The sequence below is a fragment of the Sesamum indicum genome, linkage group LG10 (genome assembly GCF_000512975.1).
Source record: "Sesamum indicum cultivar Zhongzhi No. 13 linkage group LG10, S_indicum_v1.0, whole genome shotgun sequence".
Lineage (NCBI taxonomy): Eukaryota > Viridiplantae > Streptophyta > Magnoliopsida > Lamiales > Pedaliaceae > Sesamum > Sesamum indicum.
Genome location: NC_026154.1, coordinates 12,838,044 through 12,910,132, shown reverse-complemented (window position 1 = coordinate 12,910,132; position 72,089 = coordinate 12,838,044). Strand labels below are relative to the sequence as shown.

General features: G+C 32.1%; 6 protein-coding genes across 9 annotated transcripts in view; all 6 read left to right on the top strand.

Moving 5' to 3' along the window:
- The window catches only part of LOC105172411 (exonuclease mut-7), an 8,581-nt gene extending 6,045 nt beyond the window's left edge, over positions 1–2,536 (top strand). For both annotated transcript variants that reach the window (XM_011093812.2, XM_011093813.2), the window contains 4 exons: positions 266–402; positions 558–632; positions 1,423–1,542; positions 2,233–2,536. In XM_011093812.2, coding sequence (XP_011092114.1) covers positions 266–402; positions 558–632; positions 1,423–1,542; positions 2,233–2,355 — 455 coding nt within the window. In that variant the 3' untranslated portion in view covers positions 2,356–2,536. The remainder of the gene's footprint in view (positions 1–265; positions 403–557; positions 633–1,422; positions 1,543–2,232) is intronic.
- On the top strand, positions 4,734–5,009 carry LOC105172795. Its single transcript, XM_011094374.1, has one exon. The coding sequence runs from the start codon at positions 4,734–4,736 to the stop codon at positions 5,007–5,009; it is 276 nt and encodes a 91-aa protein (XP_011092676.1).
- Positions 13,919–19,930, top strand: LOC105172410. Its single transcript, XM_011093810.2, has 6 exons — positions 13,919–14,211; positions 14,769–14,894; positions 14,995–15,053; positions 15,159–16,895; positions 18,407–18,551; positions 18,844–19,930. The coding sequence occupies exons 2-6, from the start codon at positions 14,792–14,794 to the stop codon at positions 19,506–19,508; spliced, it is 2,709 nt and encodes a 902-aa protein (XP_011092112.1). The 5' UTR covers positions 13,919–14,211; positions 14,769–14,791; the 3' UTR covers positions 19,509–19,930.
- On the top strand, positions 31,656–32,746 carry LOC105172794. The gene has a single exon (XM_011094373.2). The coding sequence runs from the start codon at positions 31,656–31,658 to the stop codon at positions 32,604–32,606; it is 951 nt and encodes a 316-aa protein (XP_011092675.1). The 3' UTR covers positions 32,607–32,746.
- LOC105172409 (kinesin-like protein KIN-14I) lies at positions 45,732–52,891 on the top strand. Its single transcript, XM_011093808.2, has 20 exons — positions 45,732–45,918; positions 46,033–46,152; positions 46,491–46,657; positions 46,745–46,858; positions 46,948–47,202; positions 47,297–47,368; positions 47,924–47,992; positions 48,190–48,249; positions 48,347–48,631; positions 48,719–48,800; positions 48,875–48,970; positions 49,066–49,239; positions 49,342–49,448; positions 49,576–49,754; positions 49,841–50,002; positions 50,416–50,669; positions 50,756–50,919; positions 51,173–51,334; positions 51,711–52,114; positions 52,413–52,891. The coding sequence occupies exons 2-20, from the start codon at positions 46,038–46,040 to the stop codon at positions 52,528–52,530; spliced, it is 3,039 nt and encodes a 1,012-aa protein (XP_011092110.1). The 5' UTR covers positions 45,732–45,918; positions 46,033–46,037; the 3' UTR covers positions 52,531–52,891.
- On the top strand, positions 66,939–71,644 carry LOC105172408 (probable protein phosphatase 2C 5). Of its 3 annotated transcripts, none has more exons than XM_011093807.2 (8): positions 66,939–67,122; positions 67,556–67,818; positions 67,906–68,077; positions 68,178–68,395; positions 68,506–68,613; positions 68,702–68,827; positions 68,912–69,138; positions 71,077–71,644. In XM_011093807.2, the coding sequence occupies exons 2-8, from the start codon at positions 67,603–67,605 to the stop codon at positions 71,294–71,296; spliced, it is 1,287 nt and encodes a 428-aa protein (XP_011092109.1). In that variant the 5' UTR covers positions 66,939–67,122; positions 67,556–67,602; the 3' UTR covers positions 71,297–71,644. The 3 variants fall into 3 exon arrangements, with proteins under 3 accessions (XP_011092109.1, XP_020552976.1, XP_020552977.1); XM_020697317.1 differs by lacking the exon at positions 66,939–67,122 and adding an exon at positions 67,155–67,460; XM_020697318.1 differs by lacking the exon at positions 66,939–67,122 and adding an exon at positions 67,158–67,307.

Sequence of the window (72,089 nt, the reverse complement as noted above, 5' to 3'; positions counted from 1 at the left end):
TTCGTTCAGATTGAATCTCTTTTTAGTACACTGAACACACCGACACAATCTTGAGAGATTCTCCTGTTTCATTTTCAATGTGATATGCCTATTTGCATAATTACCAGTGACAGTGGAATGCTTCCTTGGTTTTTGTTTGTACCCAAATTTTTCTGCTGGTGTCTTTTTGGTTTTGCATCTAGAGCAACATACTTTCTATACGATTTTGCTCTCTTTGATAGAATTATAAAGAACTGAATACAGTTATGGTTTATGTAATCTGTAGGCTACAATTTTCAGTGTGATGTAAAGCAGCTTGCACATTCTTATGGAGAATTGAAATGTTTTAAGCACTTTGACATGCTGCTTGATATCCAGAATGTGTTCAAAGAACCACGGGGTGGCCTTTCTGGTTTGGCCGAGGTAAATTTTAACCATTGGATGTGCTTGTTTTTTCTTCAATCCAAAAGTCCGGTTATTTAATGAATGAGCATGTTCGTCAAAATTTCAGCTGACATCATGGTCAAGTGACCAAAAAAAGGAAGATTCTTATGCTATTATGATATTGTTGGAAACAGAAAATATTGGGAACTGGTCTGAATAAAACGAGACGAAATAGCAATTGGGAGCAACGACCTTTAAGTCATTATCAGGTAGGTGTCGTGTTTATTATTTCCTGAATGTGACCTCTCATATTTTAACTCTTGGGAGCATTTAGTCATGTTCTACTGACTGACCGATTTACAGGCTAGGTTCTGAAATTGCATTTTGGATCATCTTGCCTAGAAATATTATCCTGCCTGATATCTGAATGTAATGAACTTTCCTTTCTTATACTTGGCCCACTAACCCAAGAAACAAGAAAAAATCACGTGCTTAAGCCTTTCTAAGATATCAAACTCAACAAAAGGATGAAGATGTACATGCTGGATTGGCTGAGCTTGGTGGAGAACGTTGTAGCAAAAGAAGCATGGGGCTGTTGCAGGTGGTGATGGTGGCCTATTGTGGCTGGATGAATAGCAGAAGCTGAAGGTTTACAACTTAGGGAGTAGCCAGATGTCTGTAGAATATTATACTGATATTATCATATCAGGGGAGGAAGAAGTAATTCAAAAAACTTCAGGGGGTCCATATATATTTAGACTAGGCCTAAGGGAAGGTTAATGTAATTGGCCAACCCTTGAGTTATTAACTCAACTGTAGAATTGGATTTATTTTCATACGTCAGCAAATCCTGTTAATGAAACCAATTGTTGGATTTATTTGTTAGTTGCCAACAAACTTTAAGGATATCTGATGCAAGTTGCAAACTTGAGCCAATTTATCCCTAAAGTAGTTTACGAGCTATATATCAATCATACTATAGTGCATAACTATTCTTCTTATTGAATGGCTTGAATTTTGAAGTCCATTTACACCTTGTAATTGGCCGAATCATTTCAGCTAGAATATGCTGCTCTTGATGCTGCTGTCCTCCTCCACATATTTCGGCATGTTGGTAACCACTCCCAGCCTGCAGGTTCCCCAGATGGACATGCCAAGATAGAATGGAAATCACACATTGTACGTACTCTCTCTCTCTCTCTCTCTCTCTCTCTCTCTCTTGTGTATGTGCATGCTCGGAAGATGTGCACGTGCAAATTTAGAGCATGTGAGTAATTATGTATGTGCATGCTCGGCAGAGGTGCATGTGCAAATTTAAAGTATGTGAGTAATTGTAAATAAGCGTGCACCCATGACCCATGTATACTGATGATCAATGTATGTTAGTGGGAGGAGGTGAATCTCTGTCTCTCTCTTTCTGATGTGCTGATGTCTGTGTGCTTAGGAACGGTGCATGTGTAAACTTAGACCATGTGAGTATATGTAAATCAGTGTGTGCATCTGTCCGCTCAGAAGAGGTCCACCTGCAAATTTAGACCACACGAGTATATGTAAATAGGTGTAGGTGTGCGTGTGCACATGTACACTGATGACTAACATGTGCTGTTCTAGTGAGATCATGCTGTACTAACTACTTGAGTCGATTAGTGGTGCTCTCTCTCTCTCTCTCATGTGAGCACGTCTCTGTGCTCAGAAGAGGTACACTTGCAAATTTAGATCACACGATTTTATAAAAACAGGCGTGTGCATGTACACTGATGATCAATATATGCTACAATCAGGAGGATATGCCGCACTAATGAGGGGAGTCGACTAGTGGGGCTAGATTTTGCTGTGCTGTAGTTTCTGACTGTTCCAAAATCCATGCAGGTTTCTCATATGGACAGCTCGAAAATGCCCAAAAAGGACATAAAAACTGGAGAAGAGCCTGATGTGGGAACAGATCGACCTGGAGGATCAACCAAAGCAACTCTTGATGCTCCTCAGGCATGATTAGCTAGCCGGTCTATTACCTGTTTCCATTACTTTTGATCGTTTTTCTATACATAGAAAGATTGCGATGCTGAGACTTGAGTTGTTACCAAGAGACACTTTCTTATGCCAATAAATCCTCCCCATGAGGAAATGTACAGTAAGATTTCACAGTGAAAAGTAGACTACTTAGTGACCTCCACTCCTAGAGTTGACACTTATGCCGAGAGCGAGAGGCTGTTTCTTATAAGATGTTTTAGAAGTTTATAAGATATTGGATCTTTTTTCAAAAATAAGCTTTCAAATCGTTTGGATAAACTAAGATTTTAGATATCATAAGTTGTTTTTACGGCATTAGAAGGTCTTATATTGGTAAAATGTTAAAAAAAGACATGATAACATTAGAATCAAATAAGGTTATTTTTGACATATTTTGTACTTAAATGTTTTTAGAATACTTTACAAATAGTTCACGGTAGTTTAACTTTAAATAAGAGTTTAGTAGATAATTTTTTTTTAAAAAAAAAATGATGGATTATTATCTAAACTTTTGCTAGTGTATATGAATATTGACATATAATTAATATTTTCTTTATCAATGTTTTTTTTATTTATATAATTTATAATATTTCAGTAAATATAATATCAATAGTAATTTTGTTATGTTTAATTATAATATTTTATTATTAAATAATAAAGTATTTTCTCTTTACAAATGCCAAAAATAAAAAAATAGCAACTTGTGTAAGATATTTTTTGTCTAATGACATTAATTTTATAGATCTTATGTGTAAAAAATTAGAGAAGTTAAGTTTTTCGTAAAGTGCTTATAAGATCCAAAATATCTTATTTTGAAATCTTATAAATTAAAAATGACTAAAAATTACAATTAAATTTAAAATAATTCATTGGAATATTTTTAGATGTAATTAAAAAGTTTTAAATTTCAGTTTCAATACTTATAGAAGTAATTTAAATTTAAATATTTTTAACTAAATAATAATTTAAATATTAATAACATATAACTTTTATAATTATTAACATTATATTTGTTAAGATATTTTAAATTTGAAAAATGAACTTATTGTATTAATTTTTATATTGTCATTTTAATTTAAATTATAAAATTTCAAAAAATTATATATATATTTTATACTTCTTAGTAAATATATTTATAAAGTATTTTATTTTTTAGATAGATGAAAATGCAAAAAGAATCACTCAGAACAAGTAAGAACTACATACAAAATATATAGACAGCATGAGAGTATTTTAGTTAAAAATGTCAAAAAATAAGGTAAAATCAGCTAAAAAACATCCTCAAACGTACAAGGAGTTGTGTGATGCATCTTCCCTTAATTGCTAATGGAATCGACAGGACTGGCTTAGGATCGTCTTGATGTCCTCAATGTCCTTATTGAGATTAGAGCTCTAAGACAGATTGATAAACATCAACAGTGAACCCGTGGGTGGGAGGCTTGCGTTGTGTGTGCCTTAGAGCACAGGTCGAAGACTTGGCCCCTCTTCCGTCTTCATGCAGCCTCAACACACAACTCCTTCTCATGTTGCTCAGGCTACTGCACGAGGCAGTGGTTGAAGGCGGCTGGGGGCACTCGTCCATCAACTTCTGGAACGTTTTCCGAAACAAGTCAAAACTAAAATAATAGTTAGTATGCTAGTACTATTTATTAAGGGGGACATCTTAATAATAACTACAATTGTCCGCAAAACATCATGGATTGTTTAAAATGCCCTTAATTATAATCGTTTCTTTCACAGAAAATCAATTTGATTTATCAATTGATTTAATCAATAAGTTCTCATTCATATATATACTTAATTTATTTTATTAATTTTGATCAGGTATTTATCTTTCTTCTTTTTCATTCAAATATATATATAATATAAATTTAGATTATGCACGGATATTGAGTATGTTTCAATCGCTAGTTATGATTATGTCTATACACAACACAGATATTTAAATTCGCAATCGTCCTTTTCTTCTCTATATGAAAGGTCAATAATGTATTGATAGAATATAAAATAAAAAATTAAATCTCCTATTTTGTTCAGACAATTCTGTACAACATAGGCGAAACATCATCGATTTATGTATTTATCATTTCAATCTAGTCATAGTCTTCGGAGAAATTCCCGCCCCACCTCTCATTACCTTCAACCATCGATCGATGATCATATCAACAAAGAAAACAACTCCAAAGAAAATAAGAAGTACGTACAAACAAGAGTTGGAAAAAGCATCCATCATACACATATAAAGCCAAGAATCCTTCAAACATCCTTCCATCCCTTCTCTCTCTATAACTATACATATATATATATATATAGAGAGAGAGAGAGAGAGGGAGGGAGGAGGGCGGAGAGAAGGGGGGAACATGGAAATGTACGAGCGGAGCAACCACAGTGGGCCGACAGAGGCAGGGAGCGGTGGTGGTGCTCGTAAAACGTACGCGCATGGACCCGATTCTCATCCTTCTACAAGGAATCCAAGAACGTCACGGCCGTGGCACGGCGGCCGAGAGGAGCTGAAGAGGAAGAAAAGGATAGCCAAGTATAAATTGTATGCGGCTGAAGGGAAAGTGAAGGATTCTTTTAGAAAAGGGTTGAGTTGGATGAAGAGGACGTGCTCCAAGATCGTGCATGGATTCTAGGTGGTGGAAATTATTATTTTTTTTTAAAAAAAAAGATAGTAAATTCCAAAATATTTCTGGGTCTTTTTTTCATAAATATTTTGCATGGGAAATTAATGTTATTTATTACTATCATTATTCTATTTGTTTGTTTATTTTCCATTGCTTTTCTTTTTCTTTACTTGGTTTTATTTTAATTGGGTTAAGTAAGGGTTTGTGGCTAGGTTTAGTAGAAAATAATGAACTCAACCTTGGATAATACAGTTGTGTTCGCTAATTAGTGACTTCTCTCTCTCTCTCTCTCTCTCTCTCTCTATGTATATATATTTATATAATAATATGATTTTATATTATGTGCAAAGTTATGATGGAGACATACTTAATACAGGAATATATATGTGATAAATATTGTATGAAATTTTATTTTGCAGTAATTTATTCATGCCCCCCAAAGGAAAGACCAGTCTTGGACAATTCCCTTACGCTCATAGTGCCAAACGATCTCATTCCTACCGGGCTGTTCAGGCAATGGGATAGACAGAATACCAGAGGCGTCAACTTCTCCTAAATCCTCATTGATCAGAGCCTAATTCCAGCCCCCACCTGCAATAAGATCTGCGACCTTAGTATTACCTGAGAGCAATTGTGGTGGGAAGACAAGTTGGAACGTATGAGGCCGTGGCAATCAAGGAACTCCGATAATCGACACAGATGTCCCATCCTGGGCACTCCAGCGGGTCCCCACAATCAGTAGATCCCTTGTTCGGAGTAGGGATCGCCATGTGAAAGAAGGGGAGCCCCCTAGTCTCGCCTCAAAGAAAGTTGCGTTTGGAAAATACCTCTGCCTGAGCACTTGATGCAGGATATTGTTCGTTACATCACAACACGCCAAGCAAGCTTAGCTCGCATTGTGATGCTATACTCCCTCATTCTCTGGAAGCGCAGGCCGTGCTCCTTCGTCCTATTAAACAAACGATCCCACGCGATCCAGTGGACCTTACCTTCACCTCCATCGTGCCAAAAGAGATTGACCAATATCCCTTCCATCTCTTTAATGAGGGAACTAGGTAGTTCAAAACAACTCCTCAAATAGGTCGGCAGCGCTTGCAGGACCGTCTTGATGAGGACCATCCCCTCGGCTTAGGACAACTGCTTCGTTGCCCAACCCTGCAGACATTTCTACATTCGCTCCTTCATCTCCTCAAACACCTCGCCATTGGATCTCCCCTTTGCGTGTTTCGCCACCACCTAGACATCAAGAATAGTAGCAAGGGACATAAGGTGGCCCACGGCATATTTTTGTTGAGCACCTGCCGACTTGTCCAAGTTGATCTTTAGCCAGAAAGCTTGCTCCAATTGCTCGAGAATCCTCTTGATGCACCCCAGCACTTCCTCACTAGCTTGACATAAGATTAATGTATCATCTGAAAACAGCAAGTGAGAAATATGGGGGGCATGTTGAGCGACTGCCACACCTTGGAGTTCCCCCCCGCCTCTCAACTCGATGCACCAGGTTACTAAATGCCTCTGCACAAAATAAGAACAAATATGGAGTTAGAGGGTCCCCTTGTCGGATACCCCGATTAGGACGCACAAATCTAAACTGTTCACCGTTAAGCATAAAAGAGTAAATCACCGTGATAACACAAAGCATAATTAATTCAACAAATTTCGAGTCAAGACCTAGTCTAAGTAATACACTCTAAAGAAAATCCAATTCCACTCGGTCATATGCTTTATTAATATCAAGCTTTAAAAACACATGACCAACTTGCCCCAGTGTTTATGAAAGAGAAAGTGGTTAAGCTCATAAGCGAAAAACACATTATCAGTGATCAAGCGACTGGGGACAAAAGGAGCCACTAGAGGGTGTTCAATCAAACACGAAAACTATCTTAATGTATCAGTCCAATTCAAATTGCGTTGCATTAGAAAAAAAACACATAGAATATAATTTCAATTACCAACAAATATTAAGAATAGTAAATCTATCTTTTCTCAAAATAAAAATATTATGTTACAAGTTTGGCCTCAAGCCTTCGTAAGATCATTTAAAATGTTAAAGTTGCTATTCTTTTACCTTTTTTTTTTTTTTTCTCTCTTGTAAGTTATTATCTGACACCAAATTTTGGGTCATCTCATGAATTTGGGCGAAAAAATTACATTTTACGTTCTATAAATTAGTTTTTTTACAATTTAGGTCTTATTTTTGAACTCATCACATTATTGCATCCCATAATTTCAAAAAAATTATAATTTTAGTTTCAGTACTTAATTTCATCAAAAACAACCTTAATTCTCTTCAAAACTTAACAGAGATCTGACTAAAATTACATTTCTCACATTTTTTTTGGAGTTATAAAATGTAATGTAATGAGTTACAAAAAATAATGGGACGTCATTGCAAAATTAAATAGCTAACTTGGGGTATATCAGCATAAGTATTAATTACAGCAACAATTTTCCGAAGTTTGGACTTTCCATATCTTTAAAAAATAGTAATTTATCTTTCCGTACTTTTTAAAATAAAGCAATTTACCTTTCTATCTAAAGAGGTAAGTTGCTTCATTTAATACACAGTGAGGGTAAATTATTGTATTTTAAAAAGTATAGGGATGTAAATTACTATATTTTTCATAAGATAATAATTTACTTATTTATAATATCACAGAAGAATTGCTTGCATATTTTTTTTTTTTTTATAAAGATAAGATCCATTGGTCTTCATGGGAGAAATTATGCCACAGCAAAGGGTTTAGGTTTTCGGGACCTTAGAGCATTTAATCTAGCATTACTTGCCAAACAAGGTTGGAGAATCATGCAACAGCCTAATCTAAATTTTAATAGAATATTTTAAGGCAAGGTATTTGACTGATTGTCGAAGCCGTCAAAATTAAATATTGATTCTATAATTGTAGCAGAAGTGGAACCAGGTCGAATGCCTAGAGAACTACGAATTAATTTCTCAGTTCAGGTGCGGTAACCAAATTAGGGGGATTTGAATAATAATTAACTACTAATTAACATAAATATAGTAAAAGGTAAAAAATAAATTATTAGGAAGAAATCAATAGAGAAGGGTTCCGACCCGCAAGGGAATGTATCACCCAATCGTTATGTTAATCATTGATCCCATAAGATTAATTTCACAATCAAACATTCAATCTTGAAATTTATTAGGATAGCCATAGTGAATTCCTGTTTTCCTATTGCAATTGACTTGACCCAAGCATCTAAGTCAAAACTTATTATCTCATGACTGGGCACGATAATGTTCCATATCAATTCAATAATATATAGCATTTGCATCAGTGAAAACAGTTGAACCTAAATTAAACAATTGAGATAGTTGTCCCTATAAATAAATCCTGCGAAGTACACAATTGATTTGCTTGCTACTTGTACCACTTATTCATGACAATTACAGATCACTGAACTCATGGATAGCAGTAGAACAATTAATATCAAATCGAATTGTCAAATCTATCAATGTTAATCATTCCATAAGATGTAAATCAAGACAAGAAATACTCAATAAAATTGGATTAAAACCAAGATCTCAAAACATAACAATTGGGTTCAACATTTTCCTTGAATCAAAAAAAAGATTTAGTTACACAATATGTTCGTAGCAAAATCAAAAATCCTGAAAAAAACATAAGCCGGAGAGATAGAAAAATTGATTGACGAGGCCGGCGTCCTTTGATTCCTTTCAGATTGCTCTTAGAATAGCTAATTAGCTGGAAGGGCTCATAAGTCGTCTACCTACACTCTCTCATATTTTGTCAACGACAACTCAAGTAAGTAATTAAATCTATTTTATTAATATATGTATATACACATATATATGTATAATTCCGACACTTCTCACGATCAATACATAGGTTCCAGGTGCATCAAGCTCGCTCCTAAAGATGATCAAATTATTATTGAATCATTTTAATTGCAGACTAGGGCACGGGTTTATTTATTTTGTCATCAAATACCCAAAAAAAATAATTGCCGAAGGTGTTGTTGTTGGTATAAGTGACCAAGAGGGAGTTCCACATGGATTTGTGAAGGTGTATATTGAGAAAGTATTCATTCATAACGAGAAGTTAATGCGAGCGAGTGAAAATGTCAATACCATTGGAGAAGCTATAAGAAATGTGTCTTCTGGGAGTTTGTGAATGTATGAAACTGTTTCTTTCATTTCAATATTAAATATCGTGTATTTTTTCGTTTTACTTCTATTTATTTGGTTTTTATGGCTATATTTCAGGTCATGGAGATGTGAAAGAAGGTGCTCGAGAAGCTACTTTTTGTCTCCCGCATGTATATATTGGGCTTTTGCATGCAACTTTGACCTTTTGGATTGACTATGACATGGTTAAGAATTGGGTAATGTTTACAGCTTGACTGATACTTACACAATTATTTAGTTGTTGGTATGTTTGTTCATGTTGGAATTTGAATATTGTACTTTTTGTCACGTTAACTTATTAGTTTATAATATATGTTAGTAATATGTTGATTAACTAATTGTGTCATTCAATGTTGGTACAAATTCTAATTGTATATAAGAATAGTTTCAATTAAATAAAACTGTAAATATCAGAAATAATAATATTGAAAAAATTGTCGGGATAATTATCGTAAAAAATATAAAATTATATTTTACTTTTATTGCTGCAGCAAACGGTCGTAGTAAAAGTTAATTTATTGGAATAAGCAGAGCTCCGTAGTAAAAGATGATACTTTTGTCCGTTGCTTTTGCTATGAATTTGCCATCGTCTGTTAGGTATCGTCGATTGTTGTGGTTGAAATGTTATAATTTTGATCTGAAAAAACGTCTTTACTACAACCAACATTACAGCCACTCCCGACAGCAATGAAACATTACTACATGGGCACAATTAACCCTAGTTGATATCATATGGAGACAGTTATTATGTAAGAAAGGAAGTTTAAGAGCCTATAAGCCGTGTACATTAAGCTCCTCCAATCCAATTTGCGATGATATACGCAAGTGCCCATATTACTTGCGCACAATGAATTTGAGTGGCTTATAAGTTCTAAAATTTCTTGTGTGAGATTCATACAAAATCAGAATGAACAATACCACACACAATGGGCACCTATCGAATCGCAAGCACATTATTTGGCATTGTTTGTGGGAATCAGGATATACCCGTCTCAAGCCCCTCGTTTAAGGGCCTATGATATAGGCAAACATCCTATAGTGATTTCGAACAACGAGACACCTTTTCAAAATAAAATTATAATATTTAATAATGCTCATATAAAATCAAAGTAAACAAGGCCGCTCGCAATAGGGCACTGCAAAATACTCGCAACAAGACCTAATTTGCAATACATAGTCATTACAGACTTACAGTACATCTCTTTTGTCTGTTTTGATTTGATTGTGGAGATCATCGATATGATATGCCGAGAACTTTATTTGGGTAAATTACGTCTATCTCTTCTAGATTTTAATATAATTATAAATACTTTTTTATTAATTAAAAAATTATATTTTTTTAAATGAAAAATAATTATGTAGTCCTTAGATGGTGGAGTGAACATTAATTACTATTTTACTCTTATTAAAATATTTAAAAAATAAAAAATTATCTAACAAAATGTGATAAAATAAATAATCTATAAGAAATATTAGTCCATAAAAATATTTTAAAAAGTTATAAAAATACATAAGTATAAATTTATAATTCAAAATAACATTTTGGTTAGTTTATCATAAAAATTGAACGAAAATTTAATGAAAGCATCATTCGATGAACGTTGAAATCAAGTGAGGTATTTATAATTTCTCAATCAATAAAAAAATATTTATAATTTTTTACAATTATGTCAAGTCTCGTAATAATTAACTATAATTTGGCCTAAAAATAGCTTGAAGTGGTTGAGTTCAAAGTCATACAAACTTTATACTAATATTCCAAATGTTTACATTTCTCGTGTAATTAATGTAAAATTTAAAAAAAAAAATGATCAATTACATGATAAGTATATCATATTTGTGCGACAAGAAGAACCAGAGTTGGAATAAAGACGCAAAATTTGACTAGAAAAACATGCATAACATGTGTTTCTTTACAAGCCTTAATCAAAGGCACAAAAGAATTTTCTTTGATTGATCGGACGACGTCGTCCCCTAACTTTTTTGTCAATGTTTTGTGGGTAGATTGTGATGTACATGTGTTTTTTCACGCGTTTCTTATAAGAAATATATAGATAATGTTTGGTTTTAATGTTGCTTCGTTTTTAAGATGGGTCAAAATATGGACAATGTTTACCTTGATTTGTTTTGAAAATTTTGATGGAGTTTTAAAATATTTTGAAACAGTGCCTCATTATTTTTCATCAAAATAAGATTACACTAACTATAGGCCTTATAACTAAAAAAATTATATAATACTCATACATATATATAAATATATATAAAATAGACATGATTTGACAATGAACAGTAGTTTTTGTCTCCTACTAAACAACATCAAACATACCATTCTTATTTTATATTATCTCCAAAAACAAATCTAAACATACACACTATCTCTAACACATACTTATTTATCTTTATTTTCCTCCTCTCTATCCTCATAAAACACATCAAAATAAGTTAAAAATAAAATCAAATATAATGATAAATTCTCGCACCAACGAGACCTAATTTAGTGCAAAATTCCATATGCCAAGAACACAAGATCATATCTTTAAGCCCTACCAATGTCCGAATATTGGTTGATTTTAATAGTAATTATTGGTTGGTTATATATATTTGACTCTAAGGTTATGGATTCGGATCCCATCAACGTGTGGAATATTATTCTACTTTGATAGTAGGTATTAATTAGATATAATTACCTATTGACAAGTCAATTACAATTAAAATTGTCCATTTTGTACATATAATCAATGTATTAAAAATTAATTAAGTAAAATTGATAACTCTTCGTAAACCAGAGTAATTAAAATACTTCTATACTATATATTAAGACTCAAGGATTAAGAAAAATTATTTTTGGTAGGCAAGATGAGAAATGACTAAAATACCCTTATTATGCTTTTCTCTTTCGTAATTCATTTCTTTAATTAATTAGTTATATCGATTAATTTTTATTCATGTATATTCAAATTTAATATATTTTATCATTCTTGATCAATTATTTATTTAATTTTTCTTTTATTTGATTTCAATTAAAGAAATATATTAAAAACACACATATCGAGTAGTTATTGATCAGTTACACATATTAATATTAAATTGTCTTATAACTCATTACTCATTTTGTATCATTTTTTTTTACATTTGTATCTAGCTCTTAATTATCCGACATCAAAATAGATCATATTTCTAATTACAAAGGGTAAATTACGACAATCTCCTTCGAGGTTCGATAAAAGAACAAATAATTTCTCGTATTTTGAAAAATTATTAGTATCCCGTGATTTTAATGTCCCATCCAACAATTAGCCTATTATGTTAGGTTTTTTATTCATTTTCTGTGGTGAACTGACCAAAGTGTCCTTATGAAATGTGAAATAAACTCTACTTAATTTTTTTTATTTTTTTCCTAGACTAGAAAAACAAGAAGGAAATTTTGCATTGTCGATTTTTTCCTTAATAATTTTTCATTTTTTTTAGAAAGTACAGCAAGACCAAAGTAGACATTTTCAGACACCTGTTTAAGAATTACATAATTTTATTCAATATTAAAAGACTATTAATAATTTTTAAATACAAAAAACTATTTATAATTATATCAAATTTTAAAAAAAGTGATCGTAATTTATTTAAATATAAAAACAATAATAAATGAAAATTTAAATTGGAGGCCCACAAGAGGTAACCGACTCAAAAATTCCAAATTATTTATTATACTTTGAATTCTCATCCATAAATATGGTGGGATTTTCACATACTTTCTCCATCAATAATAAAGAAACAGAATTGAATGTTTCCGCAATTAAAATTTTGGTAAATTTCTTTTTCTATTATTATTATTATTATTATTAAGATTCGAGTTCGATTGATATATTCAAATTCAAATACTAATTCGATAAATTAATTTTTTAAATTAAAAAATATATAATAAATAAAAACATAAAAACGGCGTACCACTACAACTAGTAATGCTTAAAATTAGGGGTGCTCATAATACGATTTCAATTTTTTAAACCTATTTTTAAATTGAATTGTTATTGGCAATTTTATAAAATAATTTTTAAAATTGTGCAATTTTGTGAGGTTTTAATACTTATAATAAAATAAGACGTTGAGATTAACAAAAATTAATAAATTCAATAAATGGAACAAGTGTTTGTATGTAGCAAAAAAAAAAAAAAAATCAACATTACGCATCAGGCCACCAATACTATCTACAACTTTAAGTAGATCAAAATATAAGATCATATATATATATATATTAATTCAACAAAGGCCGACGATCGATTTCAGAGATAACAAAGATAAAAGACGAAAAGACAGAAAAAAGAGAACGGTAAGAGAGAAAAGAGAGAAGAGGAAAAGGGGGAAAAAAAAATGAATGAAAAATTAAGACGATCATTATATCGGCTTAAAACTTGAATGGGCTTAAAGAATTAAATATTAAGTCCAAATATAAATTCTCCGAAAATGAGCTCTGTAATGTGCGTATTTGATAATATATGAATTTTGAGATTATATAATTCGAATATGATATTCTTCCAAAAAAATAGTTATTTTATCAAATTATTATATATATATATAATTTAAAAAAATAATTATATATTTAATAGTGTGATTCGATTTTTTGTGGTAATTTAAATTTTAAATTAAAATCAAATCAATAGTATTGTGCGATTTTACTTTAAATTTAAAATTACGATTTAAAAAATAAATAACGAAAAACGTTTGATTCGGCGATTTGGAGAGGTTTGATCTCTCCATTGTCGTGAGCCTCGTGACATGTATGCTTCCACTGTTCCAAGCATCTCACTCCAATCAATTCTCTTTTATAGTTTTTATTCAAACTTCTCTCTCTCTCACACACAGACACTCTCAGAGCTTTTTCTTTTTGTCCTCACACACCGGACTGCTACTAATTACCGATCAAAATTCAAAAAACCCATCCTGCACTCGCATTTTAGTACCCTATCACTGTCTAAGTTGAAGAAAGAATGGCGCTTCGGAGGAGTCTTCTTGGCATGCACAGATTTTGAATATGAGCGTTTTCAGGTGTGTGTGTGTGTGTGTTTATGTATTTCTTCTTTTTAAAATTTTGAGGCCTGCCCATTTCGCTGTAGCTATATTATGTGCAATATTTGGACGTAGACGTGCCTAAATGCCTGGAAAAATGATGTATAATGGTGTGTACAGTGATGGGTTTGGATGATTACTAGTGAGTACTGGCGCCTTGACCATTTGGTTTTGCGTGTTTATTGAATTCGTTTTTGTGTTTGTGTGTTCCTGAATTTAAAGATTTATGGGAAATGGTTTTCAGTTTGAGCAATATGGTTTGATGGGCTATGCTATATTTCTGTGATCACAGATATTATCTAGCAATTAGGAATTTTTGTTACATTTATATATTCATTTTGTTGTATGAGACGATTAGTGTTGGAGTTTTTGAATTGTAAGTCGAGATTTTGTTTCTTTTCTTTTTGTTTGCTAAATTATCAATGGTTTTCATTTTATATTTTCAAATTTGAATTTGTGAAGTTCTTGAGTGGAAAAAGCTCGGAGATCTTTTATATTGCTGCTGATGGATGTCACTTGATTCTCTTTATGTTAAGTGTTTTGAGCACAAGGGAGTAAAATGGAGGTTGAAAAACTAGAGGTAAAGGGAGGTTTTTTTCGGTTGTTCAATTGGAATGCCAAATCTCGTAAGAAGCTCTTCTCAAGCAAATCTGATTTACATGGTACGTCCTTTTTTTCCTTCTGTTTTCATCCTTTGGTGGTGTTTCATTTGCTTCTCGTACTCTCCGAGTGTTTAAGATAACTTGCGGCTTCTTGCTACAGAGAATTTGAACCAAGGGAAGGAAAAATTTCAGGATTCAGAAGTTGTGCGGCTTCAGCAGGTGCTTATCTTGAATTTCCTCCTCTGAGTTTCGAAGCCAAGTGCTTCATTAACTTGTTATACTTAGTACTCACCATTGTGCTGTTTGTTGTACGCTCGAACGAAGGGGCTGGAAGACGGAGTTGCTCCAAATGCCAGAGGTCACAATGTTTATCATTATGCTTCATCTGTCTGTGGTGAGTCTGAATATGGGACAAAAGCGCCTGGGGTTGTGGCACGGCTTATGGGACTGGATTCCTTGCCGACTACAGATGTTGTTGAACCTTGTTTCACCCCTTTCATTGAGTCTCACTCATTCAGAATCAGAGATGCTAACTACTTCAGACCTGCTCCTGAATTTCAAAGCGAGCATGATGTTGTGATCTTTGAGAGTGTGAGAAGTAAATTGGATGGATTTACTAGGAACTCTTTGGACCTGAGGCTGCAGAAGGTGCACAACCGTCCAATTGAGAGGTTTCAAACAGAGGTATTGCCCCCCAAATCTGCTAAGCCGATTTCCATTACTCAACACCCGCTCTTATCTCCAATCAAGAGTCCTGGATTCATCCCACCTAAAAATGCAGCTTACATAGTTGAGGCGGCTGCTAAAATAATTGAGCAAAGTCCACGGTCGACTGTTACAGGCAAGTTGCCTTCACTTGGGTCTTCCTCTGTTCCAATTAGAGTTCGGGATTTGAAGGAGAGGATGGAGTCTGCACAAAGATCATTCCGGCCAACTGATGCATCCCAGAAGGGCAAAGAGCATAATTCCATTAGGAATGTGAAGAACCAACCAAGTACCATGGGTCAAGGCCTATCAGGAGACAGTTGTCTATATAAGGATTTTGAAGAATCCAAAAGGATTGGTTCTCAAAAATTAATGAATAAGGAAAAGTCGGCGTCGCTTGGAGTTCAAGCTAAGGCCAACATTCAGAAAAGAGACGGATTGAATTCAGTTGGTAAAAAAAGCTCTCTGAAGCAAAAAGAACATCTTAGTGCCAAATCTAGCAATGTCAGCAGCAATCTTCTAGATACACAAAGGATGGTGGAGAAGCAAGGTTTGTCAAGAAAGCCTTCGAAGGTGCCTAGGCCGAATCATCAGAAGCAGAATTGTCCATCAATCAAAGATGGAGAAAATCATGAACCTTCATATTCACATACAAAAGATGTAAAACAGCCCTGTTTGTCCAACAATTACATCTATGGACGAGCACAGAGGACTGTAGATAAGATTGTTGTCAATAATGGGATAACGTCAAGAAAGACAAATACAGTGGCAGCTTATCCTGGAAAAGAGCCTACATCATCTAGATCAAAGAGACCTTCAAAGAAAAAACTAAATACCAATGGGAATATTCAGTCGGATGTAAGTGTTGCCCAAAAACCGCTGGGGATGAAAGATGAAAATTCTGTTAGATATAATCCTGCATCGGTGGGTGATTGTGAATGTGATACGATTGACAAGAAGAATAGTTTGGATGTCGTGTCATTCACATTTACATCTCCAATAAAAAAATCAGGAGCAGGACCCAATGCATGTGGTACAGTCTTGGAGATTCCCAGTTACGATCCTTCTGCCCATGAATCCGCTTCAGGGTCTAATGTCATTGGTGGGGATTTAAGTGCTCTTTTGGAGCAAAAACTAAGGCAACTGACTTCGAAGGTTGAGTTGTCCCAGCAAGACCTGTCAGAAGCAGGTTCTTTTTCTACTTCCGCAGACAGCTATGTTAATGTGTGCCCTATTGTCAGCCTACCAAATTTGCCGCCCACATTTGATATATGCAAAGGCAAACAGGAAATCCAGAATTGCTGTGATTCCCTGTCTATTGATAATCATAGACTCGAACCTGAAAAAGAAACCAAGGTACATCTTTTCTTTTGTTAAAAGCCAAGGTACTTCACCTTCTATGGTACTTTCTCATTTCTGGTGTCATTTGTCACATTCACATCATTTTAGTTGTGTTTTCTATCTTTATGGTAATAATGTGAATAAATTATTTGGTCAATAGGCTTATTAAATGACTTAGATTTTAGAGTTGAGTGCTGGATTAATCAGTGTTGCAAATTTCAAGGAAGCACATGCTCAAGTAACTCATGAGTCTTTGTTCTCTAGCTTTTGGTTGTTTGTTCAATTTTTGAAATTTACAAGACAAAATTATTTTAGCTTGGTAGGCCAGTAGAATCAGGCCATTTACTTCTTGGCTAGTCAGGATATTGCTATGTAAAAATGATTCCTAAATATTTAGCAATCTCTGAATTTACTTCTTGGGTAACTACTTGAGATTTTTCCACAGTAAAATATAGTGACATGAGGGGAAGATGAACACATCTTCTGTTGTGGATGCCTGGTCTGTGAACCTAGTTACTGGACTCAATAGCTTACTACTAGCATACCCTACATATCAAACAATCAATTTCAATATTTTCGATGTTGAATCAATTGGTCTAGAACCCTGTTTCATACTGTTAGCCAGAAACACTAGAATGCAGTGTATTTAATTTGAGAAGAGCCATCGCAAGTGATTTTTTTGTCAGGTGCATGCTCTTGCATTCTAAAATGGCCTACTTAAACTAATACTCTGTTAACCATGGTTAAGATGGGAAATGGAAATTGAAACAATATTGTGCTCTAAACATGATTAACTTTGTGTTCAAAGCGATAAGTTATAGGGCCCTGGACAGAAACACTGTCAGGTACCTGAAAGTGTTTGGACTGAAACCGTGAGCCTTTCGGCAATATTTGTATATAGAAATCATAGAATAGAAAGACTGTATCTTCTTGACTCTAAACTGTCTTCAAAATTTCATCTCCGCATTATAAACCATTTGTTCTTATAACAAGTGAGCATGGTCAGGGACTGTATTAAGCTTATGTACTCCTTGTTTATGGTTGAACCTACTGCTATGGATGTTGGTCTATGACGTGGCAATCTGAGCTCATATTCATATATAACATCAAAGTGTAACACAATAAGGAAGATCCTGCAAATTGTGGGGAAAAAATAAAAAACTACTTGTTTATAGGTTAGAGTCGTTGGAAAAGTGGGCTGAAATTGAAGCTTGCATTGATGAGATTGGGGATAATGAAGCTTAAAAAAATTTTGTTCCTACACGTTTAGGAGAGGTTTCAAAAAAGCGAAGAACTGTGACCAGCCCGCTAACATAATCTCAGAGAGATGACTCTTCAAACTTCTGTTCCTTTATACCGATCACCTGAATGGTGATTCTGAGCATAGAATCATTTGTTCAATGGCTATACCTCTTCTCTTGTTATACTCCCACCCAGGGATCTTTGACAACTTTATTTGAATTGGTAAGTCTTGGTTCATGCAAACACTATTCATACTGATAGCGTGCACGTCCCTTGATTTTCAGGAACTAAAACACATGGAGGAGGATGGTACTGGCAACATTGATTATCAGAAATATAATACTTTGCTGCTGTCCAGTTCTGTCTCTAGTCTGCCTTCTTTTGCAGAGGCTAGTTGTGACTCATTTGATGTTGACAGAAGTAATGAAGGTAAATTACCAATGTTTAATTTTTCTCTCGGTGCATTTGCTTGTGGTAATAAACTGATTTACATGAAGAATGTTAGCATATTTAAGTTGGGATCATAACCCATAATACTTAGCAAAAGACTTCATATATTGAAAAAAAAAGAAAGAAAAAAAAAAACAAAACAAAACTGCTCTCAGCATATCATTGGTGTAAGCATCAGTTTCATCAATGTTTCCTCTTAGATAATAGCATGCATCTCGTAGCATTCGTCTTGTGCTGCATTCCATTCTAATTCTAGTATACGAAATTTCAGGTAGCATGCAATGTTTATCACTTGAATCCTATGAAGGGATGAAAAGCTCTACTAGGAAATCCCACTCAACTGATGGTGATGCGGAGATATCAGATACAGCCTCATCATTCTCAGTTAGGAATATATCTGAAACTGTTGAATCCAGCTTATATATGCCAGACACGACCGATACATTTTGCTGGGAACTACAGTATATTGAACATATACTGTGCAATGCAGATCTAATGCTGGAGGAGTTTGCTGTAGGACGAGTGCACACCGTCATATCTCCTGACTTCTTTCATCAGTTAGAGAATAAAAAATTGGGACCAAAAAAATCTATAGGTGAGCACTTCAAGATTCAGAGGAAGTTACTGTATGATTGTGTTGGCGAATGTCTGGAAGTCAGGTGTGAATGTCTCCTAAACGGAAGTCAAAAAGTCTGGGCGAAACAGATGACACTGTTCCATAAGAAGCAACAGTTAGCCGACGAACTGTATAGAGAAATATCAAGTTGGAAAAACATCGAGGAGCTAATGGTGGACGAGCTTGTGGACAAGGACATGAGCTGTAGGAATGGAAAATGGACTGACTTTGAAAGCGAAGCATTTGAGGAAGGTGTGGAGATTGGGAAAAGAATACTGACATCTCTAATAGATGAACTGATACAAGATTTCTTATTCTGAAGCCTTCTGAACCACATTGTTCTTGAAACGTTCTTATACAATGCTCCTTTCAGTTAAAAACCCATTGCACTGTCAATCTCGCCAATAGTTCCGAACCCGGTTGTGGTACTAGTCCTTGGACCAGACAGTTGTGTGATGGGGAAGGACTCCGGCATGATTGTCATCTTCGCAGCATTGTGATTCATTCGACACTCGTTAGAAAAACTGAATACTATACAGCGGTACAGTACTCTCATGTTCACACACAGCAAAACGTGTTCGCTACAACGAATGCACATATCTCCTGGTATGTTTACTTGTAATGAAGTGATTCTTTCTAGCTTTGAGGTTTCATATCATGAAAATGAAGCATCCTTCATCCTTATAAGCCTGAGTAGTCTGGGTTTCTTGATTTATATGTGTGACCTTTTCTTTTCACTGAATTCCCTTGGAGTCCCCATATTCAATAAGATTGTTCATATATAATCAATAAGATTCAGAGAAGACATTCTAAGATATGATACTTTGGTTTAGTGATGATCTTGAGAGTTACATTTTGGAATGATTTGAGTCGGAGTGAAGGATTTATTTTTTTTTTTTTAAGTAAAAGCGATCGACTATAATATCTTGAGTAAATCGATTATAATAACGATTAATATCAAATATTTATATCCAACAAAAATTGACAATTATAACAATTATATACTAATTATCAATATTACATAATTATATTTAATCACTAACTACTATTTAAGTAGAAAGACGTCTATTATTAAAGTACAATAACATTCCACACGTTGATAGAGTTCAAACTCATAAGTTAAAATTATGGTGTCTCAATATTGCCAGTTGAGCTGGGTCTCATTGGCGCAAACGAGTCTATGTAAAAAGAATTTAAATCTATTGGTTTTCTAATAATATATTTTAAAATGACAGTCAAAGGATTTGAATTTTTTTTTTTTTCATGTAGAATTAGCCAAATTAATTCATTCTTGAAATCTATTAGTTTATCACAAAATATATATTTAAAAGTGAGAATCGAAAATTTTGATTTTTTTTTTTAAGTAAGAGTGATGAACTATTATCAATTGAAATAAATTAATTATAATCATTTATGTCAAATATCAATATCTAACAAAGAATGTTACGACAATTATATTCTGATTAATAATATCAAATAAATTAAACTTAACGAACACCTACAATTACAGTAGACAACACTTAATATCCAGTAGAAATATCATCCCATGCATATGGGATTCAAATACATGACCTTTAAGATTACGAGACCTCAATTTCACCAATTAAATTGCCTCATTGCCGAAAATTTTGAAATCTTTTGTACTGTAAAATTAGCCAAATAAATCATTGGGGACTTGGAATTTCTACTTTCAAATTCATTATTCCAACACAATGTGAAATTCTTGCAACAGAGGTCCGGATGGGAAATACGTCCAATATCTTGAAATTTGGTACAATTATAAATACTCGATTAGATATTTTTGATATGTGATATAATATGTAATGCAAAAATGTCACTTTTATCCTTACTAAAATTTTAATTTAAAAAAAATTAATGTTGGACCGACGTTATTATAAAAATTTTAAAGTTCTTATATTGGACGGATGTTATAATAAAAGAAAAGTGTAAAAAAAATTAGAAAATATGTAAACTTTCATAAACTAATTCTAGATCATGAATTTGAGTCTCATCGATTGTTGGGGTATTTAATTTCATTTATATGAATGTTTGTCTTGTTCTATGTTAGTTATTGTAATTTATTTATTTTTAGTTATTTGTTGAATTAATGTAATTTATTTGTTAAATTTAACCATATTAATGTATTAGTTAAATCGATTATTATTTAAAAAAAACTAGAAGGTTCCAGGTCATGGTATTTCATCCGAACAGCCGCGTGGCGGAGAGTTATTGGCTACCAAGAGCGGGGGACATGTCACGTGATCCCACCCCCCATTTCATTGTTCCTTGTGTTTTTTCCCTTGGCCTTGCATGCCCTCCAGTTCTTCTTTAGGGCCGTTTCTTCAGTTCTCGAGACAGAATGTTGATGGTAGTATCCAACTACTTTTTTATAAGGAAATTACATGCAAACCCCTACAGTTTGATTTAATTATGATTACAACCTGATTGTTTGGGTTAATTATTTATTTATATATTAATAAATAAATTATATAAATATAATTTAAATAAATTATATAATATTAATATGAGGAGACGTGGTTTGACTCGAATAAAAAATATTTTTTCGAAAAAATCGCCAAGTCGTGGTTGCAATCCACGACTTGAGTTTTATTTTCTTTTTAGTTTCATTTAATTAAATTTTATATAAATTAATATATAAAATTAATTTTTAACAACATATTAAAGTTCAAAAAATATAATATTAAAATTGTATTAATTTAAAAAATTCAATTAAGTATATAAATGCAACAGTGCATATTTTTTTATACAATTATAAAAAATACAATGAACTATACAGTTGCAAATGTAAAAAATGTCCACCCGTTCCACAATTGCGTCTTTGGTTTTGACGCGGAGGTCTTTTTATTTTCTCTCCCACATTTTGCATTGGCTCATTTTGCGCCTCATTATTATCACCACCGAACCGACTTGATGTTGTTGCAGAACTAGACTCCAACCGACTTGATGTTGTTGCAGAACTAGACTCCACATTATCATGATATGCACTAAGATAAAAATAGAAATAGTGAAATATTGTATCCTGGTGCATATGGTTGATTAATACTAAGACCAAGGTCAAGATGTACTTGTGAAGAATAATCTTGTGTTTGGGTTGGTATATATAGAGTCGATTGAAACCAATCATATTAAGGCGCTTGAGGCATGTAGTAATTTTAAAGCGGTTAGAGCACGTAATAATCTTGAGGTATATATACTGTAGTAGGACCAACTATATCCACCCCGACATCATGACGTTCAACTGAACCAATAGACATTCGGCTAGAACTTCTTTTTTGCTTGTGGGATGTTGTGGGAGCATCATCAGATGGCGAAGCAATTTGTTGTGGCTGATGGGTTATGGCCTCCTCGGTAATATGTAACCCGTGTTCGAATCTATCCGCCAATTGACAATATCCTTCAATATTTAGTGATAGATGGGAATTTTACACTCCACGAGGCTGAGCCAAAAGACCCTTTTGTGGACACTTTTGCTTATAATTCAGGGGGTGTTTTTGAACCGGATGAAGTGGAATGTCCAATTCCACCCGAGGATGGACCACACAATGTTGACATAAATGTTGTGGCTGAAACATTTGCACAAGGTACGTCATCATCTTTTGAACCAACTATGTCAGACCGAACTACTCAGCAAATATTTTACCGCTCTATACCATTTTTTGAACAAATATTTTCGGAGATACCCGTGAATTCCACTGATGTATCGACAATGAAATATGAAAAATTTTATGACAAAAATGAACGCAGACTTGATGTGGGAATGCTTTTCAAAAATAAATAAGCTTTAATCGAGGTGGTGAAAGATCACTCGAACAACATGCACGTCGCGAGTATTTTGTAACTGAGAGTTCGAAGGTCAATTGGGAAGTGGTCTGTAAGCAGCGCAATCCAGGTGATATATATACATATATATAAGCATATGGACTGATTCATATTTATTTTTTTCAGATATGTGGTGTAGATGGAGCTGCGAGGGATTTTAGAACAAAAAATTGGAAGGTGGAAAATAACCAAATATGGGGGGGACCATACATGTATATTGAATAACATGTCCCTCGAACATGGTAATTTAGATAGGGTTTATGTCGCTTCTTTACTTTTAGGACAGGTGAAATGCAACCCCACATATGGAATAAAACATGTCATCCAAACTGTGAAAGATCATACGGGGTACGATATAACATATCAAAAGGCATGATACAGTTTGAAGATGACACCTGAAATTGTTTACGACACATGGGATAACTCAGTTCGAAAGCTACCCAAATACATGGGAGCTCTCCAAATATATAATCCAGGAACTATTATTGATTGGGAACACAAAGCCTTCCAACCGTCAATCCGTGCATATATGTAAAATACGTATTCTGGGCGTTCAACCATGTATCGAAGGATTCCTACACTGTCGCAAACCTATCAGTGTAGATGGGACCCATTTATACACAAAGTACGAGTACAAAATATTGATTGTTGTTGCCGTGGATGAAAATCAACAGGTACTCTCTCTTACTTTTGCAATTGTCGATGAAGAATCATATTCATCTTGGAAGTGATTCCTTAGACAATTGAGTAGACATGTTATATAAGGGCGACGTGGGATGTGCCTTATTTCTGACCGTCATCCTGGTATCATTAAAACAGTACATGAAAGTTTGGATTTTGTGCCACCTCACAGCGTGCACCGGTATTGTTTGAGGTATGTGTGCTCTAAATAAAAAGTTTTTATTTACCCATAATTAATTTATTACTGATTTATTGCAAATCAAATAAATCTTTTTATGATCAAATTATTCTTATATACATTCACAAGTTAATACACATAAGGAAGTATATCTTCAATGTTATAAGGAAAAATTAGGGACAAATGTATAAAACGCCCCTGTGTTTTAAAACGTCTGCAAAAAGAACCCACCTGTTTTCAGAATAGGCTAAAAACTCCAATGTATTTTGTAAAACTCAGCTCAATCGCCGCCTCTCCGTTAAATCCAACTAAGGGTGTTAATTTTTTAAAAAATAACCATTATACCCTTATTGAATATATTTAATTCCTTATTTTAGTGACGGTTGGATCTTTTTTTTATCAAATATTGATCGTTGATCTAATCAATTAATCTCAACCGTTAGATTTTAAAAAAATAAAAAGTTTAGATTCAATACATTATTTAATTTATGTTATATATAAATAATTTAAAATTTTAAAAATATATTATTATTATATATTAAAAAAAACTAACTACCCCACCCACTCCTTATCCCCCGCTGCAATCTCGTCGCCAACGATGAGATTTTGTTAAAATTATTATATTTGTATAAATTCTTTATCAAATTGAGTGAGGCCGGTCTCATTAGAATTGTCTTGAAGAGAAAAGTCTGGTGGTGGTGGTTTGAAATCGAGATTCGACTGGATGGAGACGAATAGACGACAAACATGTTCGGGGATCGTTACTTGAGCCCACTCTCTATGATCGACAAAAAAACTCAAATTGAAGGTATGAAAATGCTCATCTTGAAGAGAGGATTTTAGTGGTACCATTGGCCATCGAAAATTCGTCTGGATGGCGCCGAAAATTTAGAAACAAGTTTTCGGCGAAAAAGGGGCGAAATAGTAGATTTTCTTTCTTTTTTCTAATTTTTTAATTAATTTTTATTATATTAATTAAAATATCTTTTAGTTAATTAAGAATATTTTAATTAATTATAATAATTAAATATTTTTGGCTAATTAATAATAACTATTGTAATTAAATATATATTTTAATTATTTAAAATAATTTTAGATTTAATAATTAAATTATTTGAATTTAAATATAATATAATTTAATATGTCAATTTAAAATTAATATAGCAAAATTTAATACTTATTTTTAGGGTTTGAAATGACAAAAGGAAGACACAGAAAAAGTCAAAAAGCCCTTTGTATATTATATAGACCCATAGAGGGGTATTTTAGTCTAAATTTTTTTTAAATATGAACCTAAACTGCAGAAAATGACTAATAAACACAGCAGACGCGCGTCTCCTCCACTTCCCGTTAATTGCTAATAGAATGAGGATTTTTTGTTGACTAAAACAAAACAGGAGGAGTTTTTAGCCTATTCTGAAAATAGGGGGAGTGTTTTTTGCGTACTTTTTAAAACACATGAGGTTTCATGCATTTTGTCCAAAATTTAGTCAAAAAAATTTGTTTCACCTTTAATAAGTCAGTTATAAATCAAAAAAGTAAATATTATTTTTTATTTATTTTTTGTGTTAATATTAACAAATTCAGTGAATTTTGACAATTGAAGGATCTATTTGTTAGAGAAAAATAAGTTTAAAAAATATTAAATATAATTTTTCAAAATTTAGAAAAATTAATGTATAATTTCACCAAAATTTAGAAAAAGAAAGTGCAAGAATCCCTAAAAATATTGTCTTGGTCAGAGGAAGCTGACAATAGCACTGTTGCTTTTTTCTGTAACACCTGACTAAATTATTGTGGGGGCTTTTCAGTAATTTCACCTACATTCTTCTCATAAATAATATAAATATTATTTTAATTAAAATCAATTATTCATTAATTATTAGTAATGGGGTACCTCTGCATTGTATTCGCTGCCAAAAAGTCAGAATCCTATGTTAAGTCTTTGATGTATCCTGCTTCCGGTGTAGCTACACCGTACAACTTGTAGTCAGTGATTTTAGTTGTGGTTCTTGATCGATGAAGGATTCGTTTGATATAAGATTTGGATTGGATCGCACAAACATGGATATTTGTTTAGGACAAATTATATTTTGTTATTCGAATTATATTTATTTTTATATTTTATTATCAATTTTTTTATATTAATTTATAATTTCAATTTTCTGAAATTTGTACGTTATCATACATGATTATTTTTTTTTTATTGATTTTTCTTTCTGAAAACGATCATATGTTGTGCATGTTTGAAAGTTATTATATGACATAATCCTTAAATATCACATGTGCCCTGCATGTGATATTTTTTCGATATAAACTTGATTGAAAAACAATTATAAATGGCAAAGTACAATTGCCTAAATAATAATTCATAATTGGGTAAATTATATTGAAGTTCCATAAGGTTAGATCAAATTGAACAGAAACTTTATGTTGTTTACAAAATTCGAAGTACATCTATTAATTTATTTTTTGTGGTAATTACATACATAATTATATCGATATTTTGATAAATTAAACGATACATCAATATAACTAAACACAGTAAACAAATTACAATAAATTATATAAAGTGAGACTAATATCCACACGTCTGGTGAAACATAAACCCATGACCTCGGATTGGTTCATAAAAACCTTAGGGTTTAACATGTCTCTCTCTTGAGATTGTGGCTGTAATTAGAAGTATACTTCCTATTTACTAGCGAAATTACATGAATACCTCTTGAGGTATATATATTACACTAACACTCTGTTAGGGACGTACCTGTAATCTTACCTTAAAGGTATATTATACTAACCCCGTTAGTGGCGTACCTATAATTTTTCAAAAGAGTATGAAATGTTAGCGCAATTAAATACAACCTCAGGGCATATCACTAATTTACCCTTTGCAATTTATTGTTTTTATTATTGTAAAATTACTAATGCACTTGGTAGGATTTTGGTTATTTTTTACCAATTTCACCGATACAAATTTAAGCTACTCAATCACAGGATCAAACGAGAATAGTATAAATTTTTCAAATTATCTTATGGGCAATTTTGGTGATTCGGATCGAAATCTGCGCGACCTTCTTGGTCGGGTGTGTAGGTCCTCTAAGCGGTTCGAGGTTGCTATCTCTCCCAAATAAATGTAAGGGCCCTCAGAAAAGAGAAGCAGATTGTTAGAGTTATTGAGATTGCCCCCAGCTACGACTCTTCGATGTTTGTCAATATTTAGTATCAAGGTCGGGTAAGCAGGTCGCGGGCGAGCTAGCGAGCCAGAGCGACAAAAAATAAAGAGTAGTAAAGAGAATGTACCATAAATGCACTAATTATGGAGTATTAATAGTGTAAGATTAAGGATTTTGTTGGTCTAATAAATGTCTTCTGTGTGTCCCGAGTTGCCAGGGTCGGGTCCCTAGACCCGACTCGATCAGAAATGCGCGGATCTTTCAGGTAAAATTACAATTTTGAGGCCTTTTAGGAATAAAATAGTTATTTTTAGATAAAAGTTGGGTTTTTTCTATCAGTATATAAGGAAAAAAAAAAAAAAAAAAGAGAGAGAGAGAGAGAGAGGGAGAGAGAAAGTGTAGGATAGGGACAGGTAGGGAGAGAAGCAGGAGAGAGGAGCAGAAGGTGAAAAGAGAACGTGGTACCTCCATATATTCGCTGTGGTGGTCCACTGCACTTTCTCATGTTCCCATGTATCCCAACTAATGAGATAACATCCTCTGTTTCCTCCTTCCTCTTTCTTGCTCCACCTTTTCATGCTCTTTCTTGCTTTCTATTTAGGTAAGCCTAAATTACAACTATTTATCCGAGATTTGATATAATTATAATTATTTTTTTTATTATTACAAAATTTTTATTTGAAAAATAATTTCATAATTTCTAAACAGTGAAGTGCATATTACTACTTACTCTTGCTGAAAATTTTAAAATTCAGAGTCTAAAAAAATATAAAAAAATTGAGAGTGGGTAAAATAAATAATTTATAGAAAATTTTAGTCTACAAAAGTATTTTTGAAAAATTATAAAATATATATAAAATTACAGTTTATAATTAAAAAAATGCATTTTTGTCAATTTTACTACAAAAGTTGAATGAAAGCCTAATGGAAACTAATGGGATGAGCTCGTTGTCAGACGGACGTTAAAATTGGTGGGTATTCGTAATTTCTGTAATCATGTCAAACTTCAAAGGTGATGGTTGTAATTTATTGAGAAATTACAAATACTCCCCTGATTTAACATCCGTCTTAAATCAAGCCCATTTCGTTAGTCTCCGTTGGGTTTTCATCCAATTTTTACGGTAAACTGACTAAAATACCATCTTGGATCATGAATTAAATTTGATATATTCTCTAAAATATCTTTATGGACTAATATTTTCTATGAGCTATTTATTTGACTCTCATTTTTTTTACATTTCTTCAAATATATATTTTAATATTGTCAAAAAATTTCAGCAGATGTAAAATAGTAACGAGCACCTCACCGTCCACAAACTACGTAATTCTTTTTTTATTTGAAGAATGTATTTACAATTTTTCGAACAAAGGTAAAATATTTATAATTACAGCAAAAAATATATTTTTTGCCGTGACTAATTATTATAGCTAAAAATATAAATTTATTGTTACTAATAATTAATCACAACTTTTGCAATTGTTATGAATTTTTTTTTTTTTTAAGTATGTGAGATCAAAACATTCGTCGTAGTAAATAACCAAGACAAATATCCCTAATTATACATTTATTATGGTATTAAATTTGCATAAAAGTATCAATATAACATAATTAATTTGAATATATATATATTTGAAAGTGTATAGTTTTATGTTGTTTTCATGCAATAATAAAATACCATGGTTTTTTTGAATCATATAATGTTTTTATTCGGGATGATCGATACGTACTGTATAATTAATTTAAAATAATTTATATAAAATAATGGGACAAAAAAAATCACAAAATAATGGGATAAGGAAAGTGAATTTTTTTCACAAAAAAAAAGTGTTTAAATAAAATTTTATTATTATTATTATTAGACTAATTTTCACAATTAGTCTACTTATTTGATTGATTGAGTGAAGTGAAATCGAGTTCGAGTTTGAATTCTGGCTATTTCTTGAAGTGTATAAAAGACAAAAACCCGACATCTAGTTAACTTGTCCATGTTCCTTGTTGTCCAATTTTATTAATTTTTGTCGTTAATATAATTAGTCTAAAACGAATAATGTCATAATCTTTTTATTTTTGCAAAAATAATATCAATAATAACAAAAATCATAATACTTCTTTTTGAATGCAAACAATTTTTAAGGATGTTCAAACTAATAGTACCATATTTTGGTTCTTGGAATTTTTTTTGGGGTGGGGGAGATATATATAAAACTAATTTCAAATAATTATTTTAATTTTGTATACTATTTTTTTTTCTTTTTATTTATTTTTTAATTAAAGTCTAAGGTCCAAAAGTGGCATATTGTTCAAGGTATGTTAGACCTATGCCTTGGTGTTAAAGCAATGCCTTGTTTGGTTGTAAAGAAAATTATTCTTGAATGCTTCGAGAGAAGATAAAGTAAAGGGAAAAAAAAAAATTAGATACTCCAATGCTAAGTACAAAAATTATCATGTTATTTGACTTAAAATCACAGGGGCAAACATGACTTTAATTATTAGATGATTGTGGAGGGGATTTCTATCAGTATAAAAAGGGATAATTACACTCTCATCTCCTGAGGTTCAGTGTGATTATATATGTAAACCTCATGTGATTTGAGAAATTACTTATAGTACTCTTGAGGTTTGTTTCTGCGGGCCTAGCAAATAAGCCCCTCAATGAGTCAAAATTCACTAAATTTGTTGATATTAACATAAAAAATGAATGAAAATTGATATTTACTCTCGATTGATTTATTACTAATTTATTATAGGTCAAAAAAAAAATTTGGACTAAATTATCCTTGTAACGGTGAAGATATACCATCTTACATGCATTAATATGTGAAGACGTATGAGGGTAATTCGGATATAAAAATTATTTGACTTGCAATAAATAAGTAATAATTCAATTGAGGATAAATATAGATTTTTTTTTAATTTTTTTAATTAATATCAATAAATTCGGTAAATTTTGACTAATTATGGGACTTATTTTTTAGACAGAAGCAAATTTTAAGAGTATTAGATCTAATTTTTCAAACCACAAATAATTTATTTGTAATTACGTCAAACGAGTGTAATTAAACTTATAAAAATAAGAAATATACCTAGTTTGTGTCCCTAGTTAAATATTTTGGACCACTTGATTTGATTTGCGTAAACATTGGAGGAGCATTAATTAAATAATCTAAATGAATAAATTAAAAATATATGTATTCACATTGAACTATGTACTAACCACTATTTTACTAAAGTCAATACTACTCCCACTTTTTACTACAATAAATTCAACATTTCAATTTCACAAAAATTAATATATATATATTTGATATTGCAAATTAATCAATAAAAATTTGTAAAGGTCAGTCTAAGTATTAGATTCCAAGCTCAAACTCTTCTTTTTTCCAGGGAAATAACACTTTTTGATGCCAAATTTAATTTCATTAGTCACGAAATTTTTACTTTTGATCTTCCGACTTTTAAAATATAACATTTTTGGTCATATAATATTATTTTATAACGAAAATTGCCACGCGCTAAGACGTGACCATTATGACCTTTACATTTTTTTTTATTTACCTTATTGGTTCCGAGATTTTCAATTTGATTCTATAATTTTAAAAAAATAGTACTTTTATTTACCTTTACGTTAATTATTGAAGGAAAAAAAATCACGTGGGCGTTAAAAGGGTATTGAACCAAAAGTACCACTCTTTAGAAGTTTTGAGACAAAAAGTTAACGATCCTCTAACTGATGAGACACAAAACATATAAAGACTCCAAGTTATGAGATGAAAAATATTATTTTTCGTTTTTTTACCTTACCACCAAAAGTCCCCCTTTAATTATAGGTGAATTAGATTGAATTTATGTTTCAAATTCACTTAAAAATTCTATTCCATTTAATTTTATAAACACAACGTGTACAAAATTTTTCCGTGTATGAAATATATGGCAAAATCTCCGAACATGTTTATATCTATACTATTATATAAAAAAAAAATACATTGATCGTACCAATTTTTTATTGTTCTGTTTTGCCATTTCATTTATTTTATTCTTTCAAAAATAATTGTCCGTATAGTAATTTTAATATTTTTTTTCTCTCAACCTATTACTCAATTTCTCTCTCCCATATTCTCCATATGTTTTGCCTTTACAAACCTTCGTAATTTTAATAAACCCTATTGTAATTATTTTATTTTTTATAATTTTTTTTCTTCATCTCACATTATAATTCTTTATATGCTTACAGGAACAGTATAATAGAATTGGACGTTTGAGCCTATTCTCGGATTATACTTTTAATTTTGATAACATATCCAGAGGATTTTCTTAACTTTTTTTGTGCATTCTTATCCATTGATCTAAATTTGATTAATTGTTGTATTAATTATTTCGGTAATTTCTCCAATTTTTACTTATTATTATAAAAAAAAAGGATAATTACAAATTTAATTATAAAAATAGTTTTTGTAGAGAGTGGCATTTTCGAAATAAACGGGCATGTTCATGTCCCTTTCCATAATGTAACCCTTCAGCAACTCTCTTACTGTGTGTTTTCCCGCATAAATCCACGCACTCCACACCACACCGTTTCCACGAAACTGAAGAAATGGAAGAAGCTTCTAGTCCCGGCCGTGGCACCCCCGCTGCCGGATTTTACTACAGTGCGCCCGCCAGTCCCACGCACTTTGTCCTATCAACCACCAATCTCACTTCCTATTCCTCGTCCGCCGCCGCGGCGGACGCTGGTTCTTCATTTGAGTTCGATTTCTCCGCCACATTTCCTTCCACCGGCGCCTCGTCGCCCGAATCCATGACCTCCGCCGACGAGTTATTCTTCAACGGCCAGATCCGACCTATGAAGCTCTCTACCCATCTCCAGCGCCCCCAACTCCTCGCCCCTTTGATTGAATCCGACGACGTTGCGGAGGAGGACCAAACATTCTCCCGCGGGAGAGACTTGAAGTTACGCGCCGGATCCCTGCGCCGGAGGACCAGATCCATGTCCCCTCTCAGAACGACAGCGACGGAGTGGCACGACGACGACGACGAGGCCAAGAGGCAAAATGAGGAGCTCGCACGTAAGAATGCCGAAGAAGACAAGGGAACCGACGAAACAACACCGTGCGCGTCCAGGTCATCGTCGGCCGGGCGGAGTTCGCGGCGGTGGGTTTTCCTGAAGGAATTTCTGTACAGAAGCAAGAGCGAAGGTAGAAACGAGGGGCACAAGTTCTGGGGCTCCTTATCCTTCTCACCGGTGAAGGATAAGAAAGCGCCGCCATTGTCAAGCTCCAAGGTGAAGGATCAGAGTGGTGGGGGGAATCAAGAGGGTAAAAAGAGGGGAGTAAATAGTAAAACTGGGGCTGGTAAAAGAAGAGTGCCATCGCCATCACCTCATGAATTGCACTACACGGCAAACAGAGCACAGGCGGAGGAGATGAGGAAGAAGACATTCTTGCCGTACAGGCAGGGTTTGCTGGGGTGTCTGGGCTTCAGTTCCAAGAGCTACGGCGCCATGAATGGCTTTGCTAGAGCTTTGAATCCTGTGTCCTCAAGGTAAAAACTAGAGAAACTCAAACAGAAACTGCTTTTTCTTTTTTGTAACAGAGATGTGGTGGGATTGTACAGACATATGATTAAAAATTTTATTATGTAATGTTGTTTCTTAGTCATAAATAAATTTTCTTCATGTCATCACTACTTTTGTTATCATGCAATTCATAAGATCGAATGTGAAATTTAGATTTGGTGGGATCAAACTCAATATAATGCATTTATCGTGTAATTATTGAATAATTTAAAAACATGATCGTTTATATGACAAATGTGATACATTTATTATGTAATTATTTGATTTCAATAAACTTGATTTTTTATAAACAAAATTTTAGATCATAGTTGGTTTTTGGGTGAAAAAGTTCGAGATCCACCTGATATGTGGATATTTATATTATTTCATATGAATTTAGTGTAATTTTCGCTGAATTCTTACGAATCATTAATAGATGTATTATCAACTTTTTGTGATATTATTGTCATGATGTAATTACCAATTCTAAAAATTCAACTTTTTAATAAATATTTTTTTGAATTAAATTTCATTTGGCCTACAATTATAATACCAACACAGACAAGCACAGGACAAAACAAGGTACAATGCTCATGTTATGTTCATCAAGTGAGAGTTGTTTGGACATGTTAGTTTGTGGGCTGTCAAGAAACAAGAACAGATGTGATTTGCCTCATATCCATTTATTAATGATTCTATTACAAATTGTTTTCTTCCACATATTTCACAATCATCCATATCAAATATCATGTATCCGAAACAGTTGGTACATCAATACAACCTATGACATGACACCCTGTTAAGTCATGTCCGAAATTTTCTTGTTTGGTTGCAAACATATTCGACTAGTATAACACCACCAGAAGTCGAGTAAAATTCGAAAAATAATATACCAATCTTGAGTCTTGACGACTTGAATCAACTATTTTTAGTAAATTGTTGTTCTTGGCATTTGGTAAAGAGTTCCAGAACCAACATAAAATTATAGTTCTAGGCCAGGGCCATTCTTGTCCCATCTTGCCACTTCTTTCTTTAATAACTAGTCGTTGCGGCACGTTTTTTCTACGTGCATATAACAAATAAATTTTTTATATATTTTAAAATATATAAATTAATACATTACATTAAAAATAAAAAAAAAGAAAGAAAAACTAATTTATCAATCAATGTGAAATCTGAAAACTTAAATGAGTTAGTTATTTTATTGATTGAAGATCATTATTGACTTTATAAAAAATTAGTACAACGGTATCATTAACCGACGTTTGTGTGTGTGGAAGATTTTTTTTTAACCTTTGTCAACTACATTTTATAATAATAAGAAGTGTAAAATTATTAATAGGGTTGTTCTTTCAATTTTTGAGATGAGTTCTTGAACCAATGATTTGAAGTACAGTCCACATGGTGAGGAATGGAGAGTAGAGCCTGTCTTAGGTGTAAGGCTACCCTACAATCCCACAATTTGCTCCCAAAGATGGGCCCTATAAAACAAAATGTAATTAATATAAGTATATATTTTATCCACACTCTAAAAAATTAGATCAAATATATAAATTATAAAATTATAATTGTATCTCTTAAAATCACAACTGTGATTATAAATACATTCTCTATATAGTAACAAAAATTTGTGTAAATACCTCCAAAAGTACAGTACACTTATGGGGTGTAACTGTAATTTTATAAAAAGATAAAGGATTTATATGTAATTTGTGTAAAGGAAGAGAAGTTATCTATAATTTTATAAAAATATAAGGAGTCTTTGTGTATGCAAACCTAATCTCAGGAGGCGACAACGTAATTTGCCCTTAATTGAAGGGGTTATCGCAGTGGCTCAAATAACTATTTATCAGCTTATTGCGGAAAGTAAATTGAAAAGAGTGTTTTGGATTTACAATTTCTAATTTTGAAATATTTAAATTAACTTTTACAACGTATCGGTAAAATTCTAAAATTACATACATCGATACGTTGTTTCAAACGTTACAACTCGGACATTTTTACTTTTCACTTTAATTTTTATGCACTCTCAACTTTAGCTATCGTGTAATTGACAACTTTTTTTTAAATATAATTTATTCCCACTGCAAAAGCCCCCTTACCACTAAAATTACAACTTTATCTACAATAAAATATTATTATAAATACAGTCTAATTCACTTATCATGTAATCGGCCCAAATCAAATCTTTTTGGTGGAAACTTCTCAAAGGGGCAATCTTGTGAAGCATATGCACATTCCTAAAAGGTGATGTGTGTGTGGGTAGGTGTTTGGATGATGGCTAAATTGTCCTTTTAGGTATTTGGTAATTAGTGTTAGAAGCCTTATTGTCTTAGCCTCATTAGCTGTGTTTTGGGGAATTTTCAGTTGCTATTATCAAGTGATTGATGATAAGGATGCAATAAGTGGGGTTGGGAGGTGTTTGGATGCAATTCTTGATTTGGATTAGATTGTGTTGTGGACAATGACATAAAGTTTTAAATAATGAGACATGAAGATGTTGATATTTTTGTCCCCACTCTTAACTCATCCTATTGCTTCATCATTTTCTTTTTGTTGCTTTCTTGTGGGATTTTTGTTTTTATTTTGTATAATAATTCACTTTTTATATTTATGGGAAGAGCAAGAAAAGAAAAAAATAATAATAAATAGGGTAAATTACAGATACCTCCTCCTAGGTTTGACATAATTACAAATACTCCCTTGTTGCTTGAAAAATTACAAATACCCACCTCAAATAGAAAATAATTATGTAGCCCCTAGACGGTGAAGTAGACGTTACCAATTACCATTGCTGAATCTTTTTAAATAATAAAAAAAACATTTTAAAATGTATAAACGAATTTTAGAGTGAGTAAAATAAATAGTCTAGAGGGAATATTAGTTCATAAAAGTACTTTAAAAAATTATAAAATACATATAAAATTATAATTTATAATCCAAAAGGGTACTTTGGTCAATTCACCACATAAATTAATTGAAAAAACCTAATGGAATGGATCGTCGTTAGACGGACATTAAAATTAGAGGGATCTTCCTAATTATTAATTATGTCAAATATCAGAAAAACTGATTGTAATTTTCCATAAAAAATAATTATTTAACCTTTGGGCAAGGAATATGATGTTTGGAAAAACTTAACATAGGTTGATGAGACCTAACTTAATTGACGAAACTCAGATACGAACCCTATTAATGTATGGGATATTTTTACGTTAATAGTAGGTGCAATTCAATTTTAATAATAGTCGTTGATTAAATATAATTATTTGAATGTTGGTAAATAGTATATGATTGTTATTGTTGTTGGTATTTATTAGATATTAATAATTGTAAAAATAGTTCATCGCTTTCACATCAAAATAATAAAAAAAAACACTTAACACAAGTTCTTTTTTTCTTTTTTAAAATGTTGTGTCAGAGTCGGGCTTTCAAAACCCAATTCTGATGCGTCTCGAATATTATTTATTTATTTTTATTTTTAATGGTAGAACCGTCGTCTCTCTATATTTTTAAATTATTTAAAAATACACCTTTTTTTTTATAAATTTTTTACATTAAATAAATAATTTTCCCCAATTAAAAGTCAGATGAGTGGTCTTAAATGAATAGGAAGTGATCTTGTAAGACTGGAGACATGACATTACTTTACTATATTATATATATATATATATACAAAAAATTGTTTCTAGAAGAAAACTAGGAATAAATCTCTGGAGTGCCTTAGGTTTAACTTCTGATGCTTCAGGCATTAAAAGCTTTCACAGTCACTGTCACTGTCTTAATCTCAACCCATAAAATTTATATACTCTGTTTCTTGAACTATACGTTATGTAATAATTATATTTTAAATTGATAAATGTAATATTTATATCTTACAATTATATTTTTAGATAATATTGTCCTTATATTATATATATAATTAGTTTAAAGAATTTTTATTTATTTATTTTAGTAATTTTGCATTTTAAGTTGGGTAAATGCTATATTTGGTCCCTTGTGTTTTCGTTTTAGAATCACTTTAATTCCTCAAGTTTATTTTTTGACTTTAACATTTTTAAACTTTAATTTTTATCTCAATTTGGTCCTTTTGACCATTTTCTAGCAAAAATATGGCGGGATTTTGACTCTTTGGAGGGTAAATGGTCAATAAGATTGATTTTATCACTTTAGTCCATAAAAATTGTAAAATTATCAAATTAGTCTATTTTTTTTAAACAAAAAATAATAATTTTTTTTTAAATTTTTTTATGTTGATATTTGTAAATATCTTATGTGAACAATAGAAACTTTGAACTCATATGAACATAATAATAATATATTGCTTAACTTAAAATAAATAGTCTTTTTTTTCCCAATAGTTAAAAAAAACAAAAAATTATGAATAATGTTAATTAAACTTATCTAATGTGAAAATATAATTAAAAAAGCTAAGTTAGTAATTTTTTATTTTAAGTGTAAAAAAGTTAAACCTTAATAAATATTTATAAAATGTTTTGGTTTTTTAATAAAAAAAATGATAGATTATACCTTTTAAATAGATCTTGGTGGATTTCATATATTTGCTACAGTTTTTAGCTATAACAAATATTTTGGCATCGTTATCAGAAACAACGGCTAATAATATTGTGAAGACATGATTAATTAGTATATCTGTCATAATTTTTTACCTTTAACTATGGTTATTAACCGTAGTGAAAAGCTATTTTTTTCTTACATCAGTATTTTTTGAGTAATTATGTTATATCAATATTATATATATTTAATATCAAGTGTATGTGAAAGAAGTTTAAGTGCTCTAGTGAAGAACATGTATATATGTACTGTAAATTGATTATATAAACTAAAATAAAATAGCCATAAAAATCCTAAGTCACAGTTGTAATATTGTTACTAATTATATAAGTTTCCTAATTTATTTTGTAATAATGAGTTATATAGCCTTAAAATTGCTATTAGAAACAATTCATGAGACATATATAGTGACGAAATAGTAATAATAAATAATTATTGTCCTATTTATTTTATTGTTAAGTTGTCACTATAAATATGTTCTTAATTATCTATTATAGATACCTAAATTTTAATTGGAATAAATTACGAATTAAAAGCCCAAACAAATCGTCTGATAATTGAAATTTATAACAAATTTGGATTTTAAATATTTTCGATATGACAAATTGCCATAAGCCCATTTATCAAGTTTGGGTCTTATGCATTATGATGGACTATTTTAAGATAATTCTTTTATTTTTGAATTGGCTAAGTAGGACGAAGCATTTGTCAATACCGCCCGTTCGGATTAATCTGTATCAAAGTTTATGGTGTTCAAGACCAATCTACCTAAGCCCTGCTCGTGTCTATAAAAAAGATCTCAACTATGCTACATAGTAGACAATGCACTAGACTATAAGACATAATCCAAATCAAGAGGACTCAAGTCCAAAAATTTACAATGAAACTCTGTAACCGCAAAAGTTGTACGTCTACTTTAGCATCGAATCTTCAAACGTTGATATCATATTCTGATGTGACAAATAGTTTGCTCCACAAAGTACAAAAAAGACTACACATCCAAATCAAGAACAAGCTTCAAGTCTTTGAATCTACATTCTGAGCGATGAATTAAGGGCAATCTTATAATACTTTTTGTTTAAATTTATAAAACATTCCATTTTCCCCAAATATTTCTTGCCTCGTAATTCTTTTTTCCAGACTCGAATTTTGTGTCGACATCTACAATGTAACTTTATACACAATTCTTGCCAATAACTATATTATGAAAAAAATAAAGATCATGATCACTAATTTATTTTTTTTTTGCAGTAGTGATTTATAATTGATTAAGGACATTTAATTAATTAGTTAGCTTTATATTCATATTAATAAGAATGTATATAATTGTGTAATAAAAAGTAAATATATAACTTAAGATATATACATACATATATTCATTAAAATACAAAATATGGTAAGTTATATTGATACTCCTCAAAATTAGATTCAAATATACAAACGCTCGTTATTATTTGTATAATTACATAAACACCCGCTAATAGAGTGGAGCGTAGAATTACAACTTTAATTTCAATTGATATACTTATAATTTTACAATGGACAGAACATAATGATATATTTTGACATATCATGAGAGAATGTGAATCTGTACTATATATTAAGTGAAAATATTCTTTTGGTGTCTCACTTAATTTTGGACTGCTATTTATTTTAAAATCTTAAATTAATTAATTATTTTTAACTTCTCTATTTATCATAATTTTCTATAACTACCCTTTGGTAGTTACTTTTCCTACCCCTAGAAAAACAAATAATACAATTTATATAAATATTTTAGGGTTAAACATACGTTGCACCCCTAAACTATTCATAAAAGTGCATTTATGCCCTTGAACTATAAAACATAACAAAATGGCCCCTCACCCGATATACACTAGTTTTTTATGACAAAAATGCCCTTGTTATTTACACCCCTAAAATATATCTACTACAATCATTCTCCTAAATATAATCTAAATTATTATAATTTTTTATTAAAAATAAACACTACCAAAGATTTATAATTTTTTTATATTGGGTACAATAGAATCTGTATAAGCTTCATAATTTACAATTCTTATATTTTTTACACAACTGGTAAAAAATTTACTTAATTTTAATTTTCTTGTGTTATATATATTGAATATTTTTAAAATAAATTATCAATACAAATTTAAAAATATTACATCAAACATATATATACTGTGGAATATGCAAATTCATAATATAATTATGTATAATATTCTATATTTTTTTAGAGTAACGATATGATATATTTTTATTATGTGAAAATATAATTGAATAAAAATTTATAAGTTATATAACATACTTTTTCTAAGTATCATATACATTATGTATTGACATATATTTAAATGTAACTTTTAGCATAATCTATTTACTTTGTAAAAATATATTTTCATATAATAAGCTTATAAATATTTTTTGTGTTACATAATTTATAAAAAATTATAAATATTATATTTAAAAATAATTTTAAAAAAAATTAAAATCGCACCGTGATCATCCCTATTGAAATATCCTAGAATTCCAACTCCTTTATATGCTCATGAAACTTTAAGGTCCACACATGACCTATGATTAACAACTCCAGGCCCAATTGGAGGTATGGCCCATTACAATTTTTGTTCATCTTGGGCTTTATCCAAATTGTATTTCTCTGGCCCAGCCCATATACAAAAATACCATATTTATGCTTATATGACTATAGATAAAAACACATATTATTGAATTATAATAAATAAATAAATAAATATTATTGTACAACAATATTATGCATATACCTAATGTGAAAAATACTGAAGCAATGATATGATATTGGTTTTTAGTGTGGAAAAATGAAATGAGTGAGAATTTCTTTTAAACTCCTATTATTTAAAAAATTACACTTAATATTCTTAATATTCATTCCGATCCAATAAAAAGATTCATCCGTTGGTAAAAATTCACGAAATTTATTAGTATCAACAAAAAAATTAAATAGAAGTTCATATATACGCCCTATTGGTTTATTACATATTTATTGAATGTCAAATAAATCATTTCTGAACAAATTATTTTTATTACGTTAATGTATGAGAGGAGGTATATCTTCACCCTTATAAAGGTAGTAGTAGTCAGATGTAAGATGCTAGTTTGGTCAGAAAATATTTGTTTGACTTGAAATAAGTCGATTTTGGGTTAATATGAATTTTCATCAAATTCTTTTGCTGATGTCAGCACATTTTTGTGACTTTTACTAATAGATGGATCTGTTTTTATTAGGTGAAAACAAATGTCGGAAATATTTGATATAATTTTTTAAATTATATAAAATTTATGTGTAATTATACCAAATATTATGAAAAGACAATCTACTAATTATTTCTAACTTAACATAGAAAAAAGCATGTAAATGATGAGGAGATAAAAGGGATGTTGTGCATGCAGGGCACAATGGGTTGACACTAATAATTTATTGTCTTCCTCTCCTTTACAATAACACCTTTTCAAACACAAATATTTTAAATTTAATAAATTAATTACTTGACAATACCTTTTTTTTTTTTTTTTTTGTAATTTCAAGAATAGTTGGTTTGGTGGGCATACAACATTGGTTGCGTCCACGTACACAAAATGTTAAATAAATATTTTATTTCTAAAATAATTTAATAATGTGATGTATAAGGGAGAAGAAATTAGTAACACAAAATATTGGAAAAAGGGGTGAATTACGACGACCTCCTTGAAATTTCGCATAATTATGAATATTCTCTCGTTATTTGGAAAATTAATAATATCCCCTCTGATTTTAACGGCCGTACAACAATTAGCTAAACCCCGTTAGTTTTAGTTGAATTTTCATCCATATTCTGTGGTGAACTGATCAAAAGGCCATTGTGGACTAAAAACTATAATTTTATTTATTTTTTAAAATTTTTTGATTTTTTTTATAGATTGAGTGGATCATTTTATTTTAATTTTCAAATTTTTCCATCCATTCCATCCGAGTTTTTTATAAATATCAAATAATATACTTATATAAAGGCTCTTTATAATCACAAACGGCGGTTAGTAACACCGACACACTAATTTTTAATATATAATAATTGTATCCTTGATTCGATAATTTTAAAAATTAATTGTAATTATTTTTTTTTTTAAATTTTTACAAAAGCGGTTCCACGTTATTTTAACGCTACACCAAGTTTTTGTTGTGTCGATAATATCTCTAGTTACTTTTTTTTTTTTGAAATATAATTTATTAATTTATATATTTTACTCTTATTTATAATGTATTTTAAAAGAGTGAAAGATTATTTATTATATATATTTAGAGACGATGTATCATGACGACTAAAAATAATAAGGTCTTGCAAGTAAGACCTATTGATACGAAGGTGAGGGCGAGATGGGCCATGTCCCAAGTCTTATGAGACTAGGATCGGGCGGTGCGAATCTTGATTTTTGTTAGAAATACCCCCATTATTTACTTATTTATAGTGTATTAATTATGCAAATTATTTCTTCTTTTACATAATTATACATACATTATTGCTTTGTGTTGGTGTATGTGTGTGTATATGTATACATAACATATATAAATATATATTTAATATGCACATATGTGTTGGTGTGTGTATACATATGTACATAATATATAAGAATATATGTAATATATATACTTGGTATATAAATATTTACATACACATGTAGATATAAAAAGAAAAAGGAGGGAAAAATCTACAGTTTGAAATTTAAACAATGGATAAAATAATGTGCTCACTTGGTTTATTTTAGAATATAATTCTTTTTTTAGGCCTTCTTCGAAGGGGCAAATAAGTCTTTTTATAATTTTTTGCCATTTTCTCGATTAATGGGGGTGGTTTATATGATTATACAAAAAGAATGGATGATTGTGTGATTATAACAAATATCAGGGTTGTAAATATAATTTATCTATTTTTGTAAAGATAAAAAGAAAAGGCAATAAGTAATTATGAATTAATCATAATTAGCACTGATTCAAAGAAACACTTTATGTTGTTTGGTCCCAAGTACAAAGCATAATTGAAAAGGATCAGACTGCAATAATTGCAAATCTGAATAAGATTTGACTTTTACAAAAACTAATGTAGTGTCCTAATCATACTTACATGTTACTTTTATGTTTATTTAGGCATTTATGCAGACAACCTTTATGTCTTCTTGGCTTTGCTTAGTTTATATTTTTCTTGTAATGACTAATTTACCCTTGCTATTCTCACAAAAACCCATTCCATCCCTAACCTATAAGGCATACCTTTTATAAGTTTGGCTTGGGTAAAACTTACTTCCGTTCTTGGTTTTCTGGATCAACTTTAGAATTATTCGTATATTTTTAACTGACTTGAAATTAATTATTTTGATAAATTTATGATATTAGTGTAAATTTTTTTAAAGAGTATTTATATAAATTTTGGCTACTAAAGAGGAGCTGTACTTATAATTTTATAAATAATATAGGGTGTTTGTGTATTGAACTTAATATCAGGAGACAACTTTTGAGAAATAAAATAATATATCTTATATTCTATGTTTTTCTTCCCTCTCAACTCTCCTATAGACTATATAGTTAAAATAAGAAGGCTAAATTGTATAAACTGTTCGTGGTTTAAAAATTCAGGCAAAAATATCTCTGTATTTAATATAGAAAAAAAATCCCATATATTTTTCTTAAATATAGCTCACATGAGCCTCTCTATTAATTGCAACTAACGCTGCTACGCTGGGAAAACGAAATGATAAAGTTGTGCTGTGGGGAAAAAACTCATTGTCTTGAAAGCAAAATTTTCGGTACGATCGTGGTGCAATCGTTAATATTGTTTGCTTTCCAAGGTTATAATACAACACTCTACAACATATGCACTCGTGGCAGAGAGTTAGAACAACAAACTGTATCACTCAGAAAAACAAACACATAAAGAGAAGAGAAGAAGAAGAGCTGAGAGCTTTGTAAGGCGTATCTCCAAAATGAAAAATCGAAGCCTATTTATATAAGGGAAGGCCTTAGTTGATATGGAAAAATCATATCAGAAACGGCTAGTTGGGGGCGGATTTAGCTCAACAAAATTTCTTCCCCAAAAGAGATTAAGTTATCTCGGACTTTTCAACAAAATTGGACTCGGTCAATTCAAAAACAAAAGTATAGAATTTCAAGTGTTTTTCTTACAAAAAGATTTAAAATTGCGCGGCCCAACCCTGTTGGACTGGGACGGGGCGGGCAGGCAACTATACGTGTGGCTTTTCTTCCGAAAGCCACCTATCTACACTTCTTAATCTATATGTGAAAGGATAAGTTATTACACACAAGTTGAAAGTCTAATGAGAAAGCAATATGGGACAAAAGGAGTACTTACTAGTTGGTCCTTCCCCCCAGCACCTCACCAGCCCCCATTTTCCAACATCCCAACACAAAAGGGGGCGACATCGACGATGCCTAACTCTACGATGGCATCGTACTAGCACACTTATGGTGGCTGGAGAAGGGGAGGGATAAAAACAAAAACAAAAAAAATCAAAAGAAGAAAAAATAAATAATACATTATTTTTAAAGTTTTTAAAAATTTTAAAAAAAAAAGTGATTTAATTTTTTTGAATTTAAAAATAATAAAAATAAAGTATTAAAATTTAATTTTAAATACATAAAATAGAAAATTAAATTTAAATAATATTTATATATAATTTATTAAAATATATTTAAACTAAATAATAATATATAATTTTTATAGTTGATTAATATTATATTTATCATCCTAAATTTGGAAAATAAACTTTAGTATATTAGTCTTTGTATTGTGATTTTAAATTAACTTGAAATTTAAAATTTTAAAAATTGTATACCTTTTTTGTATTTTGATCTTTAACTACTATAATTAAGAGCAAAATTATTTAATGTTTTTAGAAGAGAGAAAAATGCAAAAAAAGAAATACTAAAAACCAAGTTAAAATAATTGAATTTCACCATGAATTCTTTTATACACACCAAAGGAGCATTTTAGTCAACAAAGGGCAAGAAAAGGTCCAAACACACCAAAAGAACATGCCAAATTGCACTAAGGATACATGTTTCCTACCTTGTGTTTATTGCACTTTGCACCCTAGAAAATGGAGGATTGAAATTTTCAACCCTCATGAAAAGAAAATCAACAAGTTACACCCTCCAATATCATTAGTTTGAAACTCCAAAATGACTTGCTAGCATCAATGGAGGGAGGGCAGGAACATGTTAACATAATTGCCCCTTGTATTTTTTTTTCTTTTTTGTGGAAAAATAAGATAATGTATTAAATCTATCTAAACCATTAATGAAGTAAGAGGAAATTTTTGGTGTGCTTACACATTATTTTTCATAAATATATGATTATCATAATATCCTTTTATATTTTTTTTATAATTTTCAAGTATGCTCAATTGTTAATATCAGTAGAGAAATACGATATATATGATTTTGGCGAACTCAATTGTCAAAGTTAGACAAAATAAATTGTAGAACTACTCTTGACAAGTTCAAATGAAAATGCCCGACTGATCTATGCAGTCGAGTCCGATGTACATTCATGTTCTTGAATTTTCCCTTTTCACCAGTTTTAGATAATTTTGTCCCTTTTTAATTGTTTGAAAGTGAAGTTCAAAGTGTTTTGGTAGCTAGTTAGAATAAATATATTACGAGCAATTTATCAAAGTGCGACTGCACAAGAAGGTGCTTGGTTGAGCTTATAATCTTCTGCATACATTTTAAAAGATCTTTGAGAGTTTATACGCTCTTGAAAATCATTTAGCAGGTTTTTTTTTTTTTAAAAAAAAAAAGCTTATGAGATCCTAAAATAAGATGTTTTGGATCTTATAAACTCTTTAAAAAAAAAGTTAATTGAACTCAGTTTTTTCTAAAAGCATCTTATAAGGTCTTTAATCTTAATATCCAATAAACAAAAATATACTTATATAATTGACGTTTTCCGCCTCAAAGTAAAATTATCTATTTATATAATTCTAAAATTCTAATAGTTTGCAGCTTTTTCGGTCATTATTGTTGTATAATAGCTTATTATGGCTAATATTTTAACATCTTATAAGCTTTGTCATCTTATTTATTCAAATACAAGAAGAGCTTCTATTTTAAATAAAAAAATACGTTTAAACTGTTAAAATGTTTTATAAAGTGTAGGAACTTGTAAGTATTTCAAATAAGCTTAGCCAAACTCCCTATAAGTACATTGTTTATATGGGTGAAGTGCATAATTTCCTTTTTTTAAAGGGTGCAAAGTGCAAATAACTCTAAGATGGGTGAGACATTAGGCTGGGAAAGAGCTCCGGGAATAGTAAGAGAAAATAAATCAAGAAATATGTATAGTTAGGAAATAAGAGGCGGAATAGAAAGACAAAAAACAGTAAAGAAGCTATGGATGAGCACAAAATTCTGAAGCAAAACTCAACTCAAGTAATCAAATCCATCTCGTATTTACCATATAAATAAAGAAAATAAAGAACCCATTTTTCGTTTTTGTTCAAAAGTTGTGTTTTTCTCTGAATCTTGTTCGAATAACATCCCCTGCATTACTCTTTCTTTCTCTCTCTCTCTCTCGTGATTGTTCTTCCAAAGAGAAAGAGAAAGAAATATATATATATATATGTATCACCATTGATACCTATGTCATAAATTAGCAGACACACTTTTCCACGTTGAGATAGAGTTTTGTAACTATTGCATGTATGTAAAAGATGTTCTAAATGCATTTTCTTTTACCTGAAAGCATGCATTTTGTTGATTCTTGAATTTTTTTCATCAAGATTTGTAAGTGGGGTGTTGGTGTTGTTTAAGCAGCTTCAATGGCGGAAGGGGTGTTGCAATTCAATGTGGCGTCAATGGTGGAAAATTTGCTTCAACAGCATGGAAAGAGGCTCCATGACATTGATTTGGCCTCAAGAAAAGCCCAGGAAGCTTGTATGATATTGCTTCTAACTACCCTTTTCTCTGTCTTGGTTATTCTTGATGATCATTTATAGCCTTTTGATTTACAGCTCTTTTGGAGATTCTGATTAATTTCTTGTAAAAAAGATGGATCTTGAGTGCATGAGCATGACATGGATAATAAAATGCGCTTTTTTTTACTATCTCATTTGTTTAACCTTGATTGTTAATCTAGCTTCTGCTTTCAGTTTCATTTCCCTTTGGAATGTATTCGAATGCGAATCTCTGTGTGGGGTGTTTAGGTGACGTTGGTATTGTAATGAGATTGATATAATGGCGAAAAATTTTGTAATTAGAGGCTTGTGTTGTAGCATTGAGGAGATATGAAGCGGCTGGCTGGTTAAGGAAGATGGTAGGTGTGGTTGCAGGGAAAGATTTGCCAGCTGAGCCGTCTGAAGAACATTTTAGAGTTGGCTTGCGAAGTGGTACTATACTTTGCAATGTACTTAACAAGGTCCATCCTGGTGCTGTGGCAAAAGTATGCTTCTTGGAGCTTGTTCATTCGATTTAGATTCTCTGTTTTTTCTATTGTAGCTTTACCTTTAATTCTTTGGCATGCTTCTAGGTAGTTGAGGCACCACTGGATACTGTTATTATCCCTGATGAAAATGTTAGGAACTTCCTTGCAGCTATAGAGGAAATGGGGATTCCAACTTTCGAAGTCTCTGACTTGGAACAGGTATGTAGATAACCTTGTTGTATATCTTTTTCAATATTGTCTGTGGAAATATGAAGAACGGAGTAAAATAGTTATTTGTTCGAACGTAGGGAGGGAAGTCTTCCAGAATTGTGAATTGCATCCTGGCACTCAGATCATACCACGAATGGAAACAATGTGGCGGAAATGGACTCTGGAAATTTAGTGGAAACACAAAGGGCCCTTCTGCAGGGAAGCAGATGGACAGGAAAAATTCTGATCCGTTAGTGAATTCTATCTCAAGGACATCCACTGGGGAAAATCTTGATAGTTTGTCGAATGGGGAGAACTCATATGGTGATCTTGTGGAGGACTTTGACGAAGTGGTTTGTAAACCTACTGTCTTGGATTTTTGCCACCTTAACTATTCTGCAGAAGCATTTCCACGTGATAAGATTATTTCGCATTTCAAAATTGCAGGATACCTCTAATACCTTGCAGATTCTAGTTCGCGAACTTCTTTCTGATAAGACTCGAGAAGATATTCCAGTGGTGAGTAATCAGTTGCTTGCTTCCAAATGCTAAGGGAGTAGGAGCAACTAGGATCTTTTGGTCCTTTCTTAGTGCGTGTTCTCATAAGATACCACTTTATGAATTTCAAAACAAGTTTGCGTTCTATGGTACTGCATCCACCTTAATGTACTAAAGGACTCACAATAGACCCGTGCAGTTATAAGACTTGCAAAAGTGAATAGAACAGTGAATCGCTGGCTCCTCTGCTTATTTGAAGTTGCTTAAACGTTCACACTAGAAGCATAATTTACACTAATGAGGAGTACAGCTGAATGAATCATGCTAGACCTGTTATCCTTCATGGGTTGCAATCATGATTATGTCACTGCACTATCTTAGTATTTGCTTAGACGAATGGAGTACGAGTCACTACTTCACATAAAGCCATAAGATAAGTAGAACTGTAGAAGGTTCTTAATGTTAACTACCATCATTAAGCGATGGCAATTTTCTGTCGTTTTTTTATGACATTGTCTCTGATCCATCAGTTTTGTCAATATTCTTTCTGAGAAATTCCATTGGTTCCATGAACAGATTGTAGAACAGATGTTAACTAGAGTTGTGGAAGAATTTGATCAGAGGCTGGCAAGCCTGAAGGAACAGGTAAGCCAGATGCTTTTCTCATGCTGAGTACGTGCACCTTCATCTTCCCATGCAAAACTCTTTCTTAGTCCTGATTGTTCATTACTTTCAAAATGGATATACAATAAAGTTACTTGTTCCCTTGATTTAGTCAAATTCTTTGCAAAACAAGAGAAACCAATTGGGGGGTTCTAAAGCAATTTTTCCTGGTAAGGCAGGTCAGAACAACTCCGCAAGAAGAGGGTGTCCCAAGTTCCCACGAGTTTCGGGAGATAGAGGTGTGATTACCTTGGCTTGTGTTACCTTTTAGTAGGCATTTAAGACCTGTATTCATCTTCATTACGTAGGTATGACTTTTGTTTTTTCTCATGTAAGATCCCTAGCAAAATGAAAGAAGAGAGTTGCTCTAAGATGGAGATCCCTAATGAAATCAAAGAAGAGAGTTGCTCTGAGATGGAGACCCCTAATGAAATGGAAGAAGAGAGTTACTCTGAGAAGGAGATCCCTAATGAAATGAAAGAAGAGAGTTGCTCTGAGATGGAGATACCTAACAAAATGCAAGAAGAGAGTTGCTCTGCGACGGATTGTGACAATGGCATATCAAAAGACCCTTTCTTGAAGCATCATGAATTTGTTGAATGCCAGCAAAAGAGTATACAGGTAATAACTAGTAGATATCAACTACAAAAACAGAATTACTTTCTCCAATTTGAGATTTATAAGAAGATTTATTTTATTGAATTGTAGAAACTGAAGAATATGCTTCATTCTGCAAAAGAAGAAATGAAAATGCTGCAAATGAAGCATCAAGAAGAGTTTAACAATCTAGGTAGGGACCTGTATCATAATGATGTCTGATGTAGGAACTAGCAAGACCTGAAAACCTTTCATCTTTGATGTTAGGTAAACACCTGAATACCCTAGCACATGCAGCTTCAGGATACAAAAAGGTTCTTGAGGAGAACCGTAAATTATACAATCAAGTCCAAGACCTCAAAGGTAAACCTCTATTGGTTTGCTTACTTAATATAACGAGACGGTGGCATGTCATCTAGGTATGTCAATGATATGGTTTCACACATAAAATCTGACAGGAAATATAAGGGTCTACTGCCGAATACGACCTTTTCTTCCTGGGCAGGCAAATCGTTTGAACCCTGTAGAAGATGTAGACGAAAGAACTATTGAAATATCTGCTACCTCAAAAAATGGAAAAGGGAAGAAATCATTCACTTTTAACAAGGTTTTTGGTCCCTCTGCAAAGCAAGGTAACTAAAGTGCCTTATAGTGTTTTTCATTTACAAGTGTTATATGTGTAAAGATACTCCTGAGGTGCCAGCTTTCCCTCTTTGGTTCTTTCTTTTCTGCAGAAGAAGTATTTGCAGACACCCAACCTCTGATTCGGTCAGTCCTTGATGGTTATAACGTTTGTATATTTGCTTATGGTCAAACTGGATCAGGAAAAACTCATACAATGGTAAGAAATCCACTTCTCTTTATGAAAATTCAATTGAAAGTTCCAGATATTTAGTTGAACATATGATTTCTCTCTGGTGTAACTTTTATTATGTCTCTAACTTTGTAACACTATCTTCTGTCGACAGACAGGACCAAAGGAACTTACACAAGAAAGTATGGGAGTAAATTATAGAGCATTGAATGATTTATTTCTAATCACAGAACAGAGGAAGGACACGATTTCTTATGATATCTCTGTTCAGATGATTGAAATCTACAATGAGCAAGTCAGAGATCTCCTTGCTACAGATGGTGGCAATAAAAAATATCCTTTGACCAAACTGTTACTATCTTTGTAATTCTGTTTTCAACTCAGCTCATTTTGTTTTGGTTACCTTAACTCCTAAACACATTGGAAATACGCAACAATACCGCGAACGGCATTAATGTTCCAAATGCAAACCTTCAAACTGTGAAATCACCTTTAGATGTCATCAATTTGATGAACCTTGGGCATAAAAATCGTGCAGTTGGTTCTACGGCTATGAATGATCGAAGCAGCCGTTCTCACAGGTATAGTCTTTCTCATTTTCTGGTTAGCTAATAGTTTATTGTTCTTCTAATTTTATCTTTATTATGATCCCTTTTGTTGTAAAAGACGAGCACAGGTTTCTTTCTCATTTCTGGTTAGCTAATAGTTTATTATTCTTCTAATTTTATGTTTATTATGATCCCTTTAGTTGTAAAAGACAAGCAAAGTGTGTTAACTAACAATTCTTGTGTTTTTGTTCACCTTTCTAGTTTCTGTTGTTCAGAATCATTAGAGAAATGAAAAAATCAAGAAAAGAGTTGTATTTAAGATATCTTGCAGCGTGAGACATTTATAGGCTATGTTTCCTTATGTTGAAAAACTGCTAGAGCCGTATTGACCGTTTTATCTGAGAGCATACATGATTTGTTACCTGAACTTGAGTGGCTATCTGCAGTTGTCTCACAGTTCATGTCCAAGGCAGAGATTTGACATCTGGCGCAGTTCTTCGTGGTTGTATGCATCTGGTTGATCTGGCAGGAAGTGAAAGACTTGATAAAACAGAAGCCGTTGGCGATAGATTGAAGGAGGCTCAACATATTAATAAGTCTCTTTCTGCTTTAGGAGATGTGATAGCCTCTCTTGCCCAAAAGCAGACACATGTTCCCTACAGAAACAGTAAACTAACACAGTTGCTTCAAGATTCACTAGGTAAGATACGAGCATCCATGAAGTATCTAATACAAACTTTTCCCTTTCATGGTGCTTACCAAGATCTTTGTTCTTGTGCTTGTTAGGAGGACAAGCAAAGACTCTAATGTTTGTTCACATCAGTCCAGAGTATGATGCTCTTGGAGAAACACTTAGCACTCTTAAATTTGCGGAACGTGTTTCAACCGTTGAGCTTGGTGCTGCTCGAACAAACAAAGATAATACTGATGTCAAGGAACTCAAAGAACAGGTATTGCTACCCTTTGTTCCTTACTAACTTAAGGCATCGCCAATGCGACCACTTTTCTTTATTTTCTTTCATCTCATGGAATAGTCTAAAAGATGACAAAATCAACCCTGCCCCTTTTTCTCCTCAGCTTCTTGAATGACCACTTGTTTTCATTTCATCATTTCTTTCTTGGCTCAAAAAGTGGAGAAATTTTCTACTTGCAATTGCGATTTCTTTTCTGTTCAAGAAAATGATATGATCTAATTACATGCAGATAGCTAGTCTTAAAGCAGCCTTGGCACGGAAAGAGGGTGGAGAATCTGATGCCCCTCAACATTCCAGACCTAGCAGTCCTGATCCACAGAGATTCATGTCTTCTGGATCATCTCCATCACATTCTTCTTGGAATAGTCCTGAAGATTCCTGTAAGGCAGAGGTATGGAACCAGCCTGCTTTTACATCATTTAGGAGTCATACTCAGCTCACGCAAAGTAGCCACGTATTTTCGTAATTTTCATAGAGAATACCAGTTGCTTAATGTCATTTCTGCTTCTGTTAACTTAATTAAGGAGCAGATGCTCAGTGGGTAATGTCAACTAACGTGTTTACTGCTAAATATATGATCATTTATCGGACGGGACCACATCTTTATTCTCCTCTTTTCAGAGCCACATAAATGATTGCTCAGTAAAATGACCAAAACCACGTCTTCACATTAATTCGACTCGTTTTATCCTACTATTCATGTGAAAATTTGATTGTTTGGAGAGAAGATTACATTTTAAGATCTTTTTTCCTTTGCTGGGCGGCAGGAACAAAATAACTCCTCATCACCGTCAAGAAGGCACAGCCTTGATCCCCAAGACCTGATGAATTCTCCTTCTTGGCCACCACTTAGCAGTAGTCCTAGCTTAACACCAGTTGAAAAAGGTGTCTCTCGTGATTGGGTTGAAAAAGTTTTGAAGAATAAGTCAGAAAAATCTCCAAGCAAGATTCCAGAACGTAGAAGGCATAGCCTGGATAATGGATTAGCTAGGACTAAGTATCAGCAAGTAGCCATCGACGACTCAGACGACCATGAAGTTGCAACTAGTGATTCTTCAGAGCCAGATAACCAGGGCCAATTCAATATTTCTAAATCCAGCAGCTTGCCAAATGTAATAGGATCAAAACTCATAAAACCTAGTCCAAAGTCAACAAGGAGCCAAGAAATGAGGTAACAGATTCATGTTCACCAACTCATACAATGCTTTCCTTTGCCATTTGATGATTGCTTCATGAGCCCTTCGGATTTATGTACAGTTGTAGCTCATTTTATCCCCATAATCATATTCATGCATCTCTTCTTGGAGAGTTAATAAGGGACAGGTAAATTTACTTTGCTTAAAAGATGAGAGTGCAAATAATGAACTTTGATACTATAAATTCACGTAACGTAAGTGTTCATTATGTTCTTGACCTGAAGTGGATCCATCTTTAACTGTTTTATGCTTAAACTTTATTTTCACCATTAGGAGCCTAATTCCTCCGCCAACTCGGAAAGTGTCAAGTGGGGTTCAGTCTTCTTTGCAGAAGACTGTGCGGCAACCAACTTCTGCTGCCGCGAGGCGAAAACCAGTCGGTGGAAAGTAAGAACAGCACTAGTAACTCACTTTTGGTTGGAATACATCAAAAAACCAGATTAAATCTTGCTCTGAATGTTGCCATTTTGAGCAATCTGATTTTACTGCAAATAGTTACTTAAGTTTCCAATGATCCAAAGGCATGTAAAAATAGAATGCCGGTAGTTCTCACTGCCACTTTGCTGCTTTCTTTGTTTTTCTTTTTTTTCTTGGCTGGGGGGATGGTTAGAGTGGTGATCATAGCTTTGGATGTCCCACTGATGGAAGGTGGTGGTGTTGATGGTCTGTTGTGAGTCTTTTTCATTTTTTTACCTATTGTTGTGATTCTTTTACTGTAGAGAAGAGCATATATAATGAAAGATGTTCATCCACACTTCATGTTCTTGAAAGTGTTTCATCCATTCTGCTGCCTTGATTTGAGCTAAATACATTCTGACTTGGTTATTGCATATATTTAGGAGGTTTGCTTTGAAAACAACTACAGTAGACCTCAAAGCTTTTGGTTGCCGGCTTTAAATGCAATACACTCCGCGTATAAATATTAATAGGCAAAAAGCATTGAACTTCATCGACATCGACAGGGGACTTGAGACACGACCCGTCAAGAAATTCTTGGATTTGGGACTTGACACTTGAACCTAATGGGTTGGATCGATAGACCCGATTTAAACTTTTCACATATATTAAAAAGTATATTCTTTTTGAAATAATACTACCAAATTTTATAAATATGAGATAACAATATTATTTGAAAGGTTGTTTGTTTTAATAAATTTATTTTTTATATTTTAGGCTTTAAAATATTAAAACTTTTTAAATGTGTTACTTATATACATTAAAGTATCTACAAAGTATTTTATATCATTATTTTAATTTATAAAAATATACTTTATATAAGTATATACAAAATATATAAATATATATATGTAGAAAATTTAAGAGGATCGGGTTCGGTCTAAAATACTAAAACTGAAGATCCACTCCAAAACTCGCCCCAAATAAGACAGGTCCAAGTTTGGATATATGCATATATATACGATGCACAATTGTGGATCCACTTCCCTTAAAAAACAAGTGATGATCTCTTGCAGCCCAACCCTAAATATTCTCAATTCAACAACTTAAATTTATTTCAATTGACTTATTTTTTGCTATATATAATTTCTCATTTCCCCGAATTATATTAATTTTACAATGTATACATTCGCAATATGAATTGTTGATGAGAATAAAATAAAGAAAAGATACCCTAGGACTTTAAAATTTTAAACTAGACTAAGATCCCTACACTCTTAAAAATCTTCTAAAACCCAAACCAGTAACTCAAAACCACAGTTGTTGGTTTGGTGACACTTGGAAGGAAGAGATTTTGACATGAAGCGTACTTGTGGGCCTTATAAATATTTCGGACGACTTAGGATCTTACATAATTTTTTAGAAAATATATTTGTGTTCTTTCTTAGCTTTGTGCCAGAACTAATTTAAGTTTAGCTTTTGCTCGTTTTCTCAAATTCTAACACTCATTTTCTCAGGTCTTCCTACCTCGACTCGAATTAGTATTAAACCAAAATATTCTCCCAATCATCAAATGGGGCCCGTACATTAGCCAATCAAAAGCGAGGTTAAAATCAAGCTTTAAAATAGTGGGGGCTATTGAAAAGAAAATAGTTGGATCACTCTTTTTAGAGTTAGATTTATATTTTTTTAAAAATATTTCTGTGTTTCACATCATTTATATTGCATATATAAAATAATTTTATAAATATAAAATCTTATAAACTATTCCACCATATTAATTGCATTCTATTCCTTGTTAAAACACAAAAAAAATGCACTACAATCCCGAACTTTTAAAAACTCACTACCTCCCATACCAGGGGTCACGTTACTATTTTTTTCCCTTAAGTTCGAGAGTTTCGTTGTCTATACTTTTCTTATGGAAGAATTTCAAGTGTCATCCATCTAATATAGGTAATATTAAAAAAATCCTCTATGAAAAAAGAAATTATGAAATTACCTCCCTAGTTTTCAACAATGAAGTAAAAAACCTCTAGGCCCATCAACTATGATGCACGTGTGCTGACTGCGGGCAAAATAGTGCAGAACACCTGTGTTTCAACTGTTTTGTCCCCTTTTTTCTCCATTTTAACAGTTAAGTCTTCATTTTTTTCCCCCATTTTTTCTTCTCCCCTTTCTTGTATGGCCAATTTTTCTTCCTTCCTAAAGATATGTCCGCTCAATAAAGTTGAATGAAGAAAAAAAAAAACCGACAGTGAAAGTGCTCGATTTTATATTTCAGCTTCACTATTTTGTGGATGCAATGCAAAGACAAAAATTATAATAGTGGAATCTATAAGAAAACCTTCTAGATGTGAGCTATATATTATTGCTACAGATCTTAAGTTAGCATTTTTTATTTTCATTAGGCATAACCAGAAAGAGCAACATGGACACTAATTGAAAATCAATGAACTTTGATTTTGGAGCGCACACTGAGTCAGAGGATAATGCATCTGCAACAGATAAAGATGAACAAGATGGATTTGATATTAATGAAGTAGTCTCAATAGGGAGAAATTATGGGGGATCAAATATGTTTGTTGATGGCAAGGAAAAAGTACTTAGTTGTGTTAATTTTTCCACAGGAGTTAGTTCAATTCTATTTCTGTTGGTTTTAGTTCTTGTAATGAAGTAAAAATTATGTCTGATTGTAATTTAAGACAATTTGAAAAATGGTTTTAATTTGAATTTCACTATGTTGTGTAATAATGTTAATTTCTTGGTGTTAATGTATGTTACAAGTTTTAAAATGATATTAGAAAAACTCAATGCTGGAAAGAAAAACACAATGCTCAAAACTAAAACATCTCATTTCAATATGGATTTCTTGTCTGAAAGCATACAAATGTCAATCCCAAAAATTCAGGAATTTACATAATAACATTCTTGCCCAAAAGTTATATCTACACATCCACATAAATGGTATCATGCAATCCAAAAATCTTGCTCCAGTAGTGTTTCTCATCAAAGTTGCATTTCCAGGTCTTGATAGCAAATTTCTTGCTAAAAAAAAAACAATAAAGATGAAAATGAAGGGCATATAGACAAAGGGGAAAAAAATAAGAATATATATTTTGAGATTACTTATAGCAGATGTAAGTGTGTTTGTGGACTTTGTTTGCAGATGTTCCCCTGCTCACAAGAGTAATTTTTTAGATTTGAGTAATAAAGAAATTTTTTTTCTGAATAACTATATTACCCTTGTTGTATTTGATGCAGAAACATCATGAGTTGTACACTGAAATTGGGCATCATGAGCTACTTGTTGCTACGAGAACCCAAAAAAGAAGAAGATCAAAATAAAAACTTTATAGAATTTTAAAGAGAAATGAATGGAATAGATACAATTACTTATTGTAGTAACAAATGTGATTGTGGACACTTTGTTTGTAGTCATTCCTCCTTTTGTTTTTGCTTTTTTGATGTTCAAAATAGGATGTTTTTATATTTGAGTAATAAACAAATTTACATTTGAAATAAGTATATTGAGGAATAAGTTACCTTTGAGTTGTTGTAGACTAGGACTAGCCATCATGATCTTGGCTTGTTGGGGGAACCTGGGAACCTTGCAACAGGTATTTCTTCAGATTGAACCCTACAAATGTAGTTTTTTTTTAAGAACAAAACTTGTAGAGTTAAGATCGATTTTAATTAACAAATCTTGAAGAATTTGTTGTTCAGATGGGATGGGTTCTTGCAACTGCCCTTGTTGTGGCATGTCTCCAAATATTTGTTGCAAGTATGTGTCAAGCACTTCTTGGTAGAAGTGGTTTGCAACTCCTCTGGGGTTGTCTTCCTAAATTTCTTTGCCTTCCCTTTTTTTTTTTCATTTTGGTGGTTTTAAGGATTCATAACCAGTGGTGACATTGTATTTTGTACTAAGAACATCATGAATCTTCTAATAATAAACTCTTAAGTATGTTGATTTTTTATAATACACATCAACATTTGCTTCGATTTAACATTTTTTGGTAGCTATTTGTTGCACATGCATGGCAGTAAGGATACCATTTAACTGAGACATACCACAAGTGCATGTTTTTTTTTCAAGGTCCACCATATTCGTATTCAGGAAGTGATCTATTTCATATTCATTCCTCCCCCCCCCCCATCTTTGTAATACAATTCCTAACCTTCCACTATTCCTTCTTGATTTTGTTTAATACATTAGAAAAAATATCTCCGGTATACTTCTCCATCCCTTCCCTTTTTTGTTGCAATCTTGTTATAACTTAGTTCTTATTGATTCAAATATTGTGATTATCGGTTTATCTCTAGCATCAAGTATGTAATGATCGAAGCTTTCACGAATTTTGTTCACCAATATGTCACATCTACTTTTAAAAGGTAAAAAAGACATGCTCAATGTTCTAGATTAATTTTTCTTAACAACTCGGCAGTTGTCTCAACATCACCTCATTTTTTGGGGTCAAGCTCTTCAAATTTTTTCATGTATCTTCCAGAACTCCTTTATTTGTACTTGACGCAACTCCCAGAATAATTGTTCCAGTTGTTGGGATTTGAATTTAAGTTTGAAATGCAGATACATATGCTTGAGGCAAAATTTGTTGTTCAGAATTAGGCACTAGATCTTTTAATGCCTCAATTATTAGGTCCTATATCTCCCCCACAAATCAGGTCTATCTCTATTTCAACATGAACTACAATCATAGCAATGGAAAACATGTTGTCATTTCTATCCCTCACCATAACAACCAACAACTGACGACCATAACACGTTTTAAGGAAATAATTATATGATTGGTCTAAAACCACTTTAAAAAAATCCCTTTTTAAGTGCTCAAAAACTGACATACATTCTATAAAAAATTAGTGGATCTAGACCCACTAGTTTCCTAAACAACACCTGATTCATTGGATTAGATTTTTTAATCATCTCATAATAGTCGCGTAATTTTTCATACTGGTAAAGAATAAACCCCTCTTATAGCTTGTAATGCCTCTCTTTTAGCCCTTATTACCTTAAATCAACTCACATCCACCATACATTTTCTTAAAACTGAAATTTTCAATTGTTGAATTGGATTGTTAGAGAGGTCCTTAATTGCAAGTTCCATTTTTTCAAAATATGAAGCATTTGCAAGCTTGTTATTATATGTTTTGGCATACGTCTGAGTCCCTTTTTATGGTATTAATTTGAAAGGAATTTTTCACGAATGTGGATGTATGAATCCTCCAGTGACAAACCTCAATCTTGCATTTTGCAGTTACCCTATAATTATCATTCCTTATAACTTTTACATCATACCTACCCCTTGCGCACCAGTCCCTAAACACCTCCCTAGAATATTGTGCATTATAAAATTTCATACCAATTCACATCTCTTTATGCTGGTCGATTCTTTTAAAAAAAGAATATTTTGGATGTGAATCTTCTTTATTAGAATACGGCAAACTTTTAAGTTCATCCTAATGCCCATCATCACTAGACTAATTTTTATCATCAACAATATTTTCTTTTAGCTTCTCAGGTTTTTTCATTTTGTTCTTCATTACCTTTCTCATTTTGTTCATTATGTCTTTTTTAGTTGGATTTTCTTATTCAAGAATATATCATCATCACTTGTCCCCATAAGGTGTTCTAAAGCAACGCTAGGGGTCTCAACAATAAAGCACACTACCCCTTTTAACCCTTTTTCTTATGACAGCTTTTACTTGTTAATATTTTCAAATAAGAGCTTACTGCATTTAATGCATATTCCACCCTACTCCAAAGCTAAAGTTCGTAAGATTGAACTATTTAATTAAGGCACGTTTACTTTTTAGGATGTGAAAATTGGAGGATAGGATTGAATATGTTTAATGTGAGATATGATTATTAACTAAGATGTCTTTTTATTTATCTCAAAGTATTAAAAGTGGGAAAAAAATGTGTGATTATCTAATGCCTTTTTTACTTGACGTGATTATTTGAAATGATATCTAGCAAAATTTTCAAAATGCCCCCTAATGATGTTTTTAGTTATTACTTACTTTGCTTCCAAAGATGTATACATGGAGGGTATATCAGTAATTATCTAAAAGGCCCAATATCATAAAAATAAAAAAAGGTTAAATAGCCTAATCCCACTTATTGGAAATGGGATTAACAATTACATGAACAATAGCTATACGACGGGGCCTTTTCAATAATACTGATCTTGCTGAAAAATAGTCAACAATAAATCAAAAAAAAAATTTAATTAATTTAATGTAACAAGTGATTGGTTGCAAAGTACGATGAGCTCGTGGTATGTGGATATGGTTGATGACGCTCAGTCATCACCCAACCATGTCTAACCAACTTAATAGGCGTCAAACAATAATAGATAACATTTGGTTAAAGTGATGTTTCTATTATGGTGAAATGATATGTCATTTGAATAAAATTATGCATCCATTCAAATGAAAATTCGTAACCTTTTGCAAGTATATTTTCCGATTGGATATGTCTATTCGATTGTATCTTTCTAACTTCTACCAATCGGCCTATACTCACTTCATTTTCATCGAATCAAATCCAAAGCATTCTTAACAACAGCAAGTGTTCTAGTGTTCTTACTTGAGAGACTCCAAAATCTCATTCTCCTTTATTGTTCTTAAAGTTTGTATTGCAGAACTACAACTTTAAAATTGTAAGTCGTTGTATTTTGAAAGACAAGCAGCCGTCTCATCAGCATCAAAGCGGGACAATAATCGACTAAAAGATAAGAGTTCAACTCTTATCTCGACTTCCTAATACACAACTACCCCATATTCTATTTTTCTAAAGTCACCAACCACCCCAATATTTTGTTAGCGTCTCGTCTTGAGGGAAATTTTCTTTTAAAAAAAATCACATCAAATTAGACATGCTTACACACATGACAGTTGAGTAGCTTGATTGACGGGCTATGGCCAAAATTATTTAGAAAACTTTATCTTGACTTTTGCTTTGCTAGTTATGTTTCTATCATCTTCCCATAGCTTTGCTTTTGCTTTTTTAGCTATGATTATTAGCCCATTTTTCCTCATATTTGTTACTTACTTCTCATCAAAAGTTGGACTTTTTAGGGGCTTTAGATGTAATCCAACGATTATTTTTTTTAATCCACGAATTTGATGTCCTATAACTATAACGTCATAAATTCAAATTTTATTAATATGTTCTGATTTAATGAAAACTAGTTATTTATATATTTTTATAGTAGTTGTTGGTTAATTAAAGATATCTAATATTGATTATTACAGTTATTATTAATTCAGTTTAATGATGTAATTGTAACAAATTTATCCAAAAAAAAATGTATAAAGTCCAATTAATATGTACCCGAAACAACCCATAAGTTCCATGTGTACTTGTTTTACGAAATAACTTTTATTAATGAAATTCTAAAATTAATCTAGAAAAAGAAAAATAAGAAGAAGAAAGAACGCTATTATGATCTTCATCCTTGTCTTTTTATTATTTATTTGAAGAAATAAATTATTTATCACGATTAAAAAATTATTTTTATATTTAGTTAAAAGAGTAAATTGCATTGACACCCTCTAAGGCTAGGTCGGAACATATGAACACCCTTTAAGGCTAAGTCGGAACATACGAACACCCTCTATTTTTTACGATATTATAGTTACAGCCCTTAAAATTGTAGTTGTAATTACAAGTATACCCCTATACAGTGTCAAAAGTTCGCACTAATCCCCCCAAGACTCATTACACTAACACCCCCTAAAGGGGTGTACTTGTAATTCTGTAAAAGGACGAAGTATTTGTGTATTTAAACCTAATTTCAAGAAATGTCAATATAATTTATCATATTTAAAAGTATACAACACCCATTTTAATATGTAGTAATATGATGTGGGATCAATTTTTTTTATATAATTTAATTTAACTATATAAAATAATTTCCTTAGAACTTATTTATATAATAATTTGATTTTCCTCCATTACTATGTCAAAAGAAAAAAAAAGTATGAAGTTGGAGAAGAAAATTGAAAAATAAAAGCTGTGGTGGAAGAAATCAACTTTCCAGCTTGCAAAGGACCCCTCCTTAAGAAATGGGTGGTTCAACCTAACCCATGAGCCACATGGCCACGTCATCACCTCCCGGTTTCCTCTATATCCCATCATCCTTCACTCACAATTGATGTTGCCATTTTTATTTATTTATTGGAAATTCTATATTTGGTTTCGGATTGTAAATGTATCTGGGCTCGAAGATCGGTAAGAACAATATCGATCGTAGATGCTGATTATAGTTTTTTAATACTTAAATTAGTAATATTAGTAGAAAATAAAAATGTCAAGGGGATTAAATACGACAGTAAAAAAAATATATTTGGCACTTGTAGACTGCAGATTGTGTATTTATAAAACTAAGCAAACCGTATAATACAGTGTGTACTACAGATCCAAGTATGATCGTACGGTCATTGTGATCAAGTATATTACCAGGTCACGTTCAGATCAAGTTAGATTCGAATCGATTAGGGTGAGAAGTACAGGGATCCTTAAAATATTTTGTCATTCAAATTATACTTGTTGTGATCAAGTATATTACCAGGTCACGTTCAGATCAAGTTAGATTCGAATCGATTAGGGTGAGAAGTACAGGGATCCTTAAAATATTTTGTCATTCAGATGATACTTGTAGCGATTTTAATTATTTTGTAGACTACCCTAGATGTCATCCTCACATCATGATCATATACATACATATTTTTTTTTATAGGTATATTACAACGGACTCTTTTAAAGTTTTTCATAATTATAAATATTCCCTCATTATTAAAATTTTTTTAAAAAATACCATTTTGTGACAGCTCAAGGAATATTAAAGTATTTGTAATTTCAAGGATATATTTTGTGTGTGAGGATAATGTTAGAAATTTAAATTAGTGGGATTGTGAATGTGTGAAGAAAAAAAGAAAAAAAAATAAATAAATATATATATATATATATATAAAATAGTTATGGGACACAAATTTTATGTGGTGTGGAGAATTCTCCTACGTCCATGATTGTTTAAAATTGATTTTTTTTTATAATTATTTTTAATGAGTTATAAGTAAAGTTCATCTCATACAATTCTTTATACTAACACCTATAAAATATTATAAATTTTAGTTTCACCACTGACAAAAAACTTCTCGTGAGATCCGGATGTAATGTTGGGTTAGGTTTCATACTCCAACAGATAAATCGAGAAAGCAAAATCGAAATCGGCAGGTAAAATTCTTATTATAGCCTGTTTGTTTATATTTTTATTATTAGTTTCAGTATAAAATATGTATTTAGAATTTTGTATAGGTTTTCGTGTAAAGTGAGTTAGTTAATGAGATTGTATTATATATTGAACTGTTGTGTTGTGTCGAATCAATATATTTGCAATAAAATACGTATAAATAAACATGTTTTGGCATTAATTATTGCTTAGACATTGTCAACAAGGTACATAATAATTAAAATAAATGCAGGGGTATATTCAAAAAATAATTTCATAATTAAATAAAAATAATAAATATGTTATTGATATTAATTTATGTGCTGGAATTCACTAACAAATTGGAATATTTGTCAATTTTGTAGTCCAAGAAAAAAGTTAAACTTTATAGTTGTGAGTCATTAAAGGTTTCAAGTGCTGGGGAGAAAATGCCCATTTGTCCTCTATATGCAAAGGGAATATAGTTTGTGGACATTGAATTTTAGGGCTCAAAAATCAGTAAAGATAACACTTGAGCAGATCAATTATCTTGTATTTGATATATATATAAGTAAGTAATATGCGTTATTCAAAATATACTCGTAACGGAATGTTTTAAAGTGATTTTGGAATACGTTTCGATTTTCAAGATATGATCCTGCAAAATGCATCACTGTTAGAGCTCATTGGGAAACTCCAGTTATAACCCTCCTATGCTCAAGTTAATACGTTGTAAGAGAAATGACAATACAGGTCGTACGAATAGTATTAGGGAGTTCGGCTATTTAAAAATGTTCTACAATTATACAATTTTAGATGATTATATACACCAAAATAATTCGATAGTCATAGCGAACCTATACATATTAGGGTCTGTCTGAATTAATAAAATAAATTCAGAATTTGTTTGAAAATCGTAATTGTATATGGGCTCCAATTTGATTTTTTTTAGAAAAAAAAAAACAACATTTCTTAAATAATTAATAATAATTTTATTATATGTGGTACTATACTTTTCTATAATATTTACTTACATACTTAAATAACTTTAATTCATCATAAAGTTCAAGTCATGGGTACAACCACAAGTCTTCTATTTATGTCATCATAAAATAATTATTTATAAAACTTGCATTAAAAAATAATTATTTCAAAGTTTACTGACTCCTAATTTTCTTTGAGATTTAATTTTTAAAAAGTCAAAATTGTTTTTTTGTCAATTTTAACAAAAAAATATAACTTATTTATTTAAAATTAACATTTATTCGGAATTTGTGGGTGCAAAAACTATACAATCATGCAACAATAAAAAGGGAAAAAAGTGTTTTTTTGCATGAAAAGAGAAAAAAGGAAGGAAAAAAGAAAAGGGGAATAATGCATATATGTGTAGCCAGGTGATATAGCGTGCAATGTGATCGATGTCCCATTGGATAACGTATTATCCGTTCGAACTTCATATAAATATCGCAATTTTAAAGATCTAAAGAATTATGACCACCCAAAAAAACTCGTTTGCAACCGGTAATATATATAACAGGTGATGTAATGTGCGATGTAATCGTTGTCTCGTTGTACGATGTATTATCCTTTCTAACTTTGTATAAATTTTACGATTTTGTCCTAAAAAATACACTTTTGTCAAGAATACGAAACCTTAAAATTTATAAACCATCCAAACTATATTTGTTTGCAATCAATATGAAACGTATTACGGTGTCAGTAAGTGTGGCCATCAAGTCCGCTCATCCCGCCAGTATTGAAAAAATGCTGCTTTAAAATTAAAAAATTATAAGGATATATAAAGAAACTAGAAGAGAATTATTGTATTAAAGATGATTGATAGAGAAAACTGAGATTATATAATAAAAATAGTCTAAAAAGTCAATAAAACCCACATAATTAAATGGGAATTAAATTAAGAGATAATTATCTGTAGATGAGCTGTGGTTGGTAGTGAGTCAGAGAGTGAAGAGAACATAATAATCATACGACATTCTATCTGAATTAATGAAACACGCTTATTTTAAGCGTGTTGACGAGTCTTTAAATTAAACAACGATTCCTTGCGTTAATTCGAGATTTGCTGGTACCAATGCTAATCCTTTGTGCTCTGTTTGGTGTTTATAATTCTGAAGGTGTTTTTCACTTTGTTTTTGGGAGACACAAAGCCAAAGTAGTATGTCTGGTCCTTATATTTCGGAACAGGATAAATTGCATTGCGGTCCCTCAAATTAAGGCTAATTATAAAAGCCTCGTATGTTTCTTGAGAAATGACAGATAGACACTCTGAGGGGTATTTGTGCAACGCACTTCATATGGTATTCGTGTATAATACTATTATCATAAGGGATATACTTCTAATTATAACTACAACTTTAAGAGAAGTACTTTTGGGGTGCGTTTGGCTTAATGGATTTGAATTGGAGAAAATGATTTGAAAAAATAATTTCAAATTATTTAATTTGAAAAGAATTTGAAATCCGTTAATGTTCAAGAAATTAGAATTAATTTGTTATTAAGGATTTTAAATCATGAATTTTTTAAATCTTTAAATCTAAATGCAACCTTAATTCTGCAAATGACATGGGGTGTTTGCGTAATTAGATCTAGAGGACGTCAATATGATTTTCACTTTGAAATAATTAAGATAAATAAAGAATAAGTTAAAATACACTGAACTATCGTTTTTCTGTTATAAAAGCATAGGCAAATTTTGTGATATTTTAACGACATAATATAATCATAAACCTACATAAATTTTTCAGGTTAACAACATTTTACCCTCCTATAAAAACACTAATCGAAAAAAATTTCCCCCTGAACAAAAAAATGAAAAGAAACTTACTGTCTCTCGTATTAGCAGTTCACTTGCCCATCTTTTAAAAATGTCGAGAACTCTATTGCCATTTTTATGTCTTAATATTTTTCGCATGGGAACCCGTTGCATTTAACCCTGAACTCTTCTGCAGTTTTCTATAGTTTGTACGTCGCAAATACACAAAACAACACATTAAACAACGTATTGGCCGGTCGCATGTTTTTTCTTTGTTTCGATATTTTAGACTATAAACTCCACTAAAAAAATAGAAAAAAACAAAAAAAAAATGGATTTAATTAATTTAATTAGGTAGATTATATTTTAATCAAGTTGGGATTTGATGTAATTTCTTGGGGAGGGGTGCACCACACATTGTAATTAGTGATACCATCAATCTAAATCCAAATAAAACAAGGTATCTTGTCTTGTGGATGGGTACAAAACATAGAATCTCAACCAATAAATTCTATTTGTGTGCTTCCTTATTTATCAATATCTATTAAAGTTTTGTAATAGATTCTTGATTTTGTGGTGTTGGATCAACACTTTGATTTGGTTTATTCATTTATATATTTATATATGGTTATTGTGTCGTGCATTATTTGCATTTATACAATCAGATGAACACGGCACATATATTAAAAAAAAAATACATGATTAAAAGTGGAGCAAGTAATAGTAAAAAATGGAGGGACAGATACGGCGGTAAAATACTAAAGTACAATTTAGAAGCGGGACAAGAGATGAACATGGGGTGAAAGTACGGAGATAACATGATAGTAGATTGTCGGTAGAAAGATGAGGCGGACCATTTGGAAGAAATAAGCAATTATACTACAAATACTGGCTTTCGTGTTACGTCGTCCATACGTGTAAATAATAAATAATCTTTATAGTTTTATCATATTCTCCACCAATACAGTCCTTACATCGACGGGGGGAGTTGCACACACGATCATCCAACTGAAAGTGATTCATTCTTACCGACTGACCCGACAAATGTTATCAATCATGTGCAAAATCTATGTGGTGGTTATCCCTAATTAATTGTTCTTAAGTTGCTTAAGTATTTGTCAAATTAACATTACAATGTATTAAAACATAATATTTTTTGGTGTAATACCAAAAATTTAGAACTTCATTTAAAATGTATATTAGAAATATTAAATAAAATGAGTATTGTTGTAATTTTAAGTGTCAGTAATTTTCAACTGCCAATTTAATAATTCATAATTTGAAATTAGTAACACAATCAAAATTTACCCAAATTTCAATACATAATAAAAAAAAATATTTAAGATATACTATTTATAACTAAAAAAGTACTTTTCATAACAAAAAAAGAAAAGCCAAAATATATAGGTTTATGTAGGTTATAAAAAGTTTGAAAAAATGGTTCTTTTTTTTTTTAAAAAAAAAAAGTTTATATCAAGAAAAATTTGTTGCGGCTATCCTAACTAAGAACGCCTTACCGTCAAAATTTGTAGAAATATTGCTCAATTTGATTACAGTAGCCCTACTAGTTATCAAAGAATTGCGTTGCAAATACTGAAAATAATCACTTATTAACTTATTGTTGAAAATAAGTTGAAAATAATGGTTTTGACTTATAACTTCTTTTTTAAAATGTTTAAAATTAGTTGATTTTAAGCCAAATATTATAAATAATTTTCTATTAATTTTTGCAACTTATTAGTAAATTGTAATTATTAAATTATTTTTCAAATACTATAATTTTAACTTTTTTCACATTTAATTTTTATTTTGAAATATTCTCAACTTTTACTACTGTTTAATTCCCCCACCCTCCTGACCCGCCCCAAGTAATCCATGCTCAGGTTTTACTTGATCAAGCATTTGGGGCGACCACCACCGTCCCATAATGCAACCACATAAAGTGACGAGTTTAATTAGGACATGAGCACGGTTCAAACTCGTGACATTCAAGTGAAAAATTCAACACCTGGACACGAGATCGGGCCACTTTGCGGTTGGAGTCTGGAAAAATGAGTTTGATTGAAATTTTGTATTGAGAAATATGCCGAGTGTCTGATTTTATTTTTTAATAGTTTTAAAAATTATTGAAAATGGATGATAATACGTCTAATATTGTTTTTAAATGAGGGCACAGACTATTTTAAATATCAAATTATGTATTAATAGTGATTGTAAAATATTTAAAATAAATGAATATATATTTGATATTATTTTTTGAAGGGACAAAAATTACTGCTGATATTATTTATAATTATTGAAATATAAGTGATGTGGTAGTAATTTACCTTAAAAAAGATAAAACTTTAGGACTATAACTAAAATTATTATAAATAAATGTCAATCGGAATCGGAGGGCTTTTGCCCCAAAATCCGTCTCTGTCTCTCTCTCTCTCTCTCTCTCCGCGTCGTCTCTGTCTAGATTTTCCTCTTCCAATCAAATTACACAAAAAAGACAAAAACTCCTCAATTTCTCTCTCTAGGGTTTGCAACTTTTGAGCTATCTCGATCTGCTTCAGTTACCTCCATCAATGTCTGGGCTGTAAGTCCCCGCGTTACTTTCTTGCTGCTTTTGAAGATGTTCTCTCAATGCACTTTTTTAAGCATTTTCTTCTTGGTTCGTCAGTGAATGTGCTCAAATGTATCCAATTTTCGTATTTAATGCGGGAAAGATGCTCTCTTGTGTTTGATTCGTTGGAAGTTTTGAGGGTTGAGGGATACAATTAGGTCTTGTGTTTAATGTGCTGTTCTTTTATGTTAGTTATGGGTTATGGAAGAAGCTGATTACATTTTATTCTAGTTCTGGTTAATTTGAACCTAGTTTTCTTCTTTTACTTCTATCGGGAGATAGAAAAGTTCCGGGCAGAGTCACCCTTTTGGGTAAAACCGTTGGGTCTTTTAGATCAAGTCTTTTGAATTGTGTGTCAATGAGGTGTACTGAATTTGTACTAATATAGACATTTTTTGGGGATCAGAGCTTGGAGATGAGAATTTTGGAAATGCTGAAACAAAGAGTACTAAAATGAGCCAGACAGAGGTGTCCAATATGAAGCAGAAACAACAGCCCGTTCCACTTGGGACTTTGATTGGTCGTGAGTTGAGAAATGAGAAGTTGGAGAAACCCACAGTCAAGTACGGGCAAGCTGCTCTGGCTAAGAAAGGAGAGGACTATTTTTTGATCAAGCCCGACTGCCAAAGGGTTCCGGGCAATCCATCTACGTCGTTTTCAGTTTTTGCGGTATATCTAACACTTATTATCAAGTAATTGAAGTTGATGTCTGATTTGAAATATCCGTGTTGACATACTTGCCTGGTTTATTGGCAGATTTTTGATGGGCATAATGGTATATCAGCTGCCATATTTGCTAAAGAGAATTTGCTGAATAATGTCTTGAGTGCTATTCCTCAAACACTTGAGCGGGAAGAGTGGCTTCAAGCCCTTCCTAGGGCGTTAGTTGCAGGGTTTGTGAAAACTGACATAGAGTTTCAGCAGCGAGGTATGTCCGATATTTGGTGGCGATAAGTTTTTTCCCTTTACGGGCTGATTGACCTTTCATTCCGCATCATCTTATTTTGGCTGGTTGCTATGAATGACAGGTGAGACCTCTGGAACAACAGTAACATTTGTTGTGATTGATGGTTGGACTGTGACTGTCGCATCTGTCGGAGATTCTCGGTGCATATTGGACACGCAAGGAGGGGTTGTTTCTCTGTTGACAGTTGACCATCGGCTGGAAGAGAATGTTGAAGAACGCGAGCGTGTAACTGCAAGTGGTGGTGAAGTGGGAAGACTCAATGTTTTCGGGGGTAGTGAGGTAATTTTGATTACGTTCCTCTTATTTACTTCTCTTGTTCTTAGTTCAAACTCGAAGTGCTTATTACTCAGAGATTTCATGACTTATTCTGGTTGATTTGTGGTTTCTAGGTTGGTCCATTACGTTGCTGGCCTGGTGGATTATGTCTTTCAAGGTCTATTGGCGATACAGATGTTGGCGAGTTTATTGTGCCAATTCCTCATGTTAAGCAAGTCAAGGTTTTTAACCTGTCACCCTAAAAGATGATTAAATATATTAGATATCGCATTATATAGTTACAACTAATAAAGTATTTCTGGATGTCAGCTCTCAAATGCTGGTGGAAGGCTTATAATTGCCTCTGACGGTATATGGGATGCTTTGTCATCTGATGTTGCTGCTCAGTCTTGCCGAGGTTTACCTGCAGAACTTGCTGCCAAGTTGGTAGTGAAGGTATCTTATCATATAAGAACTCGCTTTTTTGCAAATTGATTTTTCACGGAAGAATATGATAATTCTAACCTGTTTTAATTGCAGGAGGCTCTTAGGTCACGAGGACTGAAGGATGATACAACCTGCTTGGTTGTTGATATTATTCCTTATGACCATCCTATTTTGCCCCCAACACCTAAAAAGAAGCAAAATTTGCTCAGTTCGCTTATCTTTGGGAAGCGATATCAAAATGCAAAAGGAGCTAATAGGCTATCGGCGGTTGGAGTTGTAGAGGAATTATTCGAGGAGGGTTCTGCAATGCTCGCTGAAAGGTGTGTTTACATTCTTTGGCACAATTATCTCCTGCCTATTCTCTGTCAGCATGAAACTTGTATTGATTTGAAAACTCGAGGTCTTCTTAGCAGCATACAAATATATAAGTTCTTCAGTTTCAACTTTCCCAACGTCTGGATTCAGAATTTTTACATGCCCCTCATGATTGTGTTTCAATTTATGACAAGGTCATTATTATTAGTTATATTTCTTGCATGCTACAACTGGTGGAGCATAAATTCTTTTTTTGTTTGTTTTTGTTAAACAAAATGCTTGTTCTCTTCTCTGATATCTTAGCAGTACTACATATTTTTTTATCCTGCCAACATAGATCTGAAAATAGATTATCACATGATCACCATTATAGAGATCATGAGATGTTATCATATCAAACTTGTTGATATACATGATATTTCCTTTTTGTTTTGCTACTGAATGTTAACTGTTGATTTCTAAGTATGTTATTGGATATTTATTGATTCATTCCTTCTAGATGTTATTTCTCATATCAATATGTAGTTTTAGGTGTTCCTTTCTCTTATGTCGTGGCCATTTTTTGTTTGTTAGAAACATGCGGTGGATATTGGTAGGATCATTATCAATGTCTAGTCCATGCCAAACATGTTTGGCAACAGAGAGAAAATATGTGATAAATGTGTGAGTAAAGAAAATCTTATGGAGTGAAGAAAATTTGTAAACATGTTTGATTTTTGAATTTCTTCTAGTCCATGTCACCTTTGATTTGTAGTATAGTGTCTTGTTTTTACTTTGTGACAAAAATTGGAATATCTGCTAAAGGTATTTTTAGATTAATGTTAAAATTAGCCAAAGCTTTGGTGAAATTACTGAGCGTATCTGGAATCTATTGATTTAGGATATAATATGGATATAAATACTTTGCAATTATGCTTATTCTCTCGTAGATCTTGGTGCCTGTGGGCATTTTGTGCTTTTAACTGCACTCTCTTGCTGTTTATGTATTACGGTATTTCAAGTCACCATTATTTCGAGGCTGTCTCTGACCTTGAAGTCCAACTATTCGTGCTTGGAGAAAGTTGAATCACGTGAAAACTTTTTGCTATGTTCTTCACAAAACGTGCGGGTTTGTCTGGTTAAGTTATTAATTTGATCTCTTTCCATCTCAAGGCAGTTCTTTAGTAATTTCACAAGGCTGCTCTTTAAGCATTTCAGTGCCATGGATTTTGCTCATGCAGGAAAGAAAGGAAAAGATGAAGAGATACTTCAATCTCCAAAAATGTTGGAGTATTTAACACAGTGAAGTATAGGTGATTGAGTGACAGGGAAAATGAGAAAAGCATCTTTGCTGAAAAATCTTTTGCAATTTTATTCTATCATTGCCTCTTGGACAAGATAGGAGTGCTCATAAAGCCTACATGATAGTAGTGTGTCAAAGCAAACAAACCTACATAAGATTATCCACTCCCAACTGACAATCATCTCCTTTGCTGTACAGAATTAGGAAAAACGTAAAGCACTTGAATATGGATGAATGTCAAGTGCTTAAGTTTGACTAAAATAAAACTAAGCTTAGTTTCTTTACTTTCTACTTCTCAAAAGCATCATGTGGATAAGTATCTTGCATCTTAGAATGATGAAGCTTTAGGAATGATCTCAAGTAACGCAGTTGACAGTGATATTATGACCTAATCAAAGAATATTGTTACTAAATGGTTGTTCAGGTTGCGGCACATGTTGATTTAAGTGCTAGCTTGAGAAAGTAAAAGAAGCTTCTAGAAGAAACTAGTGGTGAAAGTTTTATGTATTTCTGTTTTTAGCAGTTGTATAATTAACTTGAGGTTTTCTTATCTGTTTATTTTTATGGTTTATGCTGCTGTTCTGGATCCACAAAATGGATCAGAGAGCTTCATACCAACTGAATTAAAAAGAAACTTTAATCCGCACTACACTACATGCAGGCTGGGCAAGGACTTCCCTCTGGACTCAAACTCCGGGCTCTTTAGATGTGCTATTTGCCAAGTGGATCAGCCACCTAGCGACGGTTTGTCGGTTAATTCAGGCCCATTTTTCTCTCCTTCGTCAAAGCCATGGGAAGGTCCTTTCCTTTGCGCAAGTTGTCGTAGAAAGAAAGATGCCATGGAAGGGAAAAAGCCAAGTAGACCTACGGTGACTGCATAACCCGGTAACTAGTAAATATCAATATATATTCTTTATTTGGCAGTGTGAGCATATGCTTCGTTTTCCATCTGTAGTAATCGTTAGATGTGTGTAAGAAGCTATTCGGTAGATATTTCTAGGGAGCAATCTTTTTTGTTGTGGTTCCTGTCTGCACTCGGCCGTATTTACTGATGTTTGACCCGAAACGGACGTGCTAATACATGAGGGTGTGATAATCTGATTTGCTAACAGCTTGAGTATATGTAATTAAAGAAATGATGATTGCAAATGATGTGTATTGCATCAGTTTGGTTGCTATGGCTTGCTTGTAATGATAATTTGTTCTGCCGTTGATCCCATCAACGAGTACCTCCGTTTATCGTTTATGCCTTCTCATATACGAGCCACTGCCATTGGAGAACATGTTTGTGCACCGATTATTACATAATTGATTTAGATACAAAGCTGCATAGAATTAAACCTGAAAAAGATTATTTATCTATTATAAAAGTAAAAGGGATATATAAGTATTTATCTTTGATTCAATTGGTTTGTGTGTTTTAAGGGATGGTGGGTGTGGAATAGGATATGTGATGTTACATGTCATCCCATGTGCAATTGTCTGGCTTATGTGAAGGAATCCTAAGGCTTGTCCCATTCCCTTCCTGACTTCTTTATGAAGCAATAGTCTAAAATTGTACTTTTCTTTAAGAAAAGGTAATGAAAATATTCTTCCATACTTGAGATATTGAAGAGAAATGTCCCTTTTGTTATTATTATTGACGGGAAATTGCATTTTCATGGTAATCAGTTA

Excerpts from the sequence above, each read along its gene's own strand:
- LOC105172409 (XM_011093808.2), top strand. The coding sequence starts at position 46,038 with ATGGCGGAAGGGGTGTTGCAATTCAATGTGGCGTCAATGGTGGAAAAT. Across the intron at positions 47,993-48,189 it reads TGGCAAGCCTGAAGGAACAG|GTCAGAACAACTCCGCAAGA; the intron begins GTAAGCCAGATG and ends CTGGTAAGGCAG. Across the intron at positions 49,755-49,840 it reads ACAGATGGTGGCAATAAAAA|ATTGGAAATACGCAACAATA; the intron begins ATATCCTTTGAC and ends ACTCCTAAACAC.
- LOC105172795 (XM_011094374.1), top strand. The coding sequence starts at position 4,734 with ATGGAAATGTACGAGCGGAGCAACCACAGTGGGCCGACAGAGGCAGGG.
- LOC105172794 (XM_011094373.2), top strand. The coding sequence starts at position 31,656 with ATGGAAGAAGCTTCTAGTCCCGGCCGTGGCACCCCCGCTGCCGGATTT.
- LOC105172408 (XM_011093807.2), top strand. The coding sequence starts at position 67,603 with ATGAGCCAGACAGAGGTGTCCAATATGAAGCAGAAACAACAGCCCGTT. Across the intron at positions 68,614-68,701 it reads CTCATGTTAAGCAAGTCAAG|CTCTCAAATGCTGGTGGAAG; the intron begins GTTTTTAACCTG and ends TCTGGATGTCAG. Across the intron at positions 69,139-71,076 it reads TCTGCAATGCTCGCTGAAAG|GCTGGGCAAGGACTTCCCTC; the intron begins GTGTGTTTACAT and ends CACTACATGCAG.
- LOC105172410 (XM_011093810.2), top strand. The coding sequence starts at position 14,792 with ATGGAGGTTGAAAAACTAGAGGTAAAGGGAGGTTTTTTTCGGTTGTTC. Across the intron at positions 14,895-14,994 it reads AAGCAAATCTGATTTACATG|AGAATTTGAACCAAGGGAAG; the intron begins GTACGTCCTTTT and ends TTCTTGCTACAG. Across the intron at positions 18,552-18,843 it reads TGTTGACAGAAGTAATGAAG|GTAGCATGCAATGTTTATCA; the intron begins GTAAATTACCAA and ends ACGAAATTTCAG.